Source organism: Mesoplodon mirus (assembly GCF_964341445.2).
Source record: "Mesoplodon mirus genome assembly, chromosome: 6".
Lineage (NCBI taxonomy): Eukaryota > Metazoa > Chordata > Mammalia > Artiodactyla > Ziphiidae > Mesoplodon > Mesoplodon mirus.
The window spans coordinates 34,637,250-34,702,437 of NC_138982.1; the positions used below are offsets into that span (position 1 = coordinate 34,637,250).

Genomic DNA, 65,188 nt, shown 5'->3' on the forward strand with positions numbered 1-65,188 from the left:
TTCCATTCCTCATAACTTTTTTACTAAAAACATACATCCTACTTTCCTTAAGCAACCATGAACTGTCCTTTATATCATCACTCTGTAGATTGGTAAACATACATCCAAATAATAATTTTTTTTTTAATTTTTATTTTTTATGCGGTACGTGGGCCCCTCACCGCTGCGGCCTCTCCCGTTGCCGGAGCACAGGCTCTGGACGCACAGGCCCAGCGGCCACGGCTCATGGGCCCAGCCGCTCCGCGTCATGTGGGACCCTCCCGGACCGGTGCACGAACCCACGTCCCCCGCACCGGCAGGCGGACTCCCAACCACTGCACCACCAGGGAAGCCCCGCAAATAATAATTTTTGAAGAATGTGCTTTCTTATAGTAAATATCTCAGTGTGGCACCAACACATTTTTTAATAGTTCCAAACCTTTTGTTTCTCTGTAAAAGGAAGCCAGTGTTCAGTAATTAGTGTTTCAGTATCTTATTTTATTTGGAAATGGACTAGGTATTTAATAAACTTCCATCCTTTAACTTAATTTAGCACAACTCAATGTTTTAAGTTGTCGACTATCTGGAGAGATTATTCTTAAGTAGACATTCCTAAAACATAATTATTCCTAAAAAGTTCACCCAAAGCTCTTATCTCATTTGTATTTTCTTTTCTTAAAAGTTTCTTCACCTTGAATTATTTTCATTGCTGACAAATTTGCAGCAATGAAATAGTAAGATCTCATTTAGTTTATATTAAACCTAGGCACAATAAAAGTATTATACTTAATGTTGATGGCTCGAAAGACATGTCTATATTAATTAGATCAACAAACATAAACATTAACACCAGGTATTAATTTAATATTGAATATTTCCCAGTTCACATGAACCTGAAATTTATTTAGCTTAATTTTTCTTGTTTTAGAATTGTTTGATTTGTAAGCGCTTACTTCTTTTAAGCCAATGAAATAGACCTCATTTACAAATTAACCTCAGCAATATTATCCAAAGACAAAGACACATACTGAGACATACACATATATCCAGACACTCAGAGATCTCATTGTTTCCACTTGAGATTTAAAATGTCTCTTTGCCTCTTTTTTTTTTTTTTTCTTGGCTTGAAGTTCTACTCATTAACCCAAGGCTGAAGTCTCAGGCAAAGTGGGCTGTGTTTGTAGCTCAAGGACATGATAAGAGTTAGCTTCAAACTTTTTCCCAGGGATATTTTTGTTCTCTCAGGGTCAGGATTCTGAAAAAAATATTTCAACAGGCTGGCTTTTCTAACTGCACATGCAAAAAGAACCCCTTTTGCAATTTCAAAAAAAGTTTTATTTTAACCAGTTTTCTCTGGAGTCTAAAGAATATTGTAGCCATCCTGACTGAAGGAACCTAACTTGTTTTGAATTTGGGACATGTCAGACATGGGAAAGGGAACATGGACTCTAATAGTGCTCATGTCTCCATTTGCTACTTCCCTTAAGGGAAACATATTAGAATCTGTTTCCTGGCGTTGGGCAGTCCTCCACCTTTTGTGGGGAGGGGAGAGGGGGCTTTCGCCCTGATAAGGAGGTGCCTGCTGGGGAGCTGTGGGTTGAGGCAGGGGCGGGGGCTGAAGCGAAGGGGGTTGATGTGGTGGGGGACAGGAAATGTCAAGTAGCGGGTCGCCTAGGAGAACTGATGGAGAGGGAGACAGAGGGGGTCGGGAGGATAAGGCGGCAACAGAAAGGCACATGCAGCATGAGTCCCTTAGCTCCAGATTCTGACTAAGGGCCATAAAGGTCTGGACATAAGGAACCTCTGAGTCCTTTCCTTGTTTCCGGCAAGAGATCAAGTTGGAGGATCGTGTTAGAATTTAGTGTGCCATTAAGAGGCCATTGTTCTCGGTCCCCCAGTTTATACTGAGGCCAAGCCGTGTTACAAAAGAAAATGAGCCTCTTCTTTTTGAGATTTTCAGGGTCAAATTTTTTTAGTTCCTGAGGATACAGCCGAGGGGTGAGTCTCAGGGAGGCTCCCGAGACGTTCCAGAACCCATTCTTAGCCTGTATGCCGTAGAATGGGGGTCCTGAGAGTCACCAGCTGACAGAAAGCTGTGCCAGTGATGTCTTCGTGCGACTAAGGCACAAAATGGGCCGACCATCCCAACAATCGCGTCCGACTGTGAGAGGTGACCCCTGAGCGTGCGACTAAGGCACCATGCGACTTGGGCAGGGAAAGAAAGAGATTCCCAGGACCCACTGTTTGGCAATTCCCTGAAACGTGAAAAGGCACTCCTGGGATGGCTCAGAGGCAACACCTAGGCCCCTGTAAGTCAACCTGGACTGAGAAAAAGGTGAAAGTTAACAGAGAAGACAGGCTGAGGAATCTGCCTTGTAGTCCTGCCAGGAAGGCGGCAGCCAAGGGGAGGGGGCTCAGTGTTTTGCTTGAACCAGTATGTACCCCATGGTGCACGGAAGTTGTCTTGCTGGGGGCAGACGCTGTAACAGCCTCAGCTGTCCCCTGACCCCCCTATCCTTTCATGGGAGTCTTCAAGAGGCAGGCGCCCTAATGGCTTTTAAATGCCTGACCCGTGCCAGCACAATACCAATCGGCCTAGTCCTTAGTCAGAAAGCAGACAGAGGGAACCTCACCCGTTCTGGGTGGCAGTTACTGGGGCAAAGTGAGCCGTGGAGCCTTCAGAACACACCAGGGTGTGGTCCTGGCCAGAGTGCCTCTGTTGCTTTCCCGGCAGCTTGCTTGTTCACAGAGGGTCCCAAGAAATGAGGAGAGGAGGTTGGGGAGGAGATCCCCCAAGAGATGTCCCCGTACAGGCCACCAAAATGTCGTGGTCCGAGTGCGGGTTGGAAGAATTTCCAGACACAAAGTATTTTAGAAAAGAGTGAGTTTATTGAGAACAAAAAGCAGAGAAGAGTTAGTGAGGGGCGCTGCCAATACAGCGGGCCAGCTTCCTGGCTTTCAGACCAGGGAGAGCCGACCCCCTTTGTGGGCTAGTAGCCAACTTTTATAGCCTCAAGACAAAGAAATTCCTGCTGGCAGGATGGCATTAGGTGATTGGTCAGGATGCTACAAGGTTATGACATGGTGATTATTTTGCCTAAAATGGAGCTGAGGGGCTGCCCGGTTTAGACTAGGAGAGCCCATGGCAACAGTTGCCATGGGGGTTTGGTTAATTCCTGAATTTTTGTCCTGTGTCCTTGACGTAGGGCTCCACAAAAGCTATTAATAGGTAGCTTATAGAAAAGAAATATAAATGGCCCAACTTATTTTTTAAATGTTCATTCATTAGAGGAATGCAATTAAAACTATCGACACCATTTGCCACGTCATACTGTCAAAAATCAGAAAGCTCTGGTACCACATGGAAAGCTCTCACACACTGGTGGCTGTAACATCAGGAAGAGCCTCCTCTGTGGGGAGAAAACTTTCCCAACTGGCAGGATCCCTCATTAGCCACACACACCCTGACTCAGGCACGCTGCTTCTGCGAACTCATCCTTCAGATTGCCTTGCAAGTAAGTAATAACCCACATTCGCCATTTATTGATGCAATGGCTAGAACTGCAAAGGATTGGAAACAACCAAATATCCCTCCACCAAAAGGGACCTGGTTAAATATATTATCGTAAAACCATATCCATGCAACCCTAAACAAGAGTTCTTTCAGTAAGGCTATGGAGCTCTTCAAAATAGTGAAAAAAATTAGAAACACACGGGAAACTGATGTTAAAGGCAGCCTCTGGAGAGGGGAGGTGGCAGCTGGGCTGGGGAATTTCACTGTATACTCTTTAGTACCTTCTGAATTTTGAACCACGTGAACTATTAGCTATTCAGAAAAAGAAACTTAAAATACTTATACATATTGGATCCTTCCATGTTATGAAAGTTTCTGGCTTAGCTCCCACTAATGGAGTTACTGTACTCTGTCCTGCAGTATATCCTGCCTCATGGAACATCAGACATAAAACCTAGGGGCTCTGAGTCAGGTGGGGCTCTGCCCACTGTCAGCCGCGGAAAGGGAGAGACCTGTTAGGGTCAACCAGGCCTGCACTCCCCCCACCTCCGTCAACAGGTGGCGCTACAGGGCCTGTGGCCTGGGACAGATGGTAGTGGCTTGGGGAGCCCAGGAGCCTCGGGCTGCTGACCAAGAGGCAAAGAAGCAGGCAGACACAAATAAGTAACATAAAATAGAAACTAACTTTATTTCTCTGGAAGAAGCAGATATTCATAGCTGGGGCAGCAACTTTGGCAAAAGGCTGGTGGGAAAACAAAGAACAGCACAGGGGAAGAGCTGGGTCAAAGAGGAAGCACTGGTGTCCCTCCAGGGCAGCTGCCCCCTTGGTCTCCTTCCAACCCTGGGGCCTTGGGCCCTGGTCCCTGCCAGAGAACGATCTGGCACCCTAGCTCTGCTACCTGAGCCACCTCAGGCTATTTCCAGGCACAAGATCCTAACACCAGCCAAGTCCCATAACATGTCCATGGTGAGGCCACAAGTCACATTCCGTCCGACACCCCAACTGCCGCCAGGGGCTCCCTGGGGAGGGCCCCCGCCCCACGCCCTGGGTGCTGGTCCACCTTTCTGCATGACCAACACATCCTCCCTGCCCGGGGTCAAGCCTGGCTTCCCCGCCGGCAGGGCCTGGCAACACATTTCAGCTACAGGCCCCACCAGGGACTGAAGCCAGAGGCAGGTCAGCCACAGGGCCTGCTGAGGCCGCCCCCAGGCCTGCCTTCAAGAGGCTCCCTCCTGCACCTCGGCTGGGTGCACTGAGAGCTCCCAAGTTGCAGGGACAGCGCTGGGTGAGGGAGGGACAGGCAAGGCGGGGCTCCCAGCCTCCTGCTGCCTTGGCCTCGCTCTGCCACTGGGGGCAGCAGGTGCAGCAGGTCCTCCAGGCCTGGCAGGGCATCTCCCCACCCTCGTCAGATGGACAGGCTCAAATGATTCCTTCAGGGCAGATCCTCTGGGTCTCCAGACATCTCAGCGCCTAAGGATGGGAAACAACCAGAAAGCCCTTCCATCAACAGGGGTCGGTGCAACAGAGTATGGAATGTCCAGTGTGGGTGGGTGCGAGAGGGACCTCTCAGGGTCAGCCAAATGGATTGAAAACTGGTGGTTCTAGGCACTAATTTTGGAATTTAGCATCCTGGGACGACTTCTTTTATAAACTAAGCATAAGAGACCAGCAGTATCGTGTATTAGAGTAACTGATGCAGATCAGTAAGAATAACCACGAGGTAATGGCCAACGTTCAGCAATGGCATCCCATGGGCCAGACACTTGCTGTGCGGTGCATCCCTCATTAATTCTCCTAACCAGTTCTACGAGGTAGGCACTATCATTTACACACGTTTTACAGATGAGGACCCTGAGAGGTCAGGAAAGGAGCATAAGCTGACGCCACGTGTGTGCAGAAGGCTGGGCTCCAGCTCAAGCTGTCTGCCGCCAGAGGAATCCGACACACCCACCCCGCCAGCGCCCCCCAGGGAAGGATTTCACTTTTTGACTTGATAAAACTTTCATTTGTATGTATTTATACTCTACATCAAGTATGTTATTTATATATCTATATATTGTGTTATATATACACGTACATACATTTTTTATAGGAAAGTAATGGATTTTTTTTTGATTTAGACATTCCTTTAAAAAGGCATTAAATCTTTGTTACTTTAAACTGAAATAGGAAATGAAGAGGTGAGAGAGATTCGTTTAAACCACTGGATCCTAAACTGCTGCTCACTGGAGCCCAGCCAGGAAGCAAGCCCCCTGCAACCAGAGAGGCTCCAATTCCTTTTACTCATTAGCTCATTTGAACAAAGCGTCTATGAAGTCTAGATAAACGTGCTTAGGAGAAGCTGTTTTCTCCGAGAACTGTCTGTGTCCTGGGACCGGGACCCCTTTCCCTCCTCCCGCCTGGAGCCCTGTGTCTGGCCGTGTGTGGCTGTGAGCTGTTGGTTTTTCCCAGAGTGACTGCTCCAGGACACCCCAGGGACAGGAAGGTGGCAGGGGCAAGGTCTGCTCACTTGTGGTGGGCTGGGCCACAGGAGCCCAGCAGGTGGCAGCCAGCCTGTTCCAAGTTCCAGTCGAACATCTCCAGCACTTTGTGGCACTCGCCTCGCGGCCGCAGACCCAAACCAAAGAGCTGCTCCACCTGAGGAGCAGAGGGTGGTGCCGTGGGACACACTGGGGCCAAGGGGTGCTGGACCAGGGCGGGACAGAGGAGAGTGAGGGTGGGGGCAGGGAGCGGGAGGGTTGGAGGAGAGCCGCAGAACCAGTCTTCAGGGTCCCTGAAAGCCAGAGTGGGCAGGAGGTGGTGGTACCTTCAGATACTGGGCAGCCCTCTGCACGCTCCAGCTGTGGCTCTGCAGGGCCGCCTGGCACTCCTCTGTGGTCACCCCATGCACCATGGCCTGCAGCTGGGCACACCCACCCACCCGTCAGCACCACTCGGGCCCCTTCCTCTGGGTCCCTCGGGCCCCTGCCCCTCCTCACCCTGTAGCCAGGCCCACTACTCACCATCTGGATCTTGTCTGCTGGCCGTCCAGCCTCTGGCCCGTCCCCGGGGCAGCCCCTCTGTGGCAGCCGAGCAGTGGCCCTCAGGGCTGGCGGCTGCGCCCCTGAGTTGCTGGTGTTGGTGGAGAAGCTAGCCTTGGGGTCTGGGGCAGCCTGAGGCATTGGTCGAACGGTGGCAGTGGGGGCAGCAGGAGCTGGGATGCCGGGAGGGGGCAGCAGCAGGGGCACAGGCATGGGGGCCGGCTCCTCGGGGCTCCGGGTCTCACGCAGGAAGCGCTGGTAGCGCTCCAGGTAGGGTGGGCGCTCAGGCAGCAGGTAGTAGTGGGTGCTGCTGACCTTCTTGCCATCGCGGACGATGGGTAAGATGCAGGGGCCAGCCCGGGGGCCAGGTGCCTGGATCACCTGGGGTGTGGCATACTTGGGGTCTGAGGCGAAGCTCTGGGTGGTGGGCATGGTCTTCCCAGGTGAGCTGGAGAGCCGGGGTGGCAGCGGGGAGCTGCCGCGTGGCACCAAGGGGCTGGGGGTCCTGGAGCCTTGTGGGGACAGGGGCTCCCGGGGTGGTACCCGGGGAGGGGAGGCAGGTCCAGGCCACCGCCCCATCTCCTCCTCGCCCGAGGGGGCTGGAGACAGCTCCCCACGTGGGCGCGTGGGCCTTGGGGGGATGGGCACACGGGGGGGAACCTGGGGCTTGTCGTCGCCCACTGGGCTTGGAGAGGAGACCAGAGAGCCGGCCGGGACCTGTAGCTGCCGCATGCACTCCTGCTGCAGCGCCTGGAAGATCTCTGCGGTCTGGGCTGAGTTGGGCGGCTTGCCCCCACCCTGAGGCGGGAGGAACAGGTTGTCCTCCAGGGGAGGGAAGAGCCGCGCCGGCTCAGGCACAAAGGCGTAATTGGTCTCGCCCTGGCTGGGCCCAGCAGAGACCCCTGCACTCACTAGGGTGCTGTTGATGGAGCAGACCTCAAAGTCATCCTCATCCTGGGCCACGTCATCGTAGGCAGGAGGCGGGGGCAGCGGGCGCGCATCCCAGTCCACCACCGGCGTGGGATGCAGGGGCCGGGGCAGGGCCCGCGAGGGGCTCTGCGGTGGGGTCTTGTCCAGCAAGGAGCAGGCATCCATGGCCAGCTGCGCCAGTGAGGGAGCACAGGGCCGTGGGGCCGGGACCACGGGCTCCTCACCGAAGTCGATGAGCGTGACCTCACCGCTCCCGCGACCCGCTTTGGTGCCCGGCACCCGGGCCGAGGGCTTTGCGAGCCACAGCCCACGGGGCAGTCCTGGCTTCCGCAGGCCCAGCCTCTTGAAGTCGCTGGACAGGGGGTCTTGGTCCTCACTTACAGGGTCGTAGGTTGGTTCTGCGATGGAAGGTAGACCCCAACATGGAGGCAGTGTCAGGCAGGCCGATGGGAAAGGTGGGGTGTGGGGAAGACAGCCCACCAACTCCTCACTCCCAATTCCCCCCGAGGTCAGCCCTCAGCCGCCAGAATTCTCTGTGCACCCAGACCCCATTCAGCAGGAGGGCAGAACCTGTGCCTGTGGTTGGCAGCCCACTATGGGGCCTGGCGAGCCCCTCCCTCCATTTCAGCTAGAGCAAGAACACCCCACACCTGCCTGCCTCTGACACCCCTCCATCAACACAAGACCCCATATACCCCGGCTCCTGAGCCCTGGTTAGTAATCCCTACCCCACTACGGCACACCATTAGTGCAGGCAGGGGGCTATGGGCAATCTCCCCGCATCAAGGGCAATAGGAGCTATCCTTAGGGAGGACAGAGCTCCCCACCAACTGGCATGAAGCCCAGACACGGCCTCTGCAGGTCCCCAAGGACGTGAGGCAGGGCCAGGCGATGGCAGAGTGGGTGCCAGGACCACACTCTTGTTCCCGAAGCCCAGGCTTCTGGGGGTGGGGGGAGAGGCAGGCATGCCGGGCCAGGTGCGCAGCAAAAGCTCACAGCACACACCCACTTGCCCTCCCACCAGCCGGCCAGCCAGGGCTCTGTACCTTCCAGGAGGAGAGAAATGAGAGGAGAGAGGGGGCGGGGGCGGGGGCCAAGGCACCAAGAGCAGCCCCACTTACTCTGAGTGAAGACGGCAGGCTGAGGAGGGCGAGGTGGAGGCTCCCCTGCGAGAAGGGTCGTGCGGAGAGTAGAGGGGGCAGAACAAGGGAGACAGGACAAGGGAGGGAAGAGAGTCAGACAAGAGGGCGGAGTGGTGGGGGGGGAGAGAGAGAGAGAGAGACGTGAAGAGGGGCAAGTGAAGGTACACACCCAGCAGCAATGGGAAGCAATGGGAAAAACTATGTTCCGGAGCGACAGGCCCTGGGTCCGGGAGACAGAGGAGGCTCCTGGCCAAGATGGAGCCCGTGGGGTAGTTTTGGCAGGAGAGGAGAGCAGGATTAGGGGGAGCGAGGAGAGCCAGGATCTGAGCACGGCGGGAAGGAGGAGGGAGGAGGGAAGCTGAGCGGGCAGGCCAGTGCGGGCCAGACCGAGGATGCCCACCTCGGCGGATACAGCTGCCTCTTGCTGTCCGCCCCACGGCCAGCCGGAGCCAGGGACACAGCTGTCCCCATGCTGCCCTGACCCAGCCGTCCCAGCTCGGGGTGGCCTGAGGAGACAGCATCCCTTCCTGGGCAGCTGACGAACTAGGGGACCAGGGCTTGGGGGCCCTTACTTTTCACCCTGCCCAGATGCTGGGTGGGTCTGGAGGTGCTCAGTTCCACACTCAGCAGGTCGGGAGGGTCCATGGGGTTTCCCAGATACAGTCTGTGGGGAGAGACGCAGGTCAGAGATAGGTAAGGGTGTGGGGCGGCGGCAGTGAGGGCACCCTGGAGGAGGTGCTGGGCCTGTCTCCTGGGGTCAGGCAGAAGACAGAACCATGTCATACAAGCCCCTTGCAGGCGCAGGCCTGGAGCCCAGGACTTCTGACCCCCAGTAGCTCCCTTCTGTAGATCTAGCAGGAACAGGGGAGGGTACCGTGGAGAGGGGGCAGAGAAAGAACTCCTGACCGTAGGCTGAAAAACCTAGGACTGTAGAGCTCCAAGGACACCCCAAAAGGGCAGAGCTGGCCCTCTGTAACCCCAAGGCACCCCAACCCATGCCCGGCAGCCACCTGCTGGCACGCTCTCTTCTCTCCTGCCGGGCCCTGAGGTGTCTGGGCCGCACTGCCCCAGCCAGGGTGGACAGGAGGGATCCTTCTGCTCCACTGCCAGGAGGCAGGGTATGGGCCGGGCTACCGCCACGCTCCCAATTCACCTGCAACCCCTGTGCCAACTCTCGGGATCTGGGACGTAGTCACTGGGGCTGATTAAAGCCCAGAGGAATGGGGCTGGGCTGGCCATGGCACGCCAGGAGCAGGACAGAGGGTGCCGGGCCGCCTTCTGGAAGGTGTCTGCCTTCTCTGGCCCCAGCTCTCTCAGGCCCTCGCCTGGCTCCTGTGAGGCAAGAGACAGGCACCCTCCCAGGGCTCAGTGTTCTGGTGTGCGGGGCAGGGGGTGAAGGGCCTGCTGCGCCACGCCCCCGGGGCAGAAGCCTGTCAGAAGTCAGAGGAGAGAGCGCTGCCCGGAAGCCCCGTGGTGCCAGCACAGAGGCTCGGAGGCCCAGCAGGAGGAGCTCCAAGTGGCTCCCTCGGGCGGGGCCCCCAGGAAGTGACTAATTCTCCTGTGTATCCTCCCCAGATGCCCCCCTGATGACCTCATCCTTTCACTTAAAGGAGACTGAACCCCCCTCCCAGGTACAGAGTGAGCAGGCAGGTGGGCACTCTGAAGTTTCCCTGCAGGGAGCTTGTTCTGCACCTTGCGCCCCTGGGCCTGAGCCGGCAGCTCCCATCTCCAGGACTCAGGTACTACAAGCAGGAGAAGGGAAACTGCCACCCAAGTGCTGGGGATCATGAGAAGCTTTCCTACTGAACTGCTTCCAAAGGCTGTTCCCAAGTCCATTCTCCTAAAGCCAGTTTGCCAGGGGGGCTTAAGGTGTGGACGCTGGAGGCCTTTTATCCTTTGAAGCTCCAACCCCAGTTCTGCCAACGAGGAAAAGCTTCTGAACAAGAGACCCTTGGCCCACGGCTGTAACTGGGAACTTGGAGGCCTGGAGAGCCTGCATGCCCAGAGAGGGGGCTGCTGGCCCTGGAGCCCCCAGGCGGGACCCTGCCGGTACTCACTCATCGATCCTGTCAGGGAAGCCCCAGCAGTGCCGGGGGTCGCTGTCACCATGTCCTGTGTGAATGAAGCTGTTCTGCAGGGGCTGGCTGATGTCCTGGGCCGACAGGCCGGCCACAGAGGTCACCACGTTGCGAGGGAAGGGCCCCACGCACAGCGTCCGTGTGTTCTGGCCGCGCCACCAGTAATTCTCAGCCCTGCGCAACAGAGGTGACGTGCTGAACACCAGGGCGTGGTGGGACGGGCCCCAGGACTGGGACCCTTTTCACGCCAAGCTCTCTTTAGCCGTGGTATCTGACCACCTTGGCAGAAGGGAGCACAAGGGCTAAGTCCCCAGGATCAGAGTAGCCTGCCACCAGCCCACCACCTCCAAGCAGCCCCCTAGGACCTGACATTCACCCAGTACAGGGCCTGGTATTTGCATGCAGCCTTACCCTAAGTGCCCTAGGTGGGTCACATAGCTTTTCCTACAGTTTACAAATACGGAAACAGGTTCAAACAAGTGACATGACTTGCCTACAGTTACCAGAAAGAGTACAGCAGATCCAGGATTCAAACCCAGTTGTTAATCCGTGAAGCCAGCGCCCTTCTCACAATACCACCTCGCCTCCCTCCTCCCCTGGCAAGGCCTAAGCCCTAGTCCTCTCCTAGCCACCCGATCTCACTCTTCAACCCAGTTCCAGGAGTTCTGAGCTACAACGGCCCAAGGGAGCACCATGGCCTTAGGACTGGGCTTGGGGCCAAGCCCTCCTACCACAATCCCATCTCCTGCAGGCAGCCCTCCAAGTTTTGGAAGCACCTGGGGCAACCCACGCTGTCACATCACCAGTTTACACATCTCCAGTGCCTTCCATCACCTCCTGCCAGGACCGTGGGACCCCCCCACTCTGGCCCCCATCCACCTCCTTGGGAGGAGAGCTCCACTCTTGTCTTAAACAAGGGGTCCAGAAGGGAACCCAGCCTCCCAGTGTGGCTGGACTATGGGATCACCAGCCCCTCGCTCTGACCTCAGACACAGAATCTGTTGGCACAGCCTAAGTCCAGGCCTGGGGTGGGGGTGGGAGCCGGGCCAGGTGGGCAAGAAAGAACAGAGCGCCCCTCTGGACGCTTCCAATGCCCAAAATCCAACAGGCCACGGGGCTCCTGCATCTGCTGGGATCACGCACACCTGAGGACAGGCACAGAATCTGGGCTAAGGCAGAGGTGGTGACAGCCTCATGCTGCTGCTGCAGCGGACGTGTGGCACCAAGCTGCATCCGCTCACTGTCAGCCCCCCACCTGTACATCACCTGTCCACAGCAGGAGCATAAAGAAAGGTTTCCTCCAAGCTGCAGCCAGACCAGAGGGGTTGGGGGAGGTGGAGGCTGGAAGGAGGCAGTGAGGCCCGAACACCTGGACCCCCCCTCCGCGAGGTGATGTGGCCACTGGGCCAGTGTGACCCCCAAAGAGCCTGTCCCAGAGACCTAATGTTGAACCCCACAAACACAGCAATCCTTGGGGAGCCAAGAGGCGTGGAGGGGGAGGGATGAGAGCCCAGCCTCCCTGTCAGCAAGGCTGCTGACCGGCCACCACAGACACAGCAACCCTGTGATTACCACCCAGCCCCCCTGGGTGGGAAGGGCAGGAAAGGAAGGAAGAAGAGAGGACAACACCCGGGAAGGGACAAAGCCCATCCAAAAAGAGCAGGGCCGTTCCAAAAAGAGAAACGTCTCCCCTCCCCACCCCAACCCCCAGGCCGGCTGAGGCCAAGGAGGCAGGGTGGGGAGCCCCTGGCCCCCAGACCCTGATGCTGCTCTCACCCAACACCCATGGGCCCCCTGGGTCCCACATGCCCCTCCACGGAACAGGCTCAGACACCAAGCCCATGGCTGGATGCTGGACTCTGCTCTCCACACCTCTTCAGAGATGCTCGTTAACTGAGGTGGAGAAGTAGTGCAGAGTGGAACAGACTCGGGTCCAAGGCCAGGTTTACACCATGATCACGCCCTCCCAGTGGATCCTGAGCAAGACCAGATGGGCAGGAGGTCACTCCCTCCGCTCCTTTCCTTTTGCTAACAGACCCTCACTCGGAAACCTCCTGTGGACCTACTTCTGAGAGCGAGAGCAAGCCTACCTCTCTTTGTTACAGGCGTAGCCAAGGCGAGAGCCAGGCCCAGAAGAAAGGGCTCCCTTTATCACTGCTGGGAGTCCTCACATCAAGTCTCAAAAAAGGAGGTGGGAGGTGAGGGGCAGGAGGCACGACAGCCCTTGCTACTGGGGGAGGGGAGTTGGGAATGCAGAGTATGTATAAGAAAGACCCCCTTGGGAATGACATCCCAAGCACAGAAGCAGCATCCTCCCAACGAGGGTCAATTACAACTCCCGAGATGGCCAACATTATGTCACGCTGCCCACTGGTCCCCCCCTCCAAGGCTCAGTGGGGCGGAGATACCGGCAGCCCAGAGAGGACCAGACCAGCCCTTCCCACCCAGCCTGCTCTGGCCACACCTCCGTTCCCCTTCCAAGAACAGCCCAGAGTCTCCACAGCAACTGGAGGGCACAGTCCCCGCAGCAAAGACAGGCACCTCCAGCAGGATGCTTGACAGCATCCTGGGACAGGCAAGATGTGAAGCAGCACCTGGGAAACACCAGGGCCTGGGTTAAGAACCACCGAAGGCTGCCCCAGCTCTATTGGGGACCAGCCTCTGGAAACCTCAGCCCATTATCCCAGTCCTGGCTTAGGTAGCCCAGAAATGGCTGACAAATGTGGCTTAAACATTCTGCTCAAAACACCACCCCACGCACTTCTCCCCAGGTGTCCCTGGCAGCCCCTGGCCTTGAGGGACAACACACCCCCCTTTGCTTCCCTCTCTCCCACCCACCACAGGAAGCAAAGGCTCCAGGGACCAGGCCAGGCCAAGGACCTACACATGGATTTCAAAATCTGTCCCCCTTCTCTGGTTTGTGAAAACAGGACATCAAAGTTCTGTCAGCCATCCCAGCCTCCAAAGAAGACCCACTGGAAAAGAGTGGTCATCATCTGTCCCTCACAGTCTAGACAGAGCCTCGCAAGCCTGGCTCACAGGACATCTGCTGTCCTCTCTCTGCCCCCTGCCTGGTACCCCGAGAAGCCCTGAGTCTAAAGAATCAGTCAGAGCCAGGGGCAAGGGTGCTCCAGACTCTGGCTAGGAGACAGCTTCTACAAGAAGAAACCCCAGTCTAACAGAAGAGCACAGATACGAGACAGCTGAGAGCCAGGCTGCTAAAGGAAGACGGAGAAACAGACCGAGACGCACACGTACAAACCCAGACCCAAAGGGACACCCACGAACAGAGCCCACCCACCCGGAGACACGGAGACAGAGCCAGACAAACAAACACACTTGGGGCACCAAGGAAACAAGGGGGCATTTAAAGCTCTGGTACCACCGACACACAGGCCCACTCCCAAAGCCTCACCGGCTGTCATGCCTCCTGCCCCTCACCTCCCACCTCCTGAGTAGCTCCAGGGACCTGCGGCAGGCACTGTGGTCCAAGTCGGCCGGTGGCCCAGGAGGAAGAACCCAGCAAGCCCACACTGGCAGGCAGTGGCAGTGGAGCCAGCAGCTGGGCCAACCCAAGCCTGTGACGAAAGGGCAGGGCAGGGCCCGCCCACGGTGGCCTTCCAGGAGGAGCGGCTCCCCTCTCCCCTCCTGTTCCCCGCCTCACTCCAGTGGTGACCCAGGGTGCCAGCTCCAGAGACAAACGCCCCAGAAACACACAAAGCTCCTGAGTCACCGGTCCCAAGGACTGGGACCCTTTTCACACCAGGCGGTAGGGGGGCCTCCACAGCAGGCAGGCTTGAACTTTGGGGGCTCCATGTGGGAGACCTGACTCAGGAGAGGCTGCCTGCAGGCAGACACGTGTTGCCAGGTGTGAGGGGGATTGAGGGGGCAGGAATAGAGACCCTGTGAGGGCAGCCTGGGGACAAAATGGCCAGGTGGGAGGCCCAGCAGAGGACGGAGGAGAGCCCTGGGAGGGCAGAGGCTGCCAGGAACAGGCAGGGCTGCTTGGGGCTACTGAAGGGCACCCAGGTGGGAGTCCAGAGTCCTTATCCTGGGAGGACGGGGAAGAGGAGGGGCAGGGGAGGGTAAGAGGAGGAATGTCCCGGAGTCCCAGCTGGGCCCCGAGGCCAGGCTGCTCCACTTCCTACACCCCAGCATTAAGGGCAGTGCGGCCCCGACCCACAGAGCCAGCGCTGGAGCCTGGTGGGAAAAGGGTGACAGAGGAGACGCTAGGCAGGGAAACGCCCCTGCGAGCCACCGCACCTGCATACTTAACCCCAAGCACTCAGAAGGACCCAGACCTGCCCTCCCCTCTTGCTGCAGGAGCCCTGATAGGGGCTGTTGCCATGGGGACCTGAGAGGCAGAACGGCTCGGGGTCCCAGGCCCAACCAGTGCTCCCTACCTGCCCTCAATGACGGTGATGACATCGTTCATCTGGATGTGCAGCTTGTCTGGTTCCTCAAAGTCCTGAAGGGCCCGCATGTCAGTGGGCTGGGCCTGGGGGCAGAGACAGGTCACTAACCACCTCAGGCTGACACCTGCTCGATACCCCTGCCCCCGGGGGCAGATCTGCCCTCACCTCCAGCAGGAAGTCCCTCAGGGCCACAAACGTGGGTCTGTCCTCTGGCTTGTGAGCCCAGCACTGAACCATGACATTGTAGATGTCCTGGGGGCAGTCCTCGGGCCGGGGCAGACGCTCCCCCTCCTTGTCAATCTTATGCAGGATCTGGTGGTGGGGAGGTGCAGTGTGAGGACAAGCAGAGCAGCCGGCTCTTCACGGCCAGCCCACGGAACAGCTGGAACTGCTGGCCGCCACGCCTGTACCCCAAAGAAGAGCTCTGCCTGCGCCCTGGGCCTCTGACCCTTACCCCTACGTCTGGGGCCTCCAAACGGGGCCGTGGCAAAGGAGGACTGCGAAAAAACCCAGGCCGGCCTGTTCCTGACCATTGGGGGCCGTGCTCTTTGCTCAGCTACCTGAGGGGGTCAGGCGGGCACTGGAGACAGGGATTCCAACAGGTAGGAGCCAGTTCCAACAGGGCCAGGTTGGGAGACAAGGATCAAATCAACCCCCAGCCACGCTGTGGGGAGGACAGCCCCAGCCCCCTCACCTGACTGCCATTGAGGCCAATCCAGGGCTCCTGGCCATAGGTGAACATCTCCCACAGCGTGACCCCAAACATCCAGGTGTCGCTGGCATGGGAGAAGGTGCGAGTCTTCAGGCTCTCAGGGGCACACCTGGCAGAGGCAGGGGTCAAGCAGAAGGCCTCTCAGAGCACCCCCGCCCCCTGCATCAGCGCCAGTGGACCCCAAATGCTCATGCACAAGTATGCCACTGCCCCGCGTGCCCGGGTTCACAGTAGGTACTGGGGGCACAGTGTGAAGTTAAGGACTTCTTAACTACGGGGTGCACAGACTTGGACAAAATTGTCTCTGCTCAGGTCTTTTTTTTCCACGCGCGGCCTGGGGTGGGGAGAGGAGGACGTTCCCATGTCAGGGAAAGGAAGGTCAGCAGCTCCAGAAGGGGCAAAAAGTGGGGTGGGATAAGATCTCAGGCTGTTTTCTAATTGTGGTGGGAGGATGACAATTTCCAGACTTGGGGCAGGATCCTAGGATTTAGGTCATTTCAGCAGGAAGGTGTGGGTGGGAAATCTAGATAGGGCCTGGGGAAGAACCAAAATGGGTGGGAACAGTCACAGTGGCTTTCCTCATCCCACACGCTCTCTGGGGCTCCCTCTTGGGTGAGGAAGAAAAATGGCACTGCAGGGAAGCTAACAAAGGGTATTCATTCCAGGGTGGACTGAGGCACGAGGAGTGAGGAGGAAGCTGCCCTCGATGGAGAATCAGAGATATCTCATGGGACTGGAGAGCTGGCCCTGCCACTCAAAGGGGGTGGGACCCAGGGAAAGTCACCCAAGAGCTCTAAGCCCCACGGTCCTCATCTGTGAAATGGGAATAACAATAATCTGCTCACTTCACAGGGTTGTTATAAGAGGGCTGCATAAAAAAAGGTGACCTTATAATTTCCCATTCAAACCAGGACGCTTGAGCATGAAAGGAGGTGCTATTAATTACTCCAGGACATCAGGCATAATCCAGGATGTGTGATCATCCTAGATATAAAGTCAGTAATTAATTAGGGGTGAGTGTACATCCTGGATTAGAAGGGTTTTCTGGCAACCAGAACTGGACCAACTCCTCCCACCCCAAAGCAAGGAGACGACACTCCTTCAGGAGCCTCTGACAGCAGAGGATCATGATGGTCTCAGCACACGATAAGCTCACACGGGGTCCAGGGCAGGGCCAGGTACCACCCCAGTGTGCAGGTGAACATCCCTCATCAGTCTACAAGGCCCTGCCTGCCCCCAGCTCTACCTGGGACATACTTACCAGCCAGTCTCTGCCTGGCTAACTTCTCCTGGTATTTCAGGAGCTTAATACTGGGTCTTCCAGGAAGCCTTAATGTGTCCCACAGCACTTATCCCTGTGCATCCTAGCACCTGGCACGCGGGCCCCTGAGAATTCCTGGATGGATAAGTGAATGGATGGGCACATAACAAGGGCACCCCGGGCCCAGAAGAGACAAGGGCTGGTGGGTGTATGGAAGGCCCTGGAAGCTCTGAGGCCTGGGCGTGTAGGGACCAGGGCAGGGCGGGGTGGGGCGGTCCAGGCCCCGTGAGCCGGCAGCACCTGCCCCTCACCAGGCAAAGGGCACCTTGCGATGCTCCTGCATGACGTAGTGGTCGTCATTCTGGGGCAGTGCTCGCATCAGTCCGAAGTCCCCGATCTTGACCAGGTCACGGGTGGCCAACAGCAGATTGCGGGCAGCCAGGTCACGGTGAATAAAGCGCTTGGACTCCAGGTAGCCCATGCCCTCAGCCACCTGCACAGCGTAGCGGCTCAGGGTACCCAGGAGGAAGTGGCCCTGGTGCTTGCGCAGCCGGTCCAACAACGATCCCAGAGGCGCCAGCTCTGTCACCTGAGGCCACGGAGGAGGAGGGAGGAATAAGCATGGCTGAGTCCTGCCCCTCCCTCAGCCCCTCCCCTTAAGGCCTGCCAGAGCCACGCTCCATGCTCCTTCCTGGCCTGTCCTCCAGGGACCTCTAGGAGTCCTACAGCTTCCCAAGCCTCTCCCCTCTAGGGAACGTGGGAAACTGAGACCCAGAAGAGCAACCCAAAGAGGCTCAGGTTAGCAATGCCAAAAACTAAACTCTGGGACTGGCCCCTCCCGTGGGTGCAACCCTCTACTGGTGAACACAAGCCAAATCCAGAGAGATGGAAGTGAGCTCCAGCAGACACCAGGGTCAGTCAGTACCGGGGTAGGCCTGTGAGCCCCTTTGCCACATCAGGTGGGGGATCAAAGCAGGATCTGGAGGACCTCTGACCTTCATCAGGATGGAGGGAGTAACCACAGCACAGGCAGGAGGTGAGGGGCACAGGGCCCTCCCTGCCGCCATCCCTTCTGCCCACAGTACTCACCATCTTCATGGGTGGCGTGAGCACCACACCGTAGAGGCGAATGAGGTTTCGGTGGTCAAGCGAGTGCATGGCATTGACCTCCCGGATGAAGTCATCCATGGCCTCTGGCTGGCTCAGCACATCAGGCTTCAGGCACTTCACAGCCACACTCACCTGGCCAGAGTGGGGACTGCAGAGAGTCAGGACAGGCCCCAGCCTCCACACTCCGGGCCAGCCTGCTCCCCGCTCCAGTCTCAGACCTGCTCATCGGGCGGGTGAGCATGTCCCAGGTGCCTGTGGCCTGGCAAGGGGAGGGCAGCTGACCCCAACAGCCATGAGCCAGGCCTCTGCTTCCTGCGGGAGTGCCCAGGTTAAGTGGCAACCGCAAGGTAAGAGGTGACCGGTACAATGATGGAATATTAAAATGTTATGATAAAAACTGTTTTTGGTGTAGAAGGAAAATGCTTTAAATATAATGCCATAAAACTAATCTGTGGTGACAGAAATCAGAAGAGTGGCTTCCCTTGAAGGGAGGTGATACTCAGTGGAAGAGGCATGAGGGAGCCTTCTCGGGTGACAGAGATGTTCTACACCAGTGGTCCCCAACCTTTTTGGCCCCAGGGACGGGTTCGTGGAAGACGGTTTTTCCACAGACTGGGATGGGGGGTGCTGGATATGAGGGTTCAGGCGGTAATGCGAGCGATGGGGGGCGGCAGATGAAGCTCGTTCACTCGCCCGCCACTCACCTCCTGTTGTGCGGCCCGGTTCCTAACAGGCAGCGGACCGGTCCCGGTCCACGGCCCAGGGGTTGGGGACCCCTATTCTACATCACAATCTGGGCAGTGGTCACACGGGCCCATGCATATGTGAAAAGTCACTGAGCCGTACACTCAAGAACTGTATGCTTTACTGCACACACGCTATCTTTCCTTCTGGGGAATATTTTTTAGATACAATACTAAGATGAAAGGGCAAGCGTTAAAAAGTTGTATCTAAAATTTGTATCTTAAAGAAATTCAACAAAATATCTGAAGGGGAAAAAAGGTGTAAATGCTAACTCCACTTCCTCTGAGTGGTGGGATTACAGGCTTTTTTTTTTTTTTCTTAAGTCTCTAAACTTTTATGATAATTAGTTTTATAATTGAAAAAAGGGGGCTTCCCTGGTGGCACAGTGGTTGAGAGTCCGCCTGCCGATGCAGGAGACTCGGGTTCGTGCCCCGGTCCGGGAAGATCCCACATGCCGCGGAGCGGCTGGGCCCGTGAGCCATGGCCGCTGAGCCTGCGCGTCCGGAGCCTGTGCTCCGCAACGGGAGAGGCCGCAACAGTGAGGGGCCCGCGTACCGCAAAAAAAAAAAAAAAAAAAAGAAAAAAGGAACATGTGTCTAGTTAACCCTGAGCATGGACTCCAGGGTGAGCCACTTTGGACCTGTCCCCAGCCCCCTTCACATCCCAGCAGAGGGGACAGATCCGCCTTAGAGGGCAGAGCAGGGCCTGCCACGCCCCACAGGACCCAGAGAACTCACCTTCTTCCCCGAGGGGGCGTCCCACTCGCCCCTGCGCACCACGCCAAAAGAGCCATCTCCCAGCTTCTCAAAGAGATGCAGGTCCTTCTCCCCAATGAGGCAGGTGAGGCTCTGCAGGGACCCCTCCGCTGCTGGGCCTCCGGGGGTGGGTGAGGTCTTCCGGAAGGTGCTCTGAGAGTGATGAGGGGGGAACTCAGCCTCCAGCCGCTTTCCACTGAACACCTGTTTGAAGGCAGCCAGGGGCCAGATGGAACCCTGAGGCCCCAGAGCCAGTCATTCAGTCCTGCCCCACTGCATCCTTGGTGAGGCCGCCAGACAGGTCGTGGCTTTGCCCAACTTCTGGGGGGCGGCCTGGCTGGAGGCCCACGCCCCCTCCTGACTACACCTCCAAACGGGAACCCACGGCCTCAGTGTGGCCTCGGGCTACGTGCCAGAAACGGGCTGCCAGGCATGTAGCCTGCGGCAGCTGCAGTCCCACACCCAGCTGCGGGGTCAGGGATAGCCCAAAGCCCGGCACCACCTCTGCCCCCCTTCCTTCTCTGTACCCCTACCCAGCACAGACTCCAGCCCCTCACCCGAGCAGATGGGTAGGAGCCCGAGGGGCCCTCACAAACACCTCCTGTCCATTTTTAGCCCTGGCCCCGTCTCTGGGTTGCCCATTTGGTGCTGTCTGTCTCCACCCTCCCCAGGGAGTCGGCTGCTCTTCATCCTGCCCGGGGAGAGGATAATTTGAGCCTGAGGTTGGACCGTGAGTGTGTATGGGGGTGCAGATGAAGCAAGGCCTTGCTGAGGAAGGGCCTGGGAAGACAGCTGGGCTTCTGGAGGGAGGCCTAGAGCTGAGGGCTCAGAAAGAAGGAAGGTTGGAGAGGACTCTGCAGCCTCGGCTGTAGAGGGAAGGGGCCAAAGGTCAGGGGACAGGAGGGAAGCCCTGAGGGTCAGAGCAGCCCTGTCAGTTTGAGTTGACGACCCTACCAGGGCATGCAAAGCCTCGGCTTCAGGCAGCACCCTCTGCCCAGTTGGTCCCTGCCCCCAAGGTCGGCAGAGCCTTGTCTGTATGGGGTGAAGGGGTCTCCAGTCTGAGGGCCTCTTCTGGCTGCTGCTCCATCCTTCCTCCCAGCAACTGGAATCCCTTCCATTTGCAAGCAGTGTTCAGCTGACAAGGTCCTTCACAGCCTTTTTCTCAAGGGACCCTCCCCAAGGCCCCGTGAGGTGAGCTGGGCAAGTGCGGCTGGCACTGTCTTACTGGCCACATGCCTCAAGTCTGGAGCGGTCAACCGACTGGCCCGGGGACCTCCTGTGAGTCGGTGGTAGATACAAGACCCCCTGAATCCTGCACACCGCATGGCTCTTCCCTCTTGCCTTCGCCCGCCCCAACACACCCATCCTCCCCTAAAACCTGGGCAAGGGACCAGGACAGTGTCTCCAGAAGAGGCCACAGGATCCCAAGAGACAGCCCCTTGCCAGATCACAGCCAGGAAATCTCTGCGGCCCAATCCCAGGTCCAGCTGTTCTGCACTGCCCGCCCCTCTCCCCAGCCCTGAGGCCAGAAGTGGGGGGAAGGCCCGGCTGGTTCACTTCCTCTCACATTGTCTTCCAGACAATGGGCAAAGTTCCCCTGAGTCAGACCTGGGACTCACCACTCCAGAGACCCAAATTAGGGCAACGGGGGTGGGGGCGGGCCTTGGGGAAGGAAGCTGTCAGTGGGGCCCGGTGACCAGAGAAACCCTCCACAGACTAGGGAGGTGCGGGACGAGGGAAGCAAAGACGTCCTGGGTCCAGACGGTCCCACTGCCCCACACTGGACACCGGCCCCGACACTTAGGCAAAGCGAGGGCTCAAGTTACAGCGCACTTGTCAACAAGCGTCTGTTCCATGCCCGGCACCACTGCCCGGCGGGAGGGGACGTGAAGCCAAGGCTGCACACAGGCCACTCAGGGCCGTCTCCAGCGGAGACAGACGCTTAGCCAGGCAGCTCTACAAGCACCCTGCCCGATAAGACCCCGGAGGAGGGAGGTCTGTACAAAGTGCGAGATTATACTGCGGAGAGTGGGGGAAGGCTCTCAGGATGACACCAGAGGAGGCTCCAGTGAGCTACCCCTCCCACGTCCTTCCCTGTCCGCCCACCTTGCTCATCCAGGACTTGCGTTTGCACACGGCCTTCCTCCTCTTCACAGCCTCCCACAGCCGCCGCTGGCCTGCAGGGAGGAAGGGGAACCCGTGCTGTTAAGGCGCTCACACCCCCAAGAGGCTGCTGCCCACCGCAGGCTTCCTCGGTCACCCTGGGGGAAGTCCACCACTAGACACTGCCCAGCACGATGACACCAAGGAAACAAGCCATCCCCACCAACCAGGGACTGCCATTAACCAGATGGTCACTGCATTGCGCTTCTAGGCAATTCTTCTCGAACTGGATGGAGGCATTTAACCACCAAAATTGAACAGTAGTGCTCTTATGCCAACTCTCAAGAAAAAATAAATAAATCAAGGTAACGGACAGAATTTTCCCAATTTTGAGTTTTTCTCCCATAAAATTTTCTTATGTTACTGGCATCAGATATCAACTCTCTAGGCTAAAAGCAGCGTAAGTCAGTGTCTAAATTAGCACATTATTACTTATTTAGCTATTTCAGGCTGAATGCACTCAAAAATTTCTAATGTTCTACAAGGAACACCGTGACTTCTAGAAGCTATAGTCACTACTTTCAAGATAAACACATAGAAAAAAAAAAAAAGAGTTCAACTTATAGAACAGATCTTTGTAGGAGAGACAGAGAAAGGGAGAGAGATGGGGAGAAAAGCAGCAAACCATCATCTGAAGGATTTTATCTTCCCTTCTCCACAGACCTCTGGACACTAACCCCCCTGGTGTTCAGAAGAGACTCAATTCTACATTTATAAAAGAGGAGAAGATGGAAGAGATACACCCTAGAAATGTCTGCACAAACAAAACAGAGTGTGTAGTTAATCCTGAGTAGCCAGAAATTCAAGTAAGATTCCTCAAGCTCCAATTCACCTTCACAGCTGCAAACTGTTCTCATGCACTCACTGTGTGCAGCATCTACTGATGCCCCTGTGCCCCACCGCGGGGGCTCTTGGACAGGCAGTGAGAGTTCTCAGCTCTGCCACCCCACGGAATAAAGGGGGGGAGGGCTCTTCCATGAGGCTGGCGATCCTGAGGACAGAGGAGGTAAATGGTCAGTGGGGCAACGACAGGCGAGGCCAATGCCCCCACCTACCAGGCCGGCCCATGCCAATCTTCTCCAGGTCCTCATTCTTGACATACTCAAAGTGGGACAGGCGGGTAACGTTCAGGTCGTCGCGGAGCCGCAGGAAATACTGCTGCAGCTGCACCTCGGACAGCAGCTCCAGCAGCCAGCCTGTGCCCTCCTCCGGCTGCATGCTGCTGCTCCCCAGCCTCTGCGGGGAGAGAAGAATGGCTCAGAGACCACGGGATGCAGGGGGGTAACAGGCGACCCTGCCTCTGCCTTGGGCTCACCCACATCCTACCATGTGCTGTGGGGAAGGACTCAAACCACCTTCTTGCTCCCCAAAACAGCTGTACAGAAGAGCCTATAGCCACCTGTCCTCCTCCTATGGCAACAAGGGTAGAGTCAGGGCAGTTGGGACACAGCCCAGGCCCTGGAGTTGGGGTCTTACTCCCCAAATCTGCCATCCATGGCCGAGTGACCTGAGATCAAACTCTGTTCTCCGGTTCCCCACTGGCTCTTAAACGCTCCTGTTGTCACAAGGCCTTTGAGAATCTGATGAAAACTATCGAGTGTGTCTCCAGGAAAACATATGCATCCTTCTTCATCATGTTTTAATTACAAGACTTTTGAGGGTGCAGTGTCCCTTGAGACCCATCCATGAGCTCCCCAGACCTGATGGACCCCACAGGGACTAGACGAGCTCTAGCTACTTTCCTCTCAGTGCCTGACATCGCATGAGCCTCCCCCCAGGTCCAAAGACCCCTCCACAGGCCACCACACAAACATCTCCAGGACCACAGGAGGGTCAGAGGGAAGGAGGCGCAGAGGCTGGGGCGGGCTTTCAGACTGCTGTCAACGGCTGTCACAACAGACTCCGGCCCAGTGTGGTCAAAGCTTTCCACTTTTTCAAGAAATACCAGAAATCTGAATCGACGTGTAAAATCTCACTATTGAAATGGTTTTTGAAAAGGTACTATACTCACATGTAAGATATTCAAAAGGCACATGAGAGCCGTAAAGTCTCATCCCTCTCTTGCCACACAGCCACCTCAGCCCCATCCCCAAAGTCGGCTGCCATTCACGACTTTTACGCGTTCTTCCAGACTTGTTTTTCCCCCACACAAATACTCACCCATTACCCACACCATTCTGTTCCTTGTTTACACTTGACGTTAGCTCTTTCTCCTGACTTTTGAACTATGTCAACTAATTCAAGTTTGAAACACACACACGCAAGCACATGTGTATGCTGTGCTGGCCAAACAAAACTACATGCAGGCCTCAGTCAGCCAAGGGGCCACCAGACCTGTTACACCCTCTGGGGCCCAGAGAAAGAAGCCAGTGGCACCCTCAAAACTAGGCAGCCTGACACGAAACCCATCCTTGTCCGAGTAAGACCCGTCAGAGCTGATGAGGGCTTGGCCAGCCCCTGACCCGTGTTCAATCCCCACTGGAGAAGACAGGGATGAGGGAAAAGGCCAGCTGCCCCAAGACCCCCTCCTCCCGACTTGGAGGTGGCCTTGTCCCCCAGCTCTCATCACAGGTCGCACTAAGAGAGCAGGTGCTCACAGCCTGGGCCCCGCGTGAGCCTCCTGCTCTCACAGTTCCCAGCGGTGTTGCCAACCCAGTGCCAGGAGCTCAGACTCTCCCAGGCAGCTCAGGGCAGTACAAAGAGCCACCACTGGGAAAGAGAAGCCCTCAGTTCAAACCCTGGCTCCTCTACCAAAGTGGCTGGGCCAGAAGGGGGTTTCCAAACTTTAAGCCCTAACCCTTCACCCAGATGGTTCTCATAAGGGCCATACAGCCCCCTAGGGGGCATTTTTGGCTGTCACAGTGTTGGGGGACCATTAGTGGCACTGAGTGGGTGGCTGGGGGACTCACACACTGTCCCAAATCCCATACAACTTAATTCATGTAGGTGAGAAGTTTGTTTATAATCATCTGATTATAAATCAAATCCCATTTTACATACGAACAAGAAAGTATTTTTACAGTGTTAATACAGACTGAATTTTCCTGGAATGGAGCTACTGTGTAAACTGAGGGAAAACTGGCCTTTTGCTTTGTTTGGAACTTAGCAGAAGTTGTCCACCATTCAGAAAAATATCACTGAAGGTAGCCCACCCGACTATTTCAAAACTCTCCTCTCAGTCAGCACTTGTGTAGACGTTGCCGTGCTGGTTCTACCTGAGGTCTTAGCATCTGACAGCTTGGTAATGTCAGATTGTACTGACATATTAGAATACACGAAATGATACAACTGATTTCCTTTTGATTCTCCTTTATATTACAGGAGGCATTAAGTTGACTGACCACACACACACAGAGTAAACAGGTTGTATTTCTCTTAATTTTAGTTAAGAAAAATAAAAACTCTAACACTTCAACTACAGTTAACTACATGCTGCGCACAGTTCTGAGCACTTAGCTGTATTAACTCACTTATCCACAACAAAACCATCTGTTACAAACAAGGGGGTGTGGACTTAAGAGGGCAGGGCACCACTGCTTTCCAGAAGAAACCCCCAAAGGTGCCTTGTGAAAATCACCAACCTAGGCAGCGTCTCTCTGTGGCGTGACCAGGAGAGGCCAGCCAGCACTTCCGCCATCACTATTCCATCCCTGGAGCAAAATGATCCCACCCCCTACACGGCTCAGCCCAAGAAGAGGCTGGCCACCAGGGCAAGTGGTCTGAAGACCCCCACTGCTTCCTCCCCAGTCGCCGAATCCCAGGGCTCCAGGCCGCTCATTCCTACCCTCCTGGGGGTAGGAGGCAGCCACTCCTGAGAATAGCTCCAAGCCCTGCCCTGTGTGGTCCGGGCTGGGAGAGACCCAGAGGCCACTCCCCCGAAGAAGCTGCTTAGAAAGCACAGTCTGCCCTGTTCCTTTACCCCTGAAACACCAGCTAACAAATCTCCCTGCTCGGCTGGGCCCTCCTCTCCCTGCTCCCCAACCCCAGGAACAGGGCTGCTCTGCGTGGGGCGGGGCGGGGGGGGGTGCGAAGACTAAGAGAGAACACTGGGATCTGGGTGAGAAGAAAGCAGCCAGGGTCCCTGTCCGGTCTCCACCACCCCGCCCAGGGTGACCCTGGACATGTCCCCTCCCTCCCCTCCCTCCCTCTCTAGCCCGTGTCTTTGTCGGTGAAGCACAGAGCACTGCTGCGGCTGCCCCCAGCACAGCCCCGTCCACACACCTGTGTCTGACACGTGGCTCTCATGGCCGGCACACACACTTCCCACACACGCTCTCCTGACACATTCGCCACCAAGAATGCAGCCGCTGGAGCAGGGAGGCCCTGAACCCCTGTCAAGCCGCCCGGTCCTGCTCTCTGGTCCTCAGTGCAGGGCTGCCTCACAGTCCGTCCAGCTCCCGCCCGCAACCCCCCACTCACTGTGTAGAGTCTCCGCCGGAGTCTGGCCAGAAGAGGGAAGGAGAGCTCTAGGCCAGGGAACCGACGAGCTGCTGGCATCTCCACGGAGCTGGACCCCCTGACCAGGTCACCGGGGCTCTGGCCCGAGGAGGGGGGGTGGGGTGGGCAGTGGTCTCAGCTCTTGAATTTCAGGTTCTGCCCAGAAGGGAAGTTGGCCAGAGGTCTGCCCCAGAGGCCCCCCAAATCCCACACCAGGGGTGGGAAATGGAGCAGAATAGGGTGGTCCCCCTTTCTCTGCTCTACAGCTGTTTCCACAGCTGGCTACCCTGGCAGGAGAGAGTTAGTTCTTCTCTCAGTTGACTGCAGCCTGGGTCCTCGGTCCGGTCCTGTTTCTCTGTCTTCCCTCCAGCGCAGTGGTCACGGCTCCAGCCCTGCTCCCTTGCTCCCCCGCCAGCCCGCCTCCCTCCCCCCTCCCTCCGCAGCTGAGCAGCTCTGACACTGGCTGAAAAAGGACCTTTCTGAATCACTGCCAAGAGGGCGGCGGGAATGGGGGGACTCTTCCTCCCAGCCACCCGTGCTGCCCCCACCTCCTCCCCGCACACAAGGCCCCTGTCTCTGGCTTCCACCCCAGCCCCCAGAGTTGCAGACAACCCCTGGGATTTTAGGGTGGGGGCTAGGTCAATCAGGCAGCAATATACAAAGAGGCCCCCGTAGTGCTTGTCTGGGGCTGTGAGGGCTTAGTGCACAGCCTGAGTTGGGGGCTTGGACACCAGAGGTTTGTTCCTGGACCTTGCAGGCAGACCCTTCGGAGACCCTCCCCCATCTCCCAGTCCCAGCCTTGGCTGGGCGTCTCCTGGCTCAGGCCCTAATGTGGCCCTGTTACCCTGGTGCCCGACGGAAATAGGAGTCCGGCAGCCTGCCAGAGCGGGGCAGTCCAGCCAAGAGCCGGGGTGGGGGGAAGAATCTCCCAGTCCAGCTGGCCAAGATCCAAAGCCCCCTCAAAACACACAAATATGCCCCTAAACCCTGCGATGCCCCCAGCCAAAGCTAGAGGATTCTGGGCTATAGGATGTCTCCTGAATAGCACCTACACACACAGACATCAGCCCCAGCTAGAGGGAACTGCAGTCACCCCATGAAGCCCCCGTGGAACCCACACATTCCTAGAGCTGACAAGTGATCCCTCTGGCCCTCCTCAAGGGCGCCAGCTGCTCTTACACCCCCCTCGCTACAGCCCCCAGACACACCTGACAGCTGCAGGAAGTCCTCTCAGGCTCCCTCAGCACCCCCCTCCCAGCCATGCCCAGGGAGCCCCTGTTTCTTGCACACTGCTCTCTTGTCCCTATCCAGCTGGCCACCAGCTCTGGGAGTCCCAGCTGGCTGGTGGAGTAGGCAGCTGGGGTTGAGTTTTGGGGAGTCAGCATCCCAGGCTCTTTCCAGGGCCTCTCTCTCAGTGCTTGACCTCCCTGGCAGGGAGGTGCCTGCAGGGACAGCCGTTTCCAGATCTGACTCAGGGAAGGGGGAAATGGGACACCCCCAGCAATCAGTCCTCTTTCCCATCCCCCTGTCATGTCATCCACCACCACCCAAAGCTTGTGAGGCCAGCCAGGTGCAGCCTCCCTTCGGTGCCAGTGAATCACCAGTCTGAGAATGGAATCAGAGCTAATGGACAAGATGAGGTCGGGTCAAGGTCACACTGGAGCTGACCTTCCCGCAAACGCTGGCTCACAATGCCCAGAGCACAGAGAAGCCTATTGCTTATTTCCCACAAAGCACCATTCTGAAGGAGATCCAGGGACCTGACTTCAGGGGACAATTTAAGCAGGATTATTCCCTCTACCGCAAGTTGGGGGACTGCTGGATTGGAATGGCCAGACTGAAAATTATAGCCACCCCTGAAAGATGTGCCCCAAATCCACCAGAACCCCATGCCTGCCTGTTCCCTTGCACATCAGGTAAGAACAAGCCTCAGTAGCTTGCTCAGCAATTCAGCTGTGGGAGGCTGTGGAGAAAAGCAAAGCATGGTCAGGGGTCAGAGGTCAGGCCAGCTCCTGGACCTCTTTTCCCAGCCCCGGAAAACAGCCACCTTTCTGCACCGCCACCCCTACCCCGCTTCGTCCTGTCAGTGACTGCCCTCTACTGGTCAAGAGAGAAAGTGCTTGATCTCCAAGGGGAAGGGAAGCCGACCCATAAATACCATGATCATGTTTTCCAAAGCAAACAGGGACATTTGGCTTAATACACAGATTCATAAAGCCAGTAAGAGGGAATGTCCAGGGCACAGGGACTCAGTGTCCATAAAGGACTAAACCCACATCCTGGCAGTGCTTTCGGGGCTCCCCTGCAGCGATGACACAAGCCCCAAGGGCAGCTTAATTGGGTCCCAAGGACTCAGAGATACTGAAGCAGATGTCAGCAACAGGAATCACCACCACTGACTCGCCCCGCCCCACCCCGCACACAAACACATCACCCTTCTTTACCCAGCATCCCAGCCCCCAGGATCTGTCCTGGGGCCAGGATCACAGATACCTCTCACTCCTGAGAGGCTCCCCTGAGCTCACCAGCAGACGATGCGGTCTAGGGCCCGGCTACCTGGCTATTCCCCAGGTTTCCCCTATTACCTGCTGTCCCTCCTCGGCCCCAGTTAGGCGCAGATATGCAAATCTCTCACCCTTGGAACCCAAAGTCCGGGCTTTAGGGCCCGGGAGGGGAGCAGAGCCCTCCCGCAGTCCCCGCCCCTCCAGCGCACCGGCAGCGTCACTGCCCTGCGTCCTGAGGGGCCGGGCCTCGAGCATCCTCCAGGAGGGCAGGGGCCGCTAAAGCACCTCAGCCAAGGGAAGGCCCAGCCCTCGGGCCCGCACGCACCCCACAGCCCCATATCTGCCACCTGCAGCCAGAGCGAGGGAGCAGAGCCTGGTGGTGGTGGTCTCTCCCGCTGGGCCTGCGGCTGCCCCTCCCCCAATCCCGTGCACAGCCTCCGTTCCAAGGAGCCGCCTCTCCGCAGCGCAGGCTGCCCCCCAGAGAGCTAGGTGCGGGGCTGCACCTTCACTGACCACGGAGCCACAGCTCCCCTCGGCCCCTGGCCGCCTCCAGGACCCCAGAGATCCACAGCCACCGATCAGGTCCTGGGGACTCAAGGGCCCCCATACTCCATGACAAGGGGGGGTCCACCCAAGAAGCTCACAGAAGAGAAGCTCCCATCCTAACTCGACCTGAGACCCCTCCCTGTAGACCCCTCTCCTTCCACCAGCCCAGCTTCCACCTGGCTCCAAGCATGCGCCCACCTGCCAGGCTCCCTGGTGCGCTGCCGTTCCGCACTCCACTCAGGCCCGGGGAACCTGCCCAGCCCACTCCTCTCCGCAGTGGAAGCCACGCCCCCCGCATCCGCACTGGGAGGGAGACCTCAGCCCTCCGCAGCCCACGCCTCTCCTCACCGGCCAGGACTTCTCCCCGCCTGCACCTCCACCCGCCCCGCCCCCAAGACTGCGCGGGGCCCCGGGAGCTCGGGGCTGGGCAGAGCACAGTGGCTGACCCCTCTGGGCTCAGAAGAGTGCGAGTACCCACACTCCCTCCCGCAGGAGCTGCTCCAACACGTGTCCACGCAGGGCTGTCACCCAGTGCCAGGATGAGGACACTGCTAGTGGAGGAAGTCCCACTGCAGAGGCCCCAAGGTGCCACACGCACACCCTCTCATTCCAATGGCATCTGATGCATCCACTGACTCCTCAGTACCAGGTATTTAGGGCTGAGCTCAGGGCACCCTCACACCTTGGGGGTTTGGGCAGAGGAGGAGGGAAATGCTGAGACACCTCCACTCCCCACTGCCCCCCACCACCCACACACACTCCACCTCAAGACTGAGGAAGGAGACCCCGGGTGGGCACTAGGTGAGTTCCCATAAGGCTCACTCTCTTCAAAAGCTCCTTCTCCAGCTGAAGCGCGTTGGCACAGGGGATGACCCTGCCAGGCAGGGTGTTTACTCTAGACAGGAGCTCCTCTGCATCTTACTGCAGCTACGGCAGAAACTGGTTTTGGGAGCAGCTGCAGGAACACTCAGGAGGCTGTTGAGAAAGAGAGGCTGAAGATACCAGGCCCACAGATCCCTTCCTCTCCTGGTTGGATAAAGAGTCTGATCTAAACCATTCCCCCTTCCTGCTTTCTCCCTACCTCCTCCCGCCACAAGGCCCCTGCCCCCGAATGCCATCCTATTACAAGATACCCACAAGATCCAAACTGCCTCTAGGATTTGGGGAATCCACCCCACATGTATACCCTCTGGTCTACAACTTGCCCCCTTATCTCTAAAGGGAGCTGGTAGTGGCCCAGGAACCAGCCTGCCTCTGCTGTCCACTCCCCTCCCCCAGGCTCTCCAACAGCATCAGTCAAGTTACAAATCCACACTGAGGAGCAGACGTGACATGTAATTTCCGGCCAAGAAGATTTTTCCAAAACAAGCTACCGTATTCTCAGGAATATATGCCAGGCCAGCTCTCTCCTATCTCTGCCCTCCCTCTTCTCTGGAGGGAAAACAACATATTGGGGAGGAGAAGGAGGGGGGCTTATGGCTCCTCTCCCAACCAGAGGATTATCTTGCCTACACATGCCAGCCCCACCAAGCCCAGTCAACCTCAACTCACCCCTCTGTGTGCAGCGCCCAAGCTTCTGGACCAAGGCCAGGCTGGTTCCCCTTGGGACTTCATCCCAGAGGGAACTGTACCAGGTAACCCCACACCTTCAGGTCATCCCAGGTCTGAAATCACACTGGTCTGGGGAGGAGGCTGGCCACGGGCCAAGGGAGAGAAGGGGGTGATTCAGACACATACCATGGCTGTCCACACCCTCTCCATCTCCAGGCCACAGTGGCCCACTCCCTTCCAGGGAGCTTGGCAGCTGAGGCCCTCAGGACAGTCAAGGCTGAGGCATATGTACCAGCAGTGATGAGCCCACAGGTCCTGAGGGCTCTTCACCCTTCTCCTTAACTGTGGATATTTCCTAAGTCTTTGGAACTTGCCCTTCCTTCGCTTCCCTCCCTGGGGGTCACCTCCTCTCCTCCCAGGGCTCCAATTAGCACCATGTGCTGTCTGTCTCCATTCCTGAGCTCTAGAAGCTCTACACCCATGCTTCTAGACATTTACAGCCAGCTCCACCAGGAGGATGCAAAGGTACCATGAATTCTACGTGTCCAAATTGAGCTCATCAACCCCCACCTTAAACCTAGCTTATGTCTGCTCTTATATCCTGACTGAAAACATCGCAAGCCAACACCAGCCACCTAGGCTAGACACCTCACCCCTGGCTCCCCAACCGTAACTCCCTTCTCTCCCCACTGGGCAGCCCACAGAATCGTGTTGTTTCTGCCTCATTACTCCTCCCATCAATACCTTTGGGACAAGAATCAGACAGACCTGGGCTGAAATCTTGGCTGTATCACTCTCTAGTCAGAAGACTTCTGGGCAAATGCCTTAACCTCTAAGCCTCAATTTCCTTATCTGCAAATGGGAATAAACAGTACGTCCTTCATAAAGTGCAAACTCAATGAGATCATGAATGGCACACTTAGCCCAGCATCTGGCACATAGTTCCCTATTGTTATACCGTCATCTGAACACAGATCCGAAGTTCCTCTCCTGCTTACATCCTTCTGTAATTCCTCACTGAGCCAAATACAAGGCCCTTCAGGATCCATCCCTTGCCTATTTGTCCACCTCCACCTCTTATCATTTCCTTCAAACGTCTCCATATTCCAACCAAGTCAAATACTTGCCCTTCCCTAGACACACCATCTTCTTTAATTTTAATGTCTTTGAGCTATTCTTTGTGATACTCTTTTCTCTTCATGATGAACTCCTACACATCCCTCAAGACCCAAATAAAACGTCATCTCCTTCGTAAATTCCCATTTCCTATCCCCAAACGGTTCTTTTTGCCATTGCTTCCCAGGTTTTCTTGTTAAAGTATGTTTGAAAACAAGAGTGGTATAAACACATAATACTACACGTGGAAAATAGCCAAAAGAATGAAAAAAATTGTATTATCCATCATGCTCTGATCCTTAAAGGGTACTATTTCTGTAGCACTCTGTATTAATATATAATTCTATTGAGGGAGCCCTGTGTACGCACCTCTTGTGGTTTGTACATTGTAACCATCTGTTTATATCTGTCACCTTGAAAGAAGAATCTGGCAAGGCACCTGGTCAAGAGAGTTTGCTGAAAGGGACTTCAAGCCTTTGTGACAGACACTGGGGAAAGGAGGCCTGTCTCTTTTCCAGTGAGCTGGTACCACCCTATGTCCCTCCAGTGAATACCAGGAATAAGCCTGGTTGCCCTTGTCGGCCCTGGCTTTGCTTCCCCCCATTATTTCGAATCCAGAAAAGCAAGCACCTTCAAGGGAAGAAGCGCAGCCAATCTCATTACAGCTACTCCTGTCCCAGAACCACTAAGCTACTTTGCTCCCACAAAGCTATTTCAGCCCCGGGGACAACACAGCAGTTCCTCAAGGCAGAGGGAGAGCTTTGACTGAAGGCTGCCTTCTCATCAGACTGCGGAGGGAGAGCTGGGGATACCACAGGGTGATCGACGGGCAGGAGGTCTGGTTTGTCAGGCATCCCAGCCTCGCAGAGAGAGAGGAGGGAGACAGGGGCGTCAGAGGGTGGGAAGGCAGGGCACAGAAGCAGGGGCAGACACACCAGATACAGGGACCCCCCTATGCCTCATCTCCTTTGACTCCAACAGAGAACGGGGTGTAACTTTCAGAGAGGAAAGAAAAGAAACTGACTAAACACCACAACACAGACCCTCACTGAACCCAGTACCTCCCCACATCTACCAACTTGGTCTTGAAAGTATTTTTTAGCTGTTTCACGCTCCACCAGCGAAAGACCGGTGTGCCAACCCTGACACCCAGAGACAGGACACTGAGAGCCCTAACACATTCCTGGAGCATCCCTCCCCCGCACATAAACACCACTCGAGTGTGACAGTGGGTAAATTCCTGCTGTTGCCTGGGTCTCTTGCACACACGCACCACACACGCCTGAGTGACAGGGCTGGGATGCAGGGTACTGCAGAGAGCTGCCTCTCACCATCCTCTGGCCCAAGTGTCCTCCCGGCACCAAGGCCCGGCAGCCGAGGCTCCTGGGAAGAGAGGAAGGATGTAGTCTGGCTCCCAGCAGCCAGCCACTCCCAGGGCTCTTCCAGGGCTGGGCAGAGGCCGCCCAGCTGGTCACCCTGCCTACCAGCTCAGGCCTCACCCTACTCCCCCCACCCCCTCAGCAAGAGCCTAGAGCTGAAGGGGCCTATTGTTGGGCCCTGGAGGTGGGGTGGGCCCAGAGCTGTGAATTGGAGAGCATTTACTCTGTGAGAGGGACTGCTCATTCCCTTGGGACAGCACCCACACCAGAACCCCAGGAGCTAGGAACATCAGGCACAGGGTGGGCTGCTGGGCCAGGGAGAGAAAGGGTCCGAACCTGGAAGCGAGAGAGATGTCAGGGACTGCAAGATATTTAATATACCTTAAATTCCACCCATTTTAGAGATAAAGAAACTGAGACCCTGAAAGGGAAGGGACATGCCTGGTCTGAGGCACCTAAGAAGCTGTCATAGGGAATGGATCCCTAGGAGCTGGGGAGCAGTTCAGAGCAATGGTGATTCCTCTTTGGCCATGGAGGGGCAGCCCTGCCAAGGTCAGGGACTAATAAAGGTCAGGGGCCTGAGCGGAGAACCTCAGGAGGAGATACAACATCCAGGGCACAGGCAGAGACAGGAAGAACCTAGAGTTCTCACATCCAGCAGAAGCCCTTGGCTCCCAGGACCTACAGCTGCTGAAGGAGGGCCCAGGCCAAACCTCTCACCCCACCCACCTCTTTAGTCACTCACCACATACTGACTGTGTGCTCACCCTGTGCTAGGTTTGGGGGACTATGAAGGAGGAGAAGTCACGATTCAGGTCCTCAAAAAGACACTGTGTGCAAGTTCTTTACTAAAAGTTTTATCTTTCATTGACTGATTAACCCCCCCCCACTACCCTACATTATCCACATTTTACAGATGAGGAAACTGAGGCTCTGGAGAGGTGACCAGGGTCACCTGTTACTGGAGAGTAACAGGTGAACCAGAATTCAGTCCATATACAACTGGACACAAAACTGCTCGGTTCAAGGATCTGGGCTGATGGAGGGCAGAGCTGGAGTCTTATTTGTTAAATATATACTAGATACTGAATGAATTCATGGATTCTGCGAGGAAGTTTAAAGAGGGAATAGAGGCTCCAGGAAAAGTTAGATTGCGCAGATGCACATAATTTCACTCCTTCCCAAAACCCCACCAAAGCCAAAATTATCAGAAGAGAAATTCTCTGGGCTTCCCTGGTGGCGCAGTGGTTGAGAGTCCGCCTGCCGATGCAGCGGACGCGGGTTCATGCCACGGAGCGGCTGGGCCCGTGAGCCATGGCTGCTGAGCCTGCGCGTCCGGAGCCTGTGCTCCGCAACGGGAGAGGTCACAACAGTGAGAGGCCCGCGTACCGCAAGAAAAAAAAAAAAGAGAGAAATTTTCTGAATGGCCAAAGTCCCTAAGGACAGGAAGAACAGTAGAAGAGAAAACCACAACATAGCTTTGGAAGCTGGAAAGCAGATGGCCAGTGACTATGGAGAGCAGACCTGAGAAAATCCCCAATCCCAAGGTGAAAAGGACCTGATTGACCCCACAGAATCCTCAAAAGGCCTGGGAACTAGAAGCCCCAGAAACCTCTAGAAGAAGAACAGGTGCTAAAAATACAGAGGATGAGTCGAAAGCTGTTTAAGAAGCAGTAAGACCCCCCTGGACTCCCTCTCCAGTACAAAGCCACTGGGTTGCTGCCCCGGTACCACCCGGCAAAATCGGGATTTCCCTTCAGGGGTAAAGTGCAGGCCTCTGCACTGGCGCAGCAGGCTTGGCTGAGAGCGGGGTGCCAGGGACCTAACAAGGAAAGCACACATAGATGTGGAGATCTCAGTCCCCTTCTCGACTCCTTCCAGGAACATGGAGCCAGGCCTCCACCTCCTGGCAGAAGACAGGAGTGTCCTTTCTGGGGACTCTGATCAGGCCAAGAAAGATATAAAGGAACCAACATTGGGAGTTCTCCACAAACCCAGCAGCCAGGTCACCATACAAAGAAGCTCGGTCAACAAGGCCACCCAGTGCTTGTTGTAGTCAAGAGTAGATGACAAAAAAATATTGGACACCCAAGGAAAGCCTCTAACATGGAAGAAAGAGCAAAACACACAGAAAAAACCAACTGAGAAGAAATGCAGACTATGCAGGAGAAGAAAATTTCTGACAGAAAAAGCTCATTAATATCCTCAGAAAGACAAGATGTTGTATCTACAAAAGAAGAAGAGAATATTATTATTTTTTAATAGGGGGAATAAGAAATTACAAATATGACAGGAAACATAAAAAATTCAACAGACCCATCCTCACCCCAACCAACAAAGTCCGGCCCACAGCAGGTGCTCCTAAATATTTGCTGAATGGATAAATGAGGCAGTATTTCATGAACTTTAATGGACATACAGATCACCTGGGGGAATCTTGTTAAAATGCAGATTCGGATTCCATCGATATGGGGTAGGGCCTAAGTTTTACATTTCTAACAAGCTCCCAGTGATAATGTTCTGGTCCTTAGACCACACTCTGAGAAGCAAGGGTCTCTGCTAAACCCTGGAGCAGTGGTTCTTTGCAGTGGCTGTGCATTAAAATCACCTGGGAGGTAGGAAAGTGTCGGTGTGTGGTCCCCGCCCACTGAGATTCTAATCAACTTGGTCTAGGTGAGACTCAGGCATCATATCTTGAAATCTCTGCAGATGAATCCATACTGGGGTCGAGAACCGCTGCTCTGGAGAAAGCCTGTAACTGCGCCAATCATTGGTCCTGGCCAGAACAGTCCTGTTTTCAAATATTCTTTCCCATTGTTGACACTAACCACTCTTTCAGAAGACCCTTCTCATCGTGGCCATGAGCATCAGTTTATGGGACTATTTACTATACAGATGGTAATTCTTAATGCTAAGTCCCATTAATGTCAGTGGATGGAGAAATCATTCTACTGAATTTCCAAAAATTCATTCTGGGAATTTTTTCCTTATTAGATTCACACACTTACCTTAATTTTTCTAATTAAAAAAAATCTGAACCGTAAAACTTTAGCAAGTCCTTTAAAAAAAATAAAGGATTTTTTAAAGTGAAATGTGGAGATCTCCCTAGCCAAAAATCCTAATCCATTATTCCAATGTTTCTGTTAAAACTTAAGTTGAATTTAGTAGTTTTGTGTCTACCCCATCCATGCCATGGGATAAAATAATATCAACAGACATTTACTGCTGTTAAAATTACTAAAATCACAATAGAAGGGTTGGAGGATAAAGTATCTTCCACAATGGAGAGCAAAAGCCCACACCAAGCTACATAATTAAAGAATACTGGAGATAAAGAAAAGATGCTATAAACTCCTGGGCAACGGTATAACACAAGTTCCACAAAAAGGATTGGGAATGATTTTAGACATTAATGTTAACTCTGGAACTTAAGAGCAATGTCCTTAAGATTCCAAAGGAAAGCAATTTCCAGCCTAGATCTCTATATTCAGCTAATTAAGTGACTGAGTATCAGACTGGCAAGGTCTCAGAATAATCTACCACTCTTTCACCCTCCTCTCTTAGGAAGCTTCTAAAAGATGTACTCTACCGAACTAGAGAATAAACCAACAAAGGGGAAGATAGGAAACAGGAGAGAAAGGCACAGAAAGGCAGTGAAGGAAATGTCCAAGATGCTTAAAGGGAGATCCCAGGAGGACAGCTAAGCATCAGTGATAGAGAGCAATTAGTCCATGCCGCTTTAGGGCACAAGGCTCTGAAAGAGACTTCTTCAGAGAGGTGAATTTGATAGAATACCTAATGGAATTGACACCCTGAGAAATTTATACAGCTACTGGAGAGTTTAATTAATTGAAAAGTACATAGAAAACTAAGCACACAAAAAAAGCAACTCCAGGAAGAACAAAAAGGTGCCCAGGAAAGGAAAAGTCACAGTTTACTACACCATAAGAATGTAAACAATGAACAGTAGATTGAAGAAAAAATGAGATATGCCCAGAGTGGATGGGCTCGAAGATGGGATGAGTAGCAGGGTGGGAATGAGGAAATTAAAGTAAAATCCTCATCTTTGGCCAAGATGGAATAACACGGATCAGACTTACCCTCCTGACTGAAACAACAGAAAAATGGACAAAATATACAAAATGGTTTTGAAGACACCAGACATCAAGATGCAAAGGTCAGTGATACCTAGGAGATAGGAAACAAAGGAGGTCAGCCCTATGGTTGGGTTTCCAGGCTACAGAAAAGGGAAGGGAACCAGTTGGACCCCAAAGGACTCTCTGAGTTGAAGAGATGGAGCTGAGACTCTGGGGAAACTCAAGTGGCCAGAATTCACAGAACAGAGCATCAGAGAAGAGAGAGCACCACAGAAGTCTGTAAAAGATCCCCCTTGAGTAGTAAGCTGAGTACTGATCATCACATGAATGTATGGAAACTACCCAAGGCTGGGAAGAAGAATCACCCAAAAGGATTAGCTATAACAGTGCCTGGTGCTCACAGGGCTGGGAAAATTGCTTGTTCCCACTAGCCAGACTGGAAAAGCTAGGCACTGGGTAGAATACACAGGTGGGTCTTGCCTCAGCAGTGAGGAATTATTAGCCCCAGACTGAGCATGGCTCTGGTCTCACCTAACAAATCTTAAAAATGAAATCCAAAAGGGTCAAACTATTTCCCAGTCATTTAACTGCATTTCAGAACAAAGCTCAAGAATATTTATAGGAATACAAAAATACCCAGCAACCAACAAAGTAAAATGGATTGTCTGGCATCCAATAAAAAATTACCAGAGGGATTCTGGTGCAGTGGTTGAGAACCCGCCTGCCAATGCAGGGGGCACGGGTTAGAGCCCTGGTCCAGGAAGATCCCACATGGTGCGAGCAACTAAGCCCGTGCGCCACAATTACTGAGCCTGCGCTCTAGAGCCCACGTGCCACAACTACTGAAGACCACGTACCTAGAGCCCGTGCTCTGCAATGAGAAGCCACTGCAATGAGAAGCCTGTGCACCGCAACGAAGAGTAGCCCCCACTCGCTACAACTAGAGAGAAGGCCACACACAACAATGAAGACCCAACACAGCCAAAAAAAAAATTACCAGAAAAAAAATAAGGAAGAAACTATGATCCATAATGAGGAGAAAAAGCAATCAATCAAAACCAACCCAGAACTGACACAGATGTTAGAATTAGTAGACAAAGACACTAAAACAATTATAACTATGTTTTTAAAAGACTATCATTGAACTTTTAGAATAAAGACTACACTATATGAAATGAAAAAATAAAGTGAATGGAATTTAAGTCAGATTAGACAGTGCAGAAGAAAAAGTGGGTTAAAATGAAGACACAGTAATAGCACCATTACTATAGTAATACTAGACGACCCAAAATGAAACACAAAGGAAAAAAGATTTTTTTTTTTTTTTTGCGGTATGTGGGCCTCTCACTGTTGCGGCCTCTCCCGTTGCGGAGCACAGGCTCTGGACGCGCAGGCTCAGCGGCCATGGCTCACAGGCCCAGCCGCTCCGCAGCATGTGGGATCTTCCTGGACCGGGGCATGAACCCATGTCCCCTGCATCGGCAGGCGGACTCTCAACCACTGCACCACCAGGGAAGCCCCAGATTCTTTTTTAAATGAACAAAGCATCAGTGTGCAGTGGGACAATTTCAAGTGGCCTAATATATGTGTAATGAGAGTTCCCAAGAAGAGTTGGGAACAGAAAAAAAAAACATGTGAAGAAACAATGACTGAAATTTTCCCAAATCTGATGAAAACTAAGAGTCCACAGATTCAAGAAACTCAATGACTTCAAACACAAGACACATGAAGAAAACTACACCATCGCACATCATAATCAAATTGCTCAAAACCAGTGATAACATCTCAAAAAGTAGCTGGGGAAGGCAAGGGAGACATGCTACATACAGGGAACAAAGATGACAACAGATTTCTTGCAGAAACAATGGAAATGAGAGGACAGTGGCACAACATCATTAAAACTAATGATTTAGAATTCTATTCCAATGGAAATACCTTTTTAAAATAAAGGCTAAATAAACTTTCTAAATATACAAAAGCTGAAAGAATTCAACACCAGCAGACCTGCACTATAATAAATGTTAAAGGAAGTCCTTCAGACAGAAGAAAAATAATACATATAGAAATATGGATCTATGCAAAGAAATGAATAGCACTGGAAATGGCAACTACATGGGTAAATAGTTAACAAAATTTTTTTACTATATTTAAATTACTTTAAAAGATAAATTGACTGTTTAAACAAAAATTATACCAATGTAGTGTGGGGTTTATAACATGTATAATTTTAATAATATTGCATAAAGGGAAAAATGAAAATATTTTAAGGTTCTTACATCACTTGAAGGCAGACTATGATAAATTAAAGATGTATATTATGAATCCTGTAGACATTACAAGAAAAATATCCTCATAAACACATGATAAATTAAGGATGTATATTATGAATCCTGTAAACATTACAAGAAAAATATCCTCATAAACATAGATGCAAAAATTCTTAACAAATGGAATCCAGCAATATACATAAAGAATAATAACCGTGACCCATTGGAGCTTATCTCAGGAATGCGAGGTTGATTTAGCATTTGAAGACGAAATCATTGTAATTCATTCACATTAACTAAAAAAGAAAATCCTATCATCATTTTGATAAACATAGAAAAAACATTTGACAAAATCCAACATCCATTTCTATTAAAAATCTGTGTAAAATAGGAACAGAAGGGAGCTTCTTCAACCTGATAAAGATCATATATGAAAAACTTACAGCTAAATCATGCATAGTGGTGAAATACTGAATGTTTTCCCCTGAAGATCAGGAACAAGATACCTAATCTTCTATTCAACATTATATCAGAGGATTAGCCAGTGCAATCAGGCAAGAAAAAGAAATAATAGACATAAAGACCAGAAAGGAAGAAGTAAAACTGTCTATATTAGCAGATGACATGACAGTCTATGTATAAAATCCAATGGAAGCCACAAAAAAGCTACTAGAACAACCTGTTTAGCAAGGTGGGAGGGTATAATATACAAAAGTCAACTTTATTTATATATACTAACAACAAACAATTGGAAATTTAAATTTAAAAAACAACACCATCTTATAGCAACATTATTGGCAATAGCAAAAAGGTAGTAGCAACCATTGATAGATGAATAAACAAAGTCTGGTATATTCATACAGTGGATTACTATTCAGCCTTAAAAAAAAAAAAAGAAGGGAATTCTGACACATGCTAGAACAAGGATGAACCTAGAATATGTTACGGTAAGTGAAAAAAGCCAGTCACAAAAGGACAAATACTGTATGATTCTACTCCCATGAGGTATTTGGAGTAGTCAAATTCGTAGAGACAGAAAGTAGAATGTGATTGCCAGAGATGGGAGGAGACGGGGGAATACAGAGATTGTTTAATAGGTAAAGAGTTTCAGTTTTGCAAGATAAGAAAAAGTTCTGGAGATGGATGATAGTGATGGTTGTGCAACAACGTGGAAGTACCTAACTCTACTGAACTATACACTTAAAAATGGTTAAAATGACGGGCTTCCCTGGTGGCGCAGTGGTTGAGAGTCCTCCTGCCGATGCAGGGGACACGGGTTCGTGCCCCAGTCCGGGAGGATCCCACATGCCGCGGAGCGGCTAGGCCTGTGAGCCACAGCAGCTGAGCCTGCGTGTCCGGAGCCTGTGCTCCGCAATGGGAGAGGCCGCAACAGTGAGAGGCCCGGGTACCGCAGGAGAATTAAAGTGCAAGCCAGAGCCTGGAAGAAAATACTTGCAAATCACATATCCCATAAAAGGCTTGAATCCAGAATATAAAAGAACTCCCAAAACTTAGTACAAAAAAAAACCCCACGCAATTAAAAAATGGGTAAACAATTTGAACAGACACATCTCCAAAGATATACAGATGGCAAATAAGATGAAAAGATGCTCAACATTCGTCATTAGAGAAATGTAAATTAAAACCAAAATGAGATAACCATTACAGACCTATTAATATGTCTAAATTTAAAGAGACTGGTCACACCACGTGCTGACAAAGTAGTGAATAAACTAGAACTTTCATACACAGCTGGTGGGTACATAAAATGGTACAACCACTTTGGAAAAGTCTGACGGTTTGTTAAAAATTAAATGTACACCTACCATATGATCCAACTATTCCAGTCCTAAGGATTTACCCAAGAAAAAAAAAAGCATATGTCCGTACAAAGACTTACACATATGTTCATAGCAGTTTTACTTGTAATAACCAAAAACTGAAAACAACCCATCAGGAGGTAAATGGATAAACAGACTGTGGTATACTACACAGCAACAAAAAGGAATAAGCAATTGATACTCACAAAAACGTGGATGAATCTCAAAATAATTATGCTGAGTGAAAAAAGCCAGGCCAAAAAAAAAAAGAGCACATACTGTATGATTCCATTTACATAAATTTTAGGTAATGCGAACTAATGTATAGTGACCGAAAGCAGACTACTGTTACCTGGGGAAGGGGGATGGCAAAGGAGGGGTGGGATGGAGGGATTACAAAGGGGCACAAAAAACTTTTGGGGGTTTGGGAATAATGGGTATGTTCATTATCTTGATTGTGGTGGTGGTTTCACAGGTATACACACATGTTAAAACTTATTAAATTATGTTTTAAATATGTGCCATTTACCATATGTCATTATACCTCAATAAAGCTATTATTAAAAACAAACACTTCATCTTCCAGGATAAAGCACAGGGCAGGGGGATAATTGTGCGCTCAGGGGCTAGAGGAAAAGGCCTGGGAGCGCTGACCACTCCTGCCTAATGTCCACTGGCCATGGCTCCTGGGAAGGTGGATGCTAGGCTGGCAAAGAAGGGTCTGAGCCCTCTGCACTCAGGACACTGTAGGGAAAACCAGGGCCCGCCTCACAGACGAGGAACTGAAGCCCAGAAATGTTATCCTAGTTACACACTAGTTACCCAGCTAGTAAACCCAGATCTGCCAAAGTCCTCTTTCTCTTCATCTACCACAAATTCAAGAATCAACCTGAAACAGGGTGAAGGTGTATGCTTATGTGCACGTGTTTAGAACAGTTCTCTCCACTGAAGCCAGAGCGCAAGAACCAGTCTGGCCGTCCCAGAAGAGCCAGACACCTTGGACACAGCGGCTGAACTTCCGGTGCATGACTGTTTGGGGTGGCAGGATGACAGGCAGGCATGGGACGAAGTTGACAGTCAAGTCTGGGTCTGCATGGGGAGCAGGCTAACTGGCTCCTCCAGCAGAGTCCCAGCAGCTGCCTGCTTAGGACGCGACCACCACTCCCCCTGCCCCAACAGAAAAGGACTATCTTCACCCAGTCCGGCTGGAACAGGGGTCTGGGAGCCATCTGACTCGGAGCCACTCCTTGGGGTGGGGCAGAGATGGGTCTTGGCTAAGGCCCCGAGACAGGCAGCAACTCTGTACCCACCCCGACCCGAGGACTAGAGAAGCAAGAACCCAGACAGCGCCAGGTAAGAGGTGAACATCCCTAGGCAGATGAGGCCCACAAGTGGCCAACCAAGCCCCTGTGGGGCAGGAATGAAAAGGCCTGGCACCCAGGCCATGAGGAAGTCAACAGGAAGCCAAATTTAGCCCCCACCTCTGCAAACCCCACCTCTAAACTGGGCTGAGAGCTGGCCCTGGCTGGTACAGAACCCATGATGCCACAGCTGCCCATGTGTCCACCTCCATGGGGTGGGGCTGAGGTCTGGGCCACCGAGGATGCCCAGAGTCCAGCAGTGCAGATACCCTCTCCTATCCCACTCTTTCAGGTTGGGGTCCTGAGAGCCCACACGGAGACAGAAGTCCTCACCAGCTCTCCACCCTTCTGCCCACTATTTATCCTTGGCTCTGGGCCCTCAGTATTAATCAAATGTGACAAGAAGGTGTGGCAGGAGCAGGCCAGGCTCGTGCCCAAGTTACCGGCTGCCACACTCACATCTCAGCCCACGTGGCCAAGAGGGTTACAAGATAAGGTCCTGTTAAAGCAGTGCTGCCCCTTCCCTTTTCTGGAACGTGTTTTGAGGACGTGAGGCAGCCTGTGCTGATTGCACCAACCCAGCTATGGCATGGAGGCACCCCTATCTCCACCGGTAAACGGGTGGAGGGGGGATGGAGGGGTGGAGAGGTGACTACTTCCTCTGCAACCTTAGCCTGGGACTACCCCTCTCTCCCTTCTGCCCAGGCCTGGCAGCCACCCACCCAGACAGTCTCACCGCCAGTCTAGACTCTGAGGAAATATCCCATCACTCCAGTTGGCGTATACAGTACTGGGGGGAGGGGTCCTGTCTCGCTGTTGAACACTGCACTACTTCATTCCTCTCCAGGTTTAAACACAGGGGAATGAAAAAAGGCAGTTTGGAGACCACGCTCTCCTGAGATAACTGCAGCCCTCCTTCCAAACACACCAATTCCAGCTGAGAACAGAATTGGGCTTCCTTACCTGCTGCCTTCCACTGGCTCTCTGCAGACAAAGCTTCTATGATGTCCCGGCTGAGGTGAAGGAAAAGGACCCAGCAGGACACTGCCCGCTATTGGGCAGTGATTTCCAACGCTCCCAGGTTCACGGCGCTCTTCTGACCCCCACTCCCCAAACCCCTACATCCTGCGCTCACCACGGCCCTGGCCCGGCCGGATGCTGGTGCTGAGCAGCCGGCCTGTGAGTTACCACCTCCTCCTCCGCCTGCGCCTCCGGATCCTGTGTCCCTCCAGGGGCCTGTCTCCCTCCTGGGACCCTTTCCCGTCCAGGTATGTTTCCTGGACAGCCCGCACAACCTGCCCTTCCTGCACCCCGGGTAGCCAATTTGCTTCCTGCACCCCAAGGCGCCCCTCTCCCTCAGGCCCCTGGGGCCCCACTAGTCGGGCCCTCCCCACCAGTTCGAGTCTCTTGCGGCGTGCCGGGGCCGCTCCCAGGACCTCTGCCTCCCCTCTGAGGTGCCCGCAGCTCTCCCAGTACTGCTCCCCCCGCTCCTCGGAACTTTCGAGCTCGTCTCTGCTCTCCCAGAGGCCGTCCCCGAGCTCGGACAGCTGCTCGGGCTGCTGTAGCAGCCTGCGTGGGCTCCCCTCCCCCTGCTCCTGCACCCCGGTGCGAGCCTCCCCCCGCTCCTGCACTGCGGGGCTGCCTCCCCCTTTCTCCTGGTGCTGCTTGCGGGGGCCCAGCCCCTCCTCCTGCACCACAGGCCAGCCCGCGGAGCCCGTCCACGGCGGCGGGCGTCTCCAGTCCGCGCAGTCCCCAGGCCCCCACACCACCCCCAGGCTGGGCTCGCGGCCCCGGCCGCCCCGCTCCTGCACCCCCGGGCCCACCCCGCCCTCCTCCTGCACGGCCGGACCCACGCCCCCCTGCTCCTCCACGCCGAGCTTCAGCCCGCGGAGCTGCTGCGGGCCCCAGCTGAGAACCCCGATCCGCTGCGGCTGCTGCTCCTGCAGCGCTGGGCAGAGCCCGCCGCGCTCCTCCTGCGCTCCCGGCCTAGGGCCCCCAGCCGGCACTGCCCAACGCACTCTCCTGCCCCCCAGAGGCCGCGCGGTCCCGCCCCTCCAGATGGTGCTGCCCTCGCCGCCCGCTTACACCGCCCCCCACCCGGCTCCTTCCGCCCCGTCCCCCGGGGGAGGGGGCTGCGGGGTCGCGTCCCCTCCCGCTCCGCCCCCACGTCCCGGTCCCGGCTCCCAGCCCTCGCTCCTGGACGTCGACGTCCGCCCGCCGGGCGCCGCGCCCTGCGCCGGCCCCCGCAGGTGCTGCGGCCCCGTGCCCCGGCCAGAGAACCAAGAGCGCCCGCCCTCCCGCCGGGTGTTCCTGGAGCCAGCCTGCGCCTGCGCTGCCCGAGGTGGGGCGGAGCCTGGCCGGATTGGCCCGCCCCCTTAAGGGGCCATGTCCCACTTACTTCTCCTCCTTCTTCCTTCAGAACCCTTACTGCTTCCCCTTCTTCATCCAACCAGAAGCCCTGCTTGCGCCTTCCTGTGGAGCCAGAGGGAGAAGAGGTGAAGCAGAAGGTAGGGAGTCCACACTGAGACGGTGTAGTCAACAGGGCCCAATGGAGGAGCGCTGAAATAGGAGTCTCGAATTCTAAGTAGCAGTTCAGCTGCTCCTGACTTATGAGTGTAAAAAAACCACTTTCCTCTGGCCTCAGTTGCTTCGTTTCTAAAATGAAGAGGAGGTTGGACCGGAAAGTTTCCAAGGTCCCAATCCAGTGAGTGTTTGACTGCAGAGAGGGACTCTAGTCCTAATCTTTCAGCAACAGCCCAGAGACCTATGAACCTGGGCTGCCTCCACCGTTTCCCTGGGGCCAAGGGAGAGCTGGGCTCAGGCCTGTGACACTTCCTGCTGGGAATACAGGCAGAAAGAGTCCCAGGCAAAGGGGGTCTTCCTCCCTCTTGCACTGCTCCCTCTTGGGTCCGTACCCCAAAAGGAGGAGAAAATTCAGAGCTCCTTTTCCCAGTGATAGTGCAACCTGCAGACCCAGATCCTAGCACAGCTGGAGGCGGCCTTGGGCTGCCAAGCTTAGAACCCAAAAGCTAGGGCAAGTTGACCGTTTCTGACTGTACCTCATCTATAAGATGCGTTTAATAATAAAACAACTCCAGACAGAATTGTCCCAAGGATCAGACATCAGAGAATTGTGTAAGGGTGCCTCCTTCTGCACTCCTATTTTCCAGCATTGGGCCCAAGGGCTCTGGCCTGAGGACAGCAGGGCAATGAGAAGGGGGCGGGTTCTAGACAGCTATGGTGGGGTTGGACTGGGTGGATTTGGGTCATGGCGTCTTTCCCTGTGAGGTGAGCAGGGCAACTTTCTACTAAATCATTCGATAACAGTGTGTGTAAGGGGGTTGCCCTTCACCATGCAGCCAGGGCCACTGAGCAGGAAGTTGAATGCACCCCACCTGGGCCGAGACAGGGTCTAGGGCAGGTAGTACTCCACAGGTGGTAGAACTGAGGCTCTACACGATTAAGTAACAGCTGGTAGTAGTGAAGCCAGAATTCAAATCCACTTTTCTGACTCCCAAGTCTGCTCTGAACCAATAAGGCACAACAAAGCAACACCATACCCAGGAGCTTTGGGAAGCATCAGGTTTTAAAGTAGTAGATGGGCCCCTGGGCTGGACAGCTGGTGATTGTCAAGTGGAGCAAAACTGAAGTTTTGTCCTCAGCCAGACAAGAATGACACCCGTTTCCCTTCCTCCATTAATATGGACGGAATGAACTAGCAGTGGGGAATTTGTTGCAACAAAAATAGAAATGAAGTTTTTCCTCTCCTGAGAACAAGGAAAGTAAAGTAAACAGTGAACAGGCTAGAGAAGAAACAAACGGGATGGAAAGAGTTAATCACTCCTAGCTTTATTTTAACTGTTGCTAATCTGTACTGTCTGTAACTAGATATGTCCTTCACAAAGCTAACCCATTACTCCCTGACACTATGTGAATTACATCCTGCATGGTAATACCCCCTAACTCTATGTAAATTACATCATGCACCTACTACCCTGCACTCCCTTGTAACAAGTCACCCCTTATAGCCTTTTGCATTTCAGAAAGAAAGATAAACCAGAGACAAACAGGCTCAACTACCGGGCTGCTGGACCCAGTTAGCCAGCTGCCTGACACCAGCTGTGACTGTTTTGAAATAATGCGAGAAGAATGCAAGACCTTCACAATTTTGATCCTTATCATATACCCTGGACTGTGAGCCCCACCTATAAGATCTTGTCTGATCCCCCGGGAAGGGGGGGGGCACAGTTCTTGAGGTGCTAGCCTGCTGTGTTTTCCCCTTTGCCAGGCAAAGATTAAAGCCATTTTTCTTGTTCCTCCAAAACTCTGTATTTCTGTTTGGCATTGGTGCACAGAGAGCCAAGATTTTTGGCATCAGTCTGACCAGATTTGGGGGATCAATAGATGCAAACAACTGATTTGGAGCAAGTTTCTCTGCTGGTAAATCAAGCTCTAAATCAAACAAGGCAAAGGGTCAAAGCACCTACATGCTGGATTGTTCTGCTGGGTGATTCTCTTAGGGGAGCCCAGCTCCCCATTCTCCCATCTCCCTTCCAGTTGCTCTCAAGAGCCAGACCCACGCCTCCGACATCCCTAGTGCAGGGTTATCTGGAGCTTTAGGCTCACAGAAAAGAGGTCTCCTGCTCCCTTCCCCCATCCTGCCATCTCAACTCCTGGACTGTCCCCACCACCACATTGAGCACTGGAGCTGTGATGGAAGTTGTCTTGGAGCATGTCTCCTTCTCTTCATTGTGTTTGACTCTGGTACTGGTAGCTGGGGAGACTGCTCTCTCCCAAGGGGACTGACAGCACAATGGAGGAAATGAGACACAGGCTAGAAACACAAGGCTTAGGAGATTCAGGAGGCTGGGGGGATAAACCCAATCCTCCAATGTGCCTATGCCAGTCTCTTCCCAGATCTGAAACTTGAAAAGAGCTGCCCACAGCAGAGTGATTCTGCAGGGAGAAGGGCTTGTCAGGTCTAGTTCTAAGCAGAGGCAGCCCAAGCTGCTTGAGGGAGGCATGTAGCAGTGCCTTGAAGAATCTCCACTGTGAGATGGTTGCATGTGTGGGGTAAGCAGGAGGTCAAGGAAGGCAGTGGCGGGTGGTGAAGGCAGCCTGGCTCATACCTGTAAGCAGGTGCTCGGCCAAGAGTGTTGATGCTGCGGAGTGATTGGGCTGAAGGTTTTTTGGGTTCTGTTTTGTTTTTAAAAATAGAGCAATGTTTTTTAAACTACTCTTGCAAACTATTAGCTGGAGGTGAACTGAATTTAGTGAGTTTTAACTGGCTTTTTTTTTTTGGCTGCGTTGGGTCTTTGTTGCTGAGTGCGGGCTTTCTCTAGTTGCAGTGAACGGGCTTCTCATTGCGGTGGCTTCTCTTGTTGCGGAGCATGGGCTCTAGGCACGTGGGCTTCAGTAGTTGTGGCACTTGGGCTCAGTAGTTGTGGCTTGTGGGATCTAGAGCACAGGCTCAGTAGTTATGGCACATGGGCTTAGTTGCTCCGTGGCATGTGGGATCTTCCCAGACTGGGCTCGAACCCATGTCCCCTGCATTAGCAGGCGGATTCTTTATCACTGCGCCACCAGGGAAGTCCCTTAACTGGCTTTTTTTTTTTTTTTTTTTTTTTTTGCGGTACGCGGGCCTCTCGCTGCTGTGGCCCCTCCCGCTGCGGAGCACAGGCTCCTGACGCGCAGGCTCAGCGGCCATGGCTCACAGGCCCAGCCGCTCCGCGGCACGTGGGATCTTCCCGGACCGGGGCACGAACCCGTGTCCCCTGCATCGGCAGGCGGACTGTCAACCGCTGCACCACCAGGGAAACCCTGGCTTTTTTTTTAATGAAAGAGGACAGTAATAGAAAATATCAGAATATAATTTTCTGAACTTTTCATTGAAGTATAACGTGCATCCAGAGAAGTGCAAAGACTTGGGCATTTTGCAAAGTGAATATAACCAGCACCAGGATCAAGAAGCACCATAATCAGGATCTGGAAGTCCCCCCAAATGTAAGTTGTAAAAGAAACTATAATCTTCAAGCATGTCCTTCATATTTATGATTTACTTTTAACTTTCTGACAACCCTCCCTGGCCTCCGCCCACCAACATAAACTCCACAATGACAGGAAGTTTTGTCTGGGGATAAGACTGGCACAGGCACCTAGAACAATGCCGAGTATACAGTAGGTGCCAGCAATATCTATTGAATGGATGAGAGTGCATCACAGATAGTGTAACCAAGCAGGACCCTATGGGGCCTTCCCAGGACAGACCCTAATCCCCACCATGTCCTCTGCCTCTCTCTCTTTTTTTTTTTTTTGCGATTCGCGGGCCTCTCACTGTTGTGGCCTCTCCCGTTGCAGAGCACAGGCTCTGGATGCGCAGACCCCGCAGCCATGGCTCACGGGCCCAGCTGCTCCGCGGCATGTGGGATCTTCCCAGACCGGGGCACGAACCCGTGTCCCCTGCATCGGCAGGTGGACTCTCAAGCACTGCGCCACCAAGGAAGCCCTGCCTCTCTCTTGTCTGTAGAAAAACTTTAGCCTCCTAGGCCTTCCCCAACTTCCAAAGAATAAATTTAATCAGAGAAGTAAGAAAATGCAGAAAGAAAGGAAAACAGCCAAGCAAGACAGAATAATAATAGTTTAGTCATTAAACAAAGTCAAGGACTGTTAGTTCCTCCTCAAGGGCTATAGATAATATACTGGACCATATCCTTTGAGCTGTTTGACAGCTACTAAAACCCCCACGAGGTGGAAGAAGTTAACTGCATGCTGCCCACAAGCACGTAGACCCCAGACCAGTTGGAATCAGGAGGTTGATGATGTTGATTCCCAGTTACTCACCAACAACCAATCAGAAGAATGTCCGTGAGCTGATCATACACCCTTTTCTCTCACCCTGTCTTTAAAAACCTTTCCCTGAAAGCCATCAGGGAGTTGGGAGCACTAGCAGCCTGGACTCCTTGCTTGGTGCCCTGCAATAAATGCTGCACTTTCCTTCACCACAATCCGGTGTCAGCAGATTGGCTTTACTGTGCCCAAGTGAATGGACTGAAGTTTGGTTTGGTAACAATAGTAAAGGTATGGTTTCATTATATATACACAGGTGTGCTCTACATCTTGATATAAAATGTGTTTCTTTCTGCAGATCAGAGGCAAAGACTTCTGAAGGCCAGTGCTCCAACTTGAGAAAGCTGTGGAGGCTGTGGTTCAGGCCCAGGGAATGAGCGTGGACGAAGTAGAATAGTATGCTGACTAGACCAGTGCTTCTCAAACTGCAGTGTGCCACTGAATGACCCAGGCGTCTGGTTTAAAGGCAGGTTCTGATTCAGCAAGCTCGGAAGGGGATGCTGCGATTCTACATTTCTGTCAAGCTCCTACACCTGGTTAGCAAGGCCTTGAACCCAGAGATTCTCAATAATGCTGTACATAAGAATCACATGGGAGGCTTTTAAAAACACTGCTGCCCAGGTCCCACCCCAGAACAATTCAGTTGCAATCTCTGGGGTGGGGCTCAGCATCCATAGGTTTTAAAAGCTCCCCTGGTGATTCCAGTGTGCAACCAGAAACAGTGGGTGCTGGTTCCCTGGAGTACCCCCAGTGCCTGAGCTGAGGTGGGAGGAAGTGAGGTGTGGGGTCAGGTCTGGTGTCTGAGCAAACAATCCAGTATGACAAAAGGCAAGAGGTTTCTTAGTCAGGAATGGACCATTTGCCCCTTAGAGGAGGTGAAGGGAGGGATTTCTGAAGCAATTCTTTGGCGTGGGGCTATCTGCTAACCCAGGTAACATCCTCCCAGGACCAAGAACAGACCTGTGCCTTCACCTTATCAAGCAAGTCAGAGCCCCCCAGAGCTGCTCCGGGGGCTGGGCTCACATGCCCCCAAGCAGTTCAAACATTTTCAAAACCTTACTAGAGCAGTGGGAGGAGGTGCTGCCAGCTGCTCCCACACCGTGCCCCCTCTGCCCTGCTAGAGAAAGAGCCAGATGAGTCCAGAGATTACAAGTCCTGGATCAACATGGACTATTCAGGATGAAGCACCATAGTTCTGGGTTCTGACGCCCTCTGGTGGACACCTAGAGTTGAAGTTGGTAACCAACAAACAGACTACGGCGTCCAGGTACTCTTTTATTTATTTATTTTTTAAACTTTTAATACAGTTTTTAAAGGTTACTTTCCATTTACAGTTATTACAAAATATTGGTTGTATTCCCCATGTTGTACAATACACCCTTGAACCTATCTTACACCCAATAGTTTGTACCTCCCATTCCCCCACCCCTATACCCTCCCCCCCACTGGTAATTAGTTTGTTCTCTATATCTGCAAGTCTGCTTTTTTGTTTTATTCATTAGTTTTTTGTATTTTTTAGATTCCACATATAAGTGATATCATACAATATTTGTCTTTCTCTGTCTGATTTATGTCACTTAGCATAATGCTCTCCAAGTCCATCCATGTTGCTGCACATGGCAAAATTTTGTTCTCTTTTATGGCTGAGTAGTATTCCATTGCATGTGTGTGTGTGTGTGTGTGTGTGTATTACAGCTTCTTTATCCATTCATCTGGGTTTTTTTGGTTGTTTTTGCCTCAGAAAATTTATAATTTATTTCTTTAGATTGAAGTTTAGTTGATTTACAATGCTGTATTAGTTTCTGGTGTACAGCAAAGTGATTCAGCTATAAGTATATATATTCTTTTTCTTATTCTTTTCCATTATAGTTTATTACAAGATACTGAATATAGTTCCCTTGGCTATACAGTAGGTCCTTGTTGTTTATGTATTTTATATATAGTAGTTTGTATCTGCTAGTTCCAAACTCCTAATTTATCCCTCCCCCTCCCGTTTCCCCTTTGGTAACCATAAGTTGGCTTTCTACATCTATGAGTCTGTTTCTGTTTGGTAAATAAGTTCATTTGTATCATTTTTTTTAGATTCCACATATAAGTCATACCGTATGGTATTTGTCTTTCTCTGTCTGACTTACCCCACTTAGTATGATGATCTCCAGGTCCATCCATGTTGCTGCAAATGGCATTATTTCATTCTTTTTAATGGCTGAGTAATATTCCATTGTATATATACGCCACATCTTCTTTATCCATTCATCTGTCAATAGACATTTAGGTTGCTTCCATGTCTTGGCTATTGTAAATAGTGCTGCTGTGAACATTGGGGTGCAAGTATCTTATCAAATTAGAGTTTCTGTCTTTTCTGGATATATGCCCAGGAGTGGGATTGCTGGATAATAAGGTAGTTCTTTTTTTAGTTTTTTAAGGAAAACTAAACTCGATACTGTTCTCCATAGTGGCTGCACCAATTTACATTCCCACCAAGAGTGTAGGAGGGTTCCCTTTTCTCCACACCCTCTCCAGCATTTATTTATTGTTCATAGACTTTTTGATGATGGCCATTCTGACTGGTGTAAAGTGATACCTCATTGTAGTTTTGATTTGCATTTCTCTGATAATTAGCAATGCCAAACATTTTTTCATGTGCCTTTTGGCCACCTGTATGTCTTCTTTGGAGAAATGTCTGTTTAGGTCTTCTGCCCATTTTTTGATTGGGTTGTTTGGTTTTTTGTTATTGAGTTGTATGAGCTGTTTGTATATTTTGGAAATTAAGCCCTTGTTGGTTGCATCATTTGTAAGTATTTTCTCACATTCTGTAGGTTGTCTTTTCATTTTGTTCATGGTTTCCTTTGCTGTGCAAAAGCTTATAAGTTTGGTTAGGTCCCATTTGTTTATTTTTGCTTTTATTTTTATTGCTTTGGGAGATTGACCTAAGAAAACATTGCTACGATTTATGTCAGAGAATGTATTGCCTATGTTCTCTTCTAGGAGTTTTATGGTATCGTGTCTTATACTTAAGTCTTTAAGCCATTTTGAGTTTATTTTTGTGTATGGTGTGAGGGAGTGTTCTAATTTCACTGATTTATATATGGCTGTCCAGCATTCCCAGCAACACTTGAAGACCGGCTTTTCTCCATTGTATATTCTTTCCTCCTTTGTTGAAGATTAGTTGACCATAGCTGTGTTTATTTCTGGGCTCTGTATTCTGTTCCATTGGTCCATATGTCTGTTTTTGTGTCAAAACCATGCCATTTTGATTACTGTAGCTTTGTAGTATTGTCTGAAGTCTGGGAAGATCATGCCTCCTGCTTTATTGCTTTGACAATTCTAGGTCTTTCATGGTTTCATATAAATTTTAGGATTATTTGTTCTAGTTCTGTGAAAAATGTCATAGGTAATTTGATAGGGATCACATTAAATCTGTAGATTGCTTTGGGTAGTATGGCCATTTTAACAATATTAATTCTTTATCTCCCTTTTTGATGGAATGTAGTCTTGATCTATCACGTACCCAAGCCAATGTCAGGCACAATCAAAGAAGACATGACCCATATGCATAATCAAGAAACTGCTAGTTGGGGGAAGCAAGACTAAACAACTAAAGGACTGGCTCCTTTTATTCTTCACCTACTCCTTCTTTACATCCCCCAGATCTGGCTTTCCTTGGAACTCACTGTGCTAAGTTTAGAAATGAGGCACACTCAGGGCTACTGAGGTATTTTTTCACTTTTGGACCTCCCTGCAACAGGGGGTCTTTGTTTAAATCTCCCCATTTGTAGTGTAGATACAGCACAATCCTTAGCTGACTGTTCTTTCTCTTTCTGCTCCAGTGATGACCAACCCAGGGAAGCCCATACCTGCTGCTTTTTTGGCCACCTCTGCAGCTTGGTCAGCTAATTTCCACTCATTGCCACCTCCACCTGCGAACACACACACATCTGAGCTAATTAGGCCCATAGGATAGAGCTCCCTGCATCTGTGGCTGCCCTCTTGAGCCACGATGTTCATTGACTACCAGACACTTCCTTTTGGTCGCACCAATCTGAGGAACTGGCAACAGAACCCAAACTCTCAAATCCAGCCCTCTCTCCTCGACTCACCTGGCTCTCTCATTTGCCCAGGAACCAGACTCAGGTCCTTGGCCACCTCTTTCCACATCCCCTCCTTCAGCACTCTGTGAAGACCCCAGACACTGCAGGGCTCCAGCCTCCCTCCTCCTCCCCAGACTCACTTCCTCTCAGCTACCACCTTAGTGCCGTTAGGGAGAACGTGGGTCCAAGACACCTCAATATCAACAGCCCCAAAGGAGGTGATCAGGTGGTTAAACCAATGGGAAACACTAGTTGGGGAGATCCTGGGCACCTGCGTAAGTGCCTGAAGAATGTCTACAAGATAAGGACAGATTAACAATCTCATCGGTAGCACATCTGAGCTATTGGGATGGGTAAGAAAGGATTGTAAAGGTACCCTAAGAGGATAGAATCAAATCTGGGTTTGAGGGAGGAAACATACATTCTCAGTGGGAGAGGGATTTTTTGTTTGAGCTAGAAAGAGAGAACATCAGGCCTAACCCCCTCATTTAGAAGTGAGGAAACTGAGGTCTTGAGATGTATAGCAGATTACCCAAGGACATCCAGCAATTTAAGGGTGGTGATTGAATTGGATTAGCATCTCCATGACCCAGATACAAATTCAGGGCTCTTACTCTACTAATTCTTTTTCCCAACTTCCTAACCCCTCTAGCAAATACATATATACCATGCCAAAGCTGAGCTGCAAAAACAGAAGGGAGTAAGAATATCTTAGTGAGTTCTGATGATTTACATATAGAAATTATATATGGGCCAGTCTCTATATGCTTGGTTGGGGGTGATGAGAAAGCACCTTATGGAATTAGTTGAGGGGAATAGCTGGATACCAAGGAAGGCTGGGACTGAGTTCTAGCATGGGAACATGTTAGGCCATCAGGCCTCCTTACCTTCCAGTTCATACATGCATGAATGCACCCACACATAGTTTTTTCATAAACACTGGTAGCCTGCGTGGATAGTAGTCAAACACACTTTGAGCTGACGAGGTTCCTGGCCCTTGGTGTGAGCACTTACATAGGAGAGACTTTTTCAGCAGGGAGAGGAGCAGGAAACAGGGCAAAAAATACAGAAAAGAGAAGGGGCCACAGGAATGATGCTACATCAAAAAGTGTTATAGGATCTCTTTAGGCATTAAGGAAGCCTTTTATGTATGGAGACAACATTTTTTATTAGTTTGTCAATTATCTTATGATTTGGTTTATGCTATGTTTTTTTTTTTGCAATGCAACAATTTGTATGACATCAGTATATCAATCTTATCCCACATGGCACTTAGGTTTCTTTTCATTTAATTTTTATTTTATATTGGAGTATAGTTGATTTACAATGTTGTGCGAGTGTCAGGTGTACAGCAAAGTGATTCAGTTATGCATATACATATATCCATTCTTTTTCAGATTCTTTTCCCATATAGGTTATTACAGACTATTGAGTAGAGTTTCCTGTGCTATGCAGTAGGTCCTCGTTGATTATTTTATGTATAGTAGTGTGTATATGTTAATCCCAAACTCCTGATTTATCTCTTCCCCTCACTTTTCCCATTTGGTAATGGTAAGTTTGTTTTTGAAGTCTGTGAGTCTGTTTCTGTTTTGTAAATAAGTTCATTTGTATCATATTTTTTTAGATTCCACATATAAGTGATATCACATGATATTTGTCTTTCTCTGTCTGACTTACTTCACTTGGTATGATGATCTCCAGGTCTATCCTTGTCGCTGCAAATGACATTATTTCATTCTTTTTTAATGGCTGAGTAATAGTCCATTATATATATGTACCACATCTTCCTTATCCATTCCTCTGTCAATGGACATTTAGGTTGCTTCCATGTCTTGGCAATTGTAAATAGTGCTGCTATGAACATTGGGGTGCACGTATCTTTTTGAATTATGGTTTTCTCTGGATTTATGCCCAGGAGAGGAATTGCTGGATCATATGGTACTTCTATTTTTAATTTTTTCAGGAACCTCCATACTGTTCTCCGTAATGGTTATACCAGTTTACATTCCCATGAACAGTGTAGGAGGGTTCCCTTTTCTTCACACCCTCTCCGGCATTTATTGTTTGTAGACATTTTGATGATGGCTATTCTGACCAGTGTGCGGTGATACCTCATTGTACTTTTTAAAAATTTTTATTTTATTTATTTATTTATTTATTTTTGGCTACGTTAGGTCTTTGTTGCTGCACACGGGCTTTCTCTAGTTGCAGAGGCTACTCTTCGTTGCGGTGCATGGGTTTCTCATTGCAGTGGCTTCTCGTTGCGGAGCATGGGCTCTAGGTGCATGGGCTTCAGTAGTTGTGGCGCATGGGCTTAGTTGCTCCGTGGCATGTGGGATCTTCCCGGACCAGGGATCGAACCCATGTCCCCTGCTTTGGCAGGCAGATTCTTAACCTCTGCGCCACCAGGGAAGTCCCCCCATTGTACTTTTCATTTGCATTTCTCTAATAATTAGTGATGTTGAGCATCTTTTCATGTGCCTCTTGGCCATCTGTATGTCTTCTTTGGAGAAATGTCTATTTAGATCTTCCCATTTTTTGATTGGGTTGTTTGTATTTTTTGATATTGAACTGCATGAGCTGTTTGTATATTTTGGAGATTAATCCCTCGTTGGTTGCTTCATTTGCAAATATTTTCTCCCATTCTATGGGTTGTCTTTTCATTTTGTTTATGGTGTCCTTTGCTGTGCAAAAGCTTTTAAGTTTAATTAGGTCCCATTTATTTTTGTTTTTATTTTCATTACTCTAGGAGGTGGATCCAAAAAGATATTGCTGCAGTATGTCAGAGAGTGTTCTGCCTGTGCTGTCCTCTAAGAGTTTTATAGTGTCCAGTCTTACATTTAGGTCTTTAGTCCATTTTGAGTTTACTTGTGTGTATGGTGTTAGAGAATGTTCTAGTCTTATTCTTTTACATGTAGCTGTCCAGTTTTCCCAGCACCACTTATTGAAGAGACTGTCTTTTCTCCATTGTATATTCTTGCCTCCTTTGTCATAGCTTAGGTGAACATAGGTGCGTGGGTTTATCTCTGGAATTCCCATCCTGTTCCGTTGATCTATATTTCTGTTTTTGTGCCAGTACCATACTGTTTTGATTACTGTAGCTTTGTAGTATAGTCTGAAGTCTGAGAACCTGATTCCTCCAGCTCCATTTTTCTTTCTCAAGATTGCTTTGGTTATTTGTGGTCTTTTGTGTTTCCATACAAATTGTAAAATTTTTTGTTCTAATTCTGTGAAAAATGCTATTGGTAATTTGATAGGGATTGCATTGAGTCTGTAAATTACTTTGGTAGTATAGTCATCTGACAATATTGATTCCTCCAATCCAAAAACATGGTATATCTTTCCATCTGTTTGTGTCATCTTTGATTTCTTTCATCAGCATCTTATAGTTTTTCAGAGAACAGGTCTTTTGTCTCCTTAGGTAGGTTTATTCCTAGGTATTTTATTCTTTCTGATGTGGTGGTAAATGGGATTGTTTCCTATAATTTCCCTTTCTGATCCCTTGTTATAAGTGTATAGAAATGCAACAGATTTCTGTATATTAATTTTGTATCCTGCAACTTTACTGAATTCATTGAGCTCTGGTTGTTTTCTGGTAGCATCTTTAGGATTTTCTATGTAGAGCATCATGTCATCTGCAAATGGTGACAGTTTTACTTCTTTTCCAATTTGGATCCCTTTTATTTCTTTTTCTTCTCAAATTTCTGTGGCTAGAACTTCCAAGACTATGTTGAATAAAAGTGGCAAGAGTGGACATCCTTGTCTTGTTTCTGATCTTAGAAGAATTGTTCACCGTTAAGTATGATGTTAGCTGTGGGTTTGTCATATATGGCTTTTATTATGTTGAGGTATGTTTCCTCTATGCCCACTTCCTGAAGAGTTTTTATCATAAATGGAAGTTGAATTTTATCAAAAGTTTTCTGCATCTATTAAAATGGTCATTTGGTTTTTATTCTTCAATTTGCTGTGTGCTGTATCACACTGATTGATTTGTGGGTATTGAAGAATCCTTACAAACCTGGGATAAATCCCACGTGATCATGGTGTATGATCCTTTTAATGTATTGTTTGATTCAGTTTGCTAGTATTTTGTCAAGGATTTTTGCGTCTATGTTCATCCATGTTATTGGCCTGTAACTTTCTTTTTTTGTGGTATCCTTGTTGGGTTTTGGTATCAGGGTGATGGTGGCCTCAGAATGAGTTTGGGAGTGTTCCTTCTTCTGCAATTTTTTGGAATAATTTCAGAAGGATTGGTGTTAACTCTTCTCTAAATGTTTGATAGATTTCACCTGTGAAGCTGTCTGGTCCTGGACTTTTGTATGTTGGGAACTTTTTAAATCACAAATTCAATTCCAGGACTTGTGATTGGTCTGTTCATTTTTTGTATTTCTTCCTGGTTCAATCTTGGAAGATTGCTCCTTTCTAAGAAATTGTCCATTTCTTTTAGGTTGTCCATTTTATTGGTATGTAGTTGCCTTTAGTAGGCTCTTATGGTGCTTTGTATTTCTGTGGCATCAGTTGTAACTTCTTTCTCATTTCTAATTTTATTGATTTGGGCCCTCTCCCTATTTTTCTTGATGAGTCTGGCTAAAGGTTTATCAGTTTTATCTTTTCTTTTTTTTTGGCAGCACTGCATGGCTTGTGGGATCTTAGCTCCCCGACCAGGGGCTGAACCCAGGCCTCGGAAGTTAAAGCGCCCAGTCCTGACCACTGGACAAGCAGGGAATTCCCAATTTTGTTTATTTTTTTCAAAGACCCAACTTTTAGTTTCATTGATCTTTTCTATTGTTTTCTTCATCTTTATTTCACTTATTTCTGCTCTGATCTTTATGATTTCTTTCCTTCTACTAACTTTGTGTTTTGTTTGTTCTTCTTTTTTAGTTGCTTTAGGTGTAAGGTTAGGTTGTTTATTTGAGATTTTTCTTGTTTCCTGAGGTAAGCTTGTATCACTATAAACTTACCTCTTAGAACTGCTTTTGCCGTATCCCAAAGGCTTTGGATTGTCGTGTTTTCATTTTCATTCGTCTCTAGGTATATTTTGCTTTCCTCTTTGGTTTCTTCAGTGATCTATTGGTTGTTTAGTAACATATTGTTTAGCCTTTACAGTTTTTTTCTTGTAGTTGATTTCTAATCTCGTAGCATGGTCAGAAAACGTGCTTGATATGATTTCAATTTTCTTAAATTTACTGAGGCTTGCTTTATGGCCCAGCATGTGATCTATCCTGGGGAATGTTCCAAGTGCACTTGAAAATAATGTGTATTCTGCTGCTTTCAGATGGAATGTTCTATAAATATCAATGAAGTCCCCTTTGGTCTAATGTCTTATTTAAGCCTGTGTTTCTTTACTGATTTTTCTGTCTGGATGATCTGTTCATTGATGTAAGTGGGCTAAAATCCCCTACTATTGTTGAGTTAACATTTGCCTTATATACTGAGGTGCTCCTATGTTGGGGGCATATATATTTACAATTGTTATATCTTCTTGGATTGATCTCTTGATCATTATGTAGTGTCCTTCTTTGTCTCTTGTAACAGTCTTTATTTTAAAGTCTACTTTGTCTTGTATAAGTATTGCTACTCCAGCTTTCTTTTTTTTTTTTTTTTCTTTTTTTCTTTTTGCTGTATGCGGGCCTCTCACTGCTGTGGCCTCTCCCGTTGCGGAGCACAGGCTCCGGATGCGCAGGCCCAGCGGCCATGGCTCACGGGCCCAGCCGCTCCGCGGCATATGGGATCCTCCCAGACCGGGGCACGAACCCGTATCCCCTGCATCGGCAGGCGGACTCTCAACCACTGCGCCACCAGGGAGGCCCTCCAGCTTTCTTTTGATTTCCATTTGCATGGAATACCTTTTTTTCATCCCCTCACTTTCAGTCTGTATGTGTCTCTAGTTCTGAAGTGAGTCTCTTGTAGGCAACATATACATGGGTCTTGTTTTTGTATCCATTCAGCCAGTTTATGTCTTTTGGCTGGAGCATTTAGTCCATTTACATTTAAGGTAATTATTGATATGTGTGTTCCTATTGACATTTTGTTAATTGTTTTGGATTTGTTTTTGTAGGTCTTTTTTCCCCTTTCTTCTTTTGTTCTCTTCTCTTGTGATTTGATGGCTATCTTTAGCTTTGTGTTTAGATTCCTTTTTCTTTTTTGTGTATATCTTATAGATTTTTGATTTGTGGTTACCGTGAGATTTTTACATAGCAGTATATATATGTGTATACACACACACACACACACACACACACACACACACACACATATACACATACTTGTTTTAAGTTGCCGATCCCTTAATTTCAAATACATTTTAGATACCCTCCATTTGTACTCTCTTCCCTCACAATTACTGTTTTTGATATCATGTTTTACATCCAATTGTTTTGTTTAACCCTTAACTACTTAGTGCAGATACAGATGATTTTGCTACTTTTGTTTTGAACCTCGCTACTAGCTTTGTGTGTGGATTAATTCTTGTCTTTACTGTATGTTTTCTCTTACTGATGAGCTCTTTCATTTCATAATTTTCTTGTTTCTAGTTGTGGCCTTTTCTTTTTCACCTAGAGAAGTTCCTTTAGCATTTATTGTAAAGCTGGTTTGGAATTCTTTTAGCTTTTGCTTGTCTGTAAAGCTTTTGATTTCTCCATCAAATCTGAATGAGAGCCTCCCTAGGTAGAGGATTCTTGGTTGTACTTTCTTCCTTTTCATCACTTTAAACATATTGTGCCACTTCCTTCTGGTCTGCAGAATTTCTGCAGAAAAATCAGCTGATAGCCTTATGGGAGTTCCCTTGTATGTTATTTGTTGCTTTTCCCTTGCTGCTTTTAATATTCTCTATCTTTAATTTTTGTCATTTTTATTACAACATGTTTTTTGGTTAATCCTGTATGGGACTCTCTGCACTTCCTGGACTTGGGTGACTGCTTCCTTTACCATGTTAAGGAAGTTTTCATCTATTATCTCTTCAAGTATTATATTTTCTCAGCCCTCAGGCTCTCTTCTCCTGGGATTCCTATAATACGAATACTAGTGCATTTGATGTTGTTCCAGAAGTCTCAAGCTGTCCTCATTTTTTTTCATTCTTTTTTCTTTTTTCTGTTCAGCAGCAGTGATTTCCACTACTCTGTCTTCCAGCTCACTGACCTGTTCCTCTGTATCATTTAGTCTACTATTGATTCCTTCTTGTGTATTTTTCAATTTTTGTATTCTTCATCTTTGTTTGGTTTTTCTTTATATTTTCTAACTCTTTGTTAAAAACTTATAACTTCTCACTCTGTGCATCCATTCTTCTCCTGAATGCTTTGATCATCTTTACAATCATTGCTCTGAACTGTTTCTCAGGGAGATTGCCTATCTCTACTTCACTTAGTTCTTCTTGGGTTTTATTTTGTTCCTTCATCTGGAACATACTCCTCTGCCGCCTCATTTTGTCTAAGTTGCTATTTGTATTTTTATGCATGTGGTATGTTAGTTAAATTTCTCAACCTTGAAAAAGTGACCTTCTGTAGAAGACGTCGTATGCATCCCAGCAGTGCACTCCCCTCTCATCACCTAAGCTATATGCTTTAGGGAATCCCCCCTAAGAGGGCTGCATGGGTTCTTCTGTTGTGGTGGGCTGACTCTGTGAGCAGCGTGGTAGGCTTTTTGGCCCCTAGTCTTGTTGGTTGCCTGACCCTTCCATGTGTGGATGCTGCTTGCTGCTGTTTAGCAGGACTTGGTCACAAGGTGGCTATTTGTAGAAGCCTAGGGGGTGCCAGGGCTAGTGCTAGCTCACTGGTGGGCAGTGTCAGGGTCCTGAAGACTCTGGGTCTGTTGCCCACCCACTGGCAGGTGAAGCCAGATCCTCGGGTTAATGCTGTACTACTGGCAGGCAGAGCTAGTTCCTGGAGTCTAGCTGCAGGGCCCAGGGATCCCAGAGCTTGTTTCAGATCATTTGGGGCAGATGGGTTCTTGACACTGTTGGGTATGGGGGCCAGGGTGTCCCACAGGTTACATTGGCCTGCTAGTGGGCAGGACCATGGCCCAGCTGGTCCCAGGGTAGGGTCTGACCTGCTGTTGGTGGTCTGCAGGGTACAGGATCATAGTTTTCTTGCTTCTGGCTCCTGCCCACTGGTGGGTGGAGCTGGGTCTTGGCACTCTGGTGGGCAGGGCCATGTCTAGAGGCATATCTAGAGGTGGCTGTGGGCTCAGGAAGTCTTTAGGAATTCTGTTTGCTGATGGGTGGGGCTGTCTCCCTGCCCAGTTAGTTGTTTGGCCTGAGGTGTCCCAGCACTGGCACCTACAGGCTGTTGGGTGGGGCCAGCAGCCACCAGTAGCAGTGCTCATGCAGCTGAATGCCCCCCAAAATGTCTGCAGCCAGTGTCCATGTCCCCAGGGTGAGTTGCAGCGATCTCCCCCCAACCCCTGCCGCCTCTCCAGGAGGCTCTCTAAGACCAGCAGGTAAGTCTGGCCCAGGCTCCTATCAAATTCCTCTTTTTGCCATGTGTCCTGGTGCACATGAGATTTTATGTGTGCCCTTTAAGAGTGAAGTCTCTATTTTCCCCAGTCTGATGGGGCTCCTATAATTAACCCTGCTGGCCTTAAAGCCAAGTGCTCTGGGGGCTTGTCTTCTCTGTGCTGGACCCCTGGGCTGGGGAGCCTGATGTGGAGGTCAGAACTCTCACTCCTGTGGGAGAACCTCTGCATATATTTATTTTCTAATTTGTGGGCCACCCACCTAGGGCATATGAAATTTGATTATATTGCAAGTCTGCTCTTTCTACCCGTCTCATTGTGATTCCTTCTTTATGTCTTTAGTTGTAGAATGTCTTTTCTTGTAGGTTCCAGTCTTTTTCACTGATGGTTGTTCTGCAGATAGTTGTGATTTTGGTGTGCTTGTGAGAGGAGGTGAGCTCAGATCTTTCTACTTTCCCATCTTGGCTGCTCTCCTCTTCATTCTTTTTTCTTTCTGCTCTTCAGACTAGATAATTCCAATTGCTTTATCTTTAAGTTCACTAACACTTTCTTCTGTCTGCTCAAATTTGCTGTTGAATAACTCTAGTGAGTTTCTCATTTCTGTTATTTCACTTTTAAGCTCCAGCATTTATTTGGTCCTTTTTATAAATTCTATGTTTTTACTGGTATTCTCATTTGTTCTACATAGTTTTCCTGATTTCCTTTACTTCTTTGCCCATGGCTTCCTTTAGCTCATTGAGCATGTTAAGTCAACTGTCTTAAACATCTTTAATAATTCCAGTGTCTGGGCTTCCTCAGGGATGGTTTCCGTCAAAATCTTTTTTCCCCCGTGATTGGGCTATACTTTCCTGTTTCTGTTTCCTGTAACTCTTTTATTGAGAACCAGATATATTGAGCATTATGTTGTTTTAACTCTGAAATCTAATTCTCCCTCTCCGCAGGAATTGGTAAATCTTGCTAGTTGAGGGCTGGAGCCATTGTTGTGACTTCTCCAAACTACTTTTGCAAAGTGTGTATTCCTTGTTTTGTGTGGTCACTGAAGTTTCTGTCTGATATCTCTACAGTCAGCCAGTAAGCTGACAAATATTTCCTCAAATGTCTGGCTCCCAAAGGGAAATACTGTCTCTAATCCCCTGTAAACCACTTTAGTTCACGGGGGTTGAAACAATGGCCAACCTTTGTGCTGGCCCCTCAGTGATCAAAAGCAGCAATTATCAATCAAAACACACAATCCTAATATTTGGAGGACAAGTTTCTTATGGTCCAGGAAGCTGCGCTAGGAATATGGGCCACCACCTCTCCTTTCTGCTCCCTGCTTCAGAGGATGGTAGTGGAGGAATGGTAGCCACTATGTGAAAGACCAACATTCCCAAGAATTTACTGATTTACCAGTCTCTTCATCAAGCTCTACCCTGAACATTGCAAGTATTTAACTAGACTCCAGAATTCCAAAATAGTTGCTGTAGACAGTTCTTGCCAGCTCACTAGTTGTTTAGGTGGAGAAATGGCTTCCTTCCCTGACATCATTCCATTTCTTTTTATTGCCAAATAATATCACATTGTAGGCTTATACCACATTTTGTTTATTCATTCATCAGGTAATGGACATTTGGGTTGTTTTCAATTTTTAACTATTATGAATAATGCTTCTATGAACAATCGCTTATAAATTTTTGTGTGGACTTGTGTTTTTAGTTCTCTTGGGTGTATACATAGGCATGAAATATCTGTGTGTAATGATTACTATTATTAACAATTATTACTATTATTAACCTTGCATTCCTAGAATAAACCCTACATGGTCATAATATATTATCCTTTTATATATTGTTGAATTCAATTTGCTAGTTTTTTGTTAAGAGTTTTTGCATCTACATTCATGATAATATTGGTCTGTACATTTTGTTTTTGTAATGTCTTTGTCAGGTTTTGGTATGTTATACTGACATCAATAGTTTCCTCTGTATTTTCTGAAAAAGTTTGTGTAAGGTTAGTGATAGTCCTTCCTTGAATGTTTGATAGACTTCACCAGTGAAACTGAGTCTAGAGTTTTCTCTATGGAAAGTTATAATAAATTCTGTTTATTTGATACAGGGCCATTCAGATTTCCTGATTTTTTCTTGTATTAATTTTGATAATTAAATTTGTCAATACATTTGTCTACTTCATGTAAGTGGTCTAATTTGTTGGCATAAAATTGTTCGTGATATACCTTTACTATCCTTTAATGTCATAGGATCTGTAGTGATAACCTTTTTCATTCTTGATATTGGTAATTGTTTTCCATCATTTTTTTTTCTTCATTGCTCTAGCTAGGGGTTTTTCTAGTTCATTTTTCATTCCAAAGAATCAGATTTTGGCTTTGTTAATTTTATCTATTGTATGATTTTCATGTCATTGATTTTTGTTCTTTATTGTATTTCCTTTCTTCTATTTCATGTGAGCTTACTTTGCTTTTCTTTCTCTAACTTATTAAGATGGAAACTTAGGTCATTGATTTTAGATGTTTTTCTAATATAATTATTTAAAGCTATAAGTTTCCCTCTAAGCCATGACTATTCAATAGCACTTTCTGCAGTGATGGAAGTATTCTGTTTTCTGCTGTCCAGTACAGTAGCCACTAGCCATATGTAACTATTGAGCACTTGATATGTGGCCAGTATGTCTGAAGAATTGAACTTTTGTATTAATTTAAATTTAGTCACATGTGTCCAGTGGCTTCTGTAATGAGCAGTGCATCTCCAAGCACTGCTTACCTGCATCCACAAATTTTATGTTGTAATTATCATTAAATTTAAAATATTTTCTAATTTCCCTTGTGATTTCATCTTTTTGATGAATAAATTATTTACAAATGTGCTGTTCAATTTCCTGAGGTTTTGGGGGTTTCTGGATATGTTG

At 50.5% G+C, this 65,188-nt stretch overlaps 2 protein-coding genes across 14 annotated transcripts; one reads left to right on the forward strand and one right to left on the reverse strand.

The window, feature by feature from the left end:
• Positions 1-4,157: 4,157 nt before the first annotated feature.
• TNK2 (tyrosine kinase non receptor 2) lies at positions 4,158-44,657 on the reverse strand (the record flags this gene model as incomplete). Of its 13 annotated transcripts, XM_082625425.1 has the most annotated exons (16): positions 43,866-44,657; positions 30,134-30,286; positions 22,880-23,060; positions 21,768-21,838; positions 19,644-19,865; positions 18,142-18,294; positions 17,364-17,641; positions 15,774-15,900; positions 15,245-15,391; positions 15,068-15,162; positions 10,644-10,838; positions 9,159-9,250; positions 6,497-7,842; positions 6,301-6,396; positions 6,004-6,131; positions 4,158-4,964 (listed from the first exon to the last, which is right to left on the reverse strand). In XM_082625425.1, exons 3-16 carry the CDS (start codon positions 23,040-23,042, stop codon positions 4,958-4,960), a joined length of 3,120 nt encoding a protein of 1,039 aa, XP_082481551.1. In that variant the 5' UTR covers positions 23,043-23,060; positions 30,134-30,286; positions 43,866-44,657. The 13 variants fall into 13 exon arrangements, with proteins under 13 accessions (XP_082481551.1, XP_082481549.1, XP_082481550.1 ...); XM_082625423.1 differs by lacking the exon at positions 30,134-30,286; XM_082625424.1 differs by lacking the exons at positions 30,134-30,286; positions 43,866-44,657 and adding an exon at positions 28,847-28,922.
• On the forward strand, positions 41,975-49,912 carry LOC309805932 (uncharacterized protein; the record flags this gene model as incomplete). The annotated part of the gene is made up of 6 exons (XM_082624310.1): positions 41,975-41,978; positions 43,984-44,170; positions 44,357-44,507; positions 44,678-45,409; positions 48,797-48,905; positions 49,825-49,912. The coding sequence occupies 5 exons, from the start codon at positions 41,975-41,977 to the stop codon at positions 48,878-48,880; spliced, it is 1,158 nt and encodes a 385-aa protein (XP_082480436.1). The 3' UTR covers positions 48,881-48,905; positions 49,825-49,912.
• Between the last annotated feature and the right edge of the window lie 15,276 nt (positions 49,913-65,188).